We start from the raw sequence: 71,503 nt of genomic DNA on the forward strand, positions 1-71,503 counted from the left end.
AATTTGTGGCATTTTTGCTCTAAAAAATGACAGAAACGATTAAGTGATTAGCAAAATTATTGCCTACAAATTTTCTGCCAATTTATTACTCGACTTGTTTCAGCTCTGGTCTGTTTTAGTTATTAAATTAGAAATGGTTCACTGATGTCCACTTTAAAAGCTGTGTTGAAGCAATAGATAACATGGGGGCAAATGTTGCCCGAGAAGACGATTTCTGGGAAAACAAAGTCCACTGAGGTTAAAAGGAAGGTTAGTTTGTAGATTCATTTCAAGCTTAGTTTGACTCTGGCTTGTTTATGCATTAGATTACTTTTGTACGGACAGCTGTGGTGCGCAGTAAAGTTCGTGTAAAGCTTTGGGCTTGAGTCAGGTTTGAGTTCGGTTACTTTCAAATGTCAAGACATTTTTTCTCTCTCTCGCTCTGATTTAGTTAACTGCCTGCACATACACGATGCCCCGGGGGGGAAGATGGAAAGAGACAGAGCGTGGCCAATTTAGCCTGGCGAGCTAATGGTCAGTAATGGATTAAATGAAGCAAAAACAGGTTAGGGTTTGGGTCTCACTTTTAAACCTATGCAGAATGCTACTGCAGTAACTTCTAACACTGGTGAACACTTGTCCAATTTGACCTTCTTTATAGAAAAGATGGAGGTATTTGAACAATATTACAGGATCTTACAAAAATTCTCGATTGCTTGAATTTGCATTAAATTATGCAAGACTGCAGAGGGCTCCTGCAGGGATTAATATATATGGTCAAGCATGTGAATTATTTATAAAGCACTTGTAATATACAGGTTGATAACAAAGAACCTTTAGGACACAAAGACAGACTAAAACCAGCACTTCACACTGTTTGTTTGCGCACATATGAACGGATAAAGGGACACCTCTTCAGCGCTGCCTCCACATGGAACCAAGATAGAAAGCCATTGTTTCCTTCTCAGCTGAATTAGGGATCTGTCTTGGTCTTCTTTCACTTCCTCTGCCTCAGAAACAGACAAAGATAAGGAGGGATGCTATTGCAGTAATGTCAGTCTTCAGCCAAATGGATAAACCTGGATGGGAGGCTTTTCGCCGGCGATAAGGATGTTACTGCCACAGATCTGTGGGAGACAAGAGAGCTATCTAAAAGCCGGGGAGAATGGGGCCCTGTTCGTGTGCCCAGAGCTTCACAACACCTAGAGCATGGTGAACTGATGCTACAGTTTTCAAACATCTGAATGGTATCACAGTAATGACAAGCTCGAAGTATCTTTATTCTAGCTGTCTGTGGGACTGATGGTAGCTTGGTGCAAAATTCAGTGTCTTTATGTAGACGGTGACAGTTAACGTCACTGCGAAGACTCTTCAAATGCCTCAGACTCAAGCCCCGGTTTTAATTCAGACACCACGCTGCCATTTACGGACGTGATTAGGCCTTGATTTATACAAAGGGGGGGAAAGTTTTGCCTGTTATGCAACCGGGAGCTGCCACACCACCTCATTCCAGACAGAGCGGGGTGTGGCGTTTCTGACAAGCCCACCACAAATCATTGTTTTGTTTCATCTCATCAGTGCTTTGAAGCGTGAGTCGCCAGCGGGGGAAGTGCGATTATTCAGCTAAATTCTGCGAGGGAAATTACAGCTCTGTGGCAGCAGGTGCATCTACAATCCCCACGCCTCCCATCTTCAGGCATAAACAGCCACGCAAACGCGGACACATATGCCTCAACACACACCTGTGCATAAAGTACATACGCACGCATCAATACAAGCTCCCACAGTCACACCTGCTCTTTTTTTTCCGCCCGTCTTTCACGTGCACAGATCCTCTCCTACATCCCCGGAAAAAACACAAGGAGCACAATCACTCAGCGACACAGATCCGCACATGATCTCAGTACAATGCAGCAAGCGTGCAGGCAGGAGCTGCTCCAGAAGAGGTAATTCTGTTACTGTTTGTTCGACGAGGGAGGGGAAGGTAGGAGTATGGGGGGGGGGTTGTAAATCTGACATAGCGGCCCCATGGCAGAGCCCCCAGGATCAAATCCAATTCTGGCAAGATACACATTAAGCCCGTCAATCACAACAGTGTCCTTGGAATGCGGCAGGATGGTGATGAGAGCGGCAGGGGAATCTCTTTTCCACGAGAGCTGGGATGAAGCCACTTAGAAACACATCTGTGCAGGCACATACAAAAAGTCACATTACTCCAAGGGGTCCTCATATTTAACCCCACCCTTACACACACAGACACACACACACACACACACACACACACAGACACATACTGTACAACTGTAGGACCTGATCCACATCTCTACATCTGAACTCAAGCATATTTTTGTTTGGTCAACAAAAAAAAAAAAAAGAAATAAAGTTGAAAGAGAGCGGGTTGAAACATTTAAACCTTCATGTAACTGAATTTTTGCAGAAAATAGAATTGAATGGTTAAAATAATAAAATATGAATAAGTTACCAATGTTACAGGCTTTAGTTTTGGTGTGTGGTCAAACGATTAAAGGGGGGGTTGGGGGGTGGGACTTATAACCTCATTATGTCTAAATCCTGACTACAACAATCCTGACTTCAGGCCAATTCTAATATTGATATCTGGAAGTTGACAAACACATCTTACAATCTAGGTACAGATTCCTTTGGAGATAAACTCTAAGCAGGACATTTTACAGTTGAAAAATCCACTTGTCAGTGCCCTCTGGTGGACAAACTATGTAATAGTGACACTGTTTCTAAATCAAATCAAACCTGGTTTAGAAATTATGTTCTGCAATCTTTCATTATAAGCCAACACATAAACCAATACCAATATATACTATATAGGTAGCTGCTTGATTTAGTACAGGATGCAAATTCAGTTTTACACATTTACAATATGTCTGAATAAATGAGTTGTAAAACATAACGAATGCAGATGCATCCACGTAAGTGCACTGCATGGTACAATTAAGCAATTAACATCCCATCATGCTCTGTGACACGTATGAAAATACTGAGCAGGCTCAGCTGATTCTGATCAAGAGTTGCAAGAGAAAGATCTAAGTGACTTTGAATGACGGATCGTTGTTGGGGCACGGACGGCAGGAGCTTCAGTCACAAAGACGCTCAACTTGCCAGTGTTTCAATGTTCTGGGTGATCACCTGTAACCTACGATGAAACATGCCAATCCTCAGGGGAAGGGTCTCTTCCAGGATGACAATGCCTCCAACCATAGGACACAAGGGGTCATTGAAAGGTTTGATGAGTATGAAAATGATGTGAATCATATGCTGTGATCTTTGCAGTCAACAGATCTCGATCCAGCAAAACACCTATGGGAGATTTTGGACCGACATGTTAAACAGCGCTCTCCATCACCATCATCAAAACACCAAAAACGAGGGGATATATTTTGGAAGGATGGTATTTCAGCCCTCCAGTAGAGTTCAGAGACTCAATGCCAAGGAGCACTGAAGCTGTTCGGGCAGCACATTCGTGGTGGTTTTTCCACCCGTCTCTCACTGTATACTACATATAGATGCAGTATATATATATATATATATATATATATATATATATTTGTGTACATAATGCATACATGTATCAAACCTGTGCCCAAATGTACATCCTAAATCTTAAATGTTATTTTCAGCAAAGAGGAAAATCACACGCTGTTTGGCTCGCGGCTTGAGTTCATTCAGGCTACAGTGAAAGCGACAGTTAGCCTATTTACTTTTATTCTGGACTTTTGCTAATTATCTTAACTACACAAGTAATTATCTTTCACATCAAAGGGCTGCGCTCTGAGTCCTGCTGATACCCCCCGCCCATTACCAACCCCCACCCGACACACACACACACACACGCACGCACGCACGCACGCACGCACGCAGGCGCCATCATCGCCACGTTTCCGGAGCCAGCTGAATCATGGCATTAACAGATAATTAGATGATTGCCTGGCTGCGTTTGATGGGGCACATGTGACGAGCAGTCGTCTACGAGTGGAGTTAGTGAACGAGAATCAAGAGAGATATTTTACACAGATTTAACAGTAGCTATTAGATCTCAGGTGTTAAGCTTCAGCCTCTGTGATAGCCGGCATAGTTTGTTACAGATTAGCAGTAAATAAATGACATCCTCAGGGACCACTGATGCTTTTTTTTTTTTTCCCTTTGGCTTCATCCATGCTGAGCAGCTCTTTCATCTCATCCATCAGCAGTTTCTGATCACAGTCCAGTCTGATCAATGAATAATGTAGCTGCTGGTTTGATTGCTGCCCAAAAGCCATGACTTAATGGCAGAGGACCTCATGACTGTGAATATACAGCGCATATTTGTGTGCATATGCTTTAATTCACTTCATCTACTTCATTCACCAATGCCTCTGGCGCTCCTGCTTCTGCAAACAGACAATAATCAGGTCATCTGGCATCAGACACGAATCCTTCATTAACAATCTAACGATAATCTCTGTGACTGTAGGAGAAAATTTACATGAACCGCATTTAAATTCCTTTGAAGTTGTTTGTTTTGCTCACCTTGGAAACACACTATTTCTACTTCTCCTCTGTGGTAAGAAGTAAACGCACCCCATAAATATTAATCTACCTAGGGCCCGTGCTATTCTGGCCCAGTGTTTTGAACATGGCCACTGGAGATCGGGCCTATCAGGGACCCGCCGAGAGAATGAGAGAGAGAAAGAGAGAGAGAGAGAGAGAGAGAGAGAGAGAGGGAGAGAGATAGGGAGAAGGAGAGAGTGTGTGTGGGGTGGCAGGGAGTGGTGGAGGATAATATGTTTGTGCATGTTCCAAAATGGCAAGTGGACGGTTTGCGTGATGTTTAATGCAGGAGGATCAGGGCAGGGTTCAGAGTGTGTTTCCCTTACCAGTCACTTCACACACCTCAGTCACATATAAGAGGAATCTCAGCAGCATTTTTAAGAGTTTCTGTGCTTGTAGAGAACTTTTTCTTTTTTTTTTGTCTCAAATTCAAGGTGGAAATATGTTTAACCTCCTCAACCCCACCTTCTCAGTGGCAGTGCTAACTCAATCTTTGTTTAAAATACAGAACTTCATTCAAAACTCTAGGTGAGATCCCAAAGTCTCCAAAGATACAAACTTTGTTAGGCTGAATTTGGATGAAATGTTTAGAGAATGATGCACAAGACATATAGAATATAACCAGGAAAGCCAGGAAAAAACATGGAGTCTTCGGTATGAATATATTCAGTTTAAACAATTTTTAGACTTTATAATGAATACATCAAACTGGTACCCAATGTATATGTCAGAGACACTGAATAACATGATTTTTTTCAACAATTCCAAGCTACTTCTAGAGATGTAAAAGGGGGAAACCGGGGAAATATGCTTTTATGGCTGCAAGTAACGATTACTTTCATTATTGATTTATCTACAGATTATTCCCTCAATGAGTCAGCTAATTGTTTAGTCCAGAAAATATGAAAAAATGGTGGAAAGAAAAGCGCATCCCAACTTCCCAGAGTCCAAGGTGATGTCTAAAAAAGCCATTGCTATTCTGTTTACAGAGATATAACAACAGATACGCAGCAAACCTTCCCACCTGAGAAGCTGAAACCAGAGAATGTGTTGTATTTTTATAATAACAATAATAAACTTTAGTTGTACAGCACTTTTCAAAAAACAAATTTACAAAGTGCTTCAGAGACATTAAGAAAACACAGTGGTGCAATCACGAATTGGAGGAGATAAAAGACAATGGAATAAAAACATTCTAAATGATTAAAAGAATAAAAGCATAATACAAAGAGAAAGTAAATTAAAAGCTCTTTTAAAAAAAATTAGTATTCAAACTATCTCTCTTTGCTTGAAAATTAACAAACATGATCAATGATCAAAATAGTTGCTGGTTATTTTCCTGTTGACTCATTGGTTAGGCTCTACATGCTTCACCTCAATCCTGATCAAGAAGCTTCATTGTATGAAAGCAACTGACAGCCACAGTTCTACTTGATACCGCACATGGCACATGCAAAGACCCAGCATCTCTACTTAGAGTCTGCTGTCAGAAACCAACAACAATGGCTCAGGTGGAAAATAAAAGCAGTTTCATGGTTCAATTAGTTTATCTCGTGAGAAAAAGTCAAAAGAAAAGTTTTTTTTCTTTCTTTTTTTTTTTTTACATATCGCCAAAATCGCAAGAGGAAAAGTTATCAGGGATTGGTTGCCACATCTGACACTGTTGCAAAAAACCCAGGCATTTCTTGCTGTCACTTCCTGACATGGGAGCCAAAGAACTAGAGGGCCCAAGTTCATAATAACCAGATGCATGAATATGTGCATACACATTTACAGCTATGAATTTGTGCAGTTCCATGTGCCTGCCTGCCTGCATCTGAATACATGCAGAGGGGTGTATCTGTGTGGGAACGTGACATTTCCTCCCTGAACCCTGGTGACACCTCTGTGCAGGGAGGTTGAATTATACATCTGCGGCCCTGTCTCACACACACACACACACACACACACACACACACACACACACTCACCTGTTAACTGGTGAGCTCTGCAGGCTTCCATATCTTCAGAGCCCTCCACCTGGATGTTATTGCCGCCCGCGGCACCCTGCTCCACCACTCTAATGAGCCCGTCTCAACTCAGTCAAAGTCATCTGATGACACTGATGTGGGGAGATTGATATTCACGCTTGACTCGCCGTCCTCTCCACTTGACTGCTGTGTTTACCTCCCCACACAATTAGTATCTGGTGAAGACAGACAGACAAAGAGAGGAGAGAGGGATGGAGTCAGACTCTGCTGTGTGTTTGTGTGTGACTACATTAGCTCCAATTGTTTATAAAGATGGGAGATGTCTTTCATCGTGGCTTGAAGGTGGCTTTCTATATCACAGGGCCATTACTAGCTCATTTAATCCCCATAAACCTGCTTTACCTCTCTGAATGTCAGTAGCTTGAAATAACAAATGCTGGATTGGCTTAAGTAAAATGCATATTTCAACAGTTTTCAGCCAGATTTGCATCTAAGACGTGCCTCGCTTTGGCCTCTTAAGATGCACTTATGAATGAACCCCCACTAACTCCACAACTGTGACAGTGTAGGTCCGACTTCTGCCCACACAGCGGTGTTTACATTTCTACCCCTCCATCTCTGTTAGCTAACTTTCATCTGAACATTAGCATATAAACAAATAAAACACTTAAGAGTTGAATTGTCTGCCCACTCTCTGTGAAAAAAAAGAGAAAATGGAGGGAGGGGGCAGTGATTGGCATTAACAGAGTTTTAGCTGAGCTGGAGGAGAGAAGGGCCAAACCAGCAGCCATGTCCTCAAACTGATTTAGCATTAATTGACATTCCCTCTAATCGGTGCATTCAGCATTTGAACACAGTGATGAAAACGGTTTACACGCTGAATACTGATGCTTACCTGAGAGGAGGAATGAGTAGGGCTGAGCTCGGCAGGTGAACGCTCAGGTATGCTGGTTTGTAAACGACGTCTTGGCAAAAATGGAAGCAGGGTTTTTGAGTGGAGCCACAGCGCCTCCCTGTGGACGGAGTTAAAATGGCGCCTGACACCAAACTTTTGTCTCTCATTTAGCTTGAACAGAAGGAATCGTGGCTTCTTTTTTTCTTGTATCTTTTTTGTATCTTGTATTCCACTACACACCGAGGGAAATATTGTACTTTTTACTCAACTACATTTATTCCACTGCTTACTTTTCAGTTTTCACGTTTATAGGTATGCTCTGTTGCAGTTAGCATTTTGACCAAATTCCCCTATAAAGTCCTCATATATTTTATTTTAAATAACTGTTCAAGGTACAAGGATGTAAAACTATCAAGTATTTCAAGAAAAGAAAACAAATCTACCAAACTAAGCTACGAAACTGAATATAAAGTAGCTTCACCTCAACTACATACAACTGTAAAATGCTGTTTGCACATTGATGCATTTATGAAAACCTAATTATATCACAGCAGCCAAACTTCCCATTCTACTGACACTTTTAATTAACTAAGGATTGCTGAGTAAGTATTTTCAGATAGTTGTACCATATTGATAGTTTGAAGGACCACAAGCATAACTTCACTAGCTACAGTTTGTACTGTCAGTACTAAAATATCTCCTGGATAGCACTAAAATTCAGCTTGGGAACTGGAGAGTGGAAACTGGAATGATTTCATCTCATTAAAACATCTCCCGAGGCTCTTTAAACTAGCTATATAACCCCACCTTGTCTGTTTACATGGTAACTGTGGAAATTCATCTCGATTGACTCTGCTTTACTTGTAATTTCAGAGAATTATACACAGGAGCAGAATTTAAAATAATAATTACTTCTTATAAATTTATGTTTTTCTTTTTAGTAGTACCATCCCCTGATACTCTCAGCACATGCAAAGTTTGCAGCAGCCTGTCAAGATCATGTTTTGATACTTGCAATATAGCAATGTGTGCTGTCACAGTTCATAAACCCACCCTTCTTTGAAGCCCACATTATGTTGCTGGCAACCTATAGGACCCAATTTGCAATTTAAGTGGACAATCATCAGCTGAGTAGATGAGCATGGTACAGTGCCATATGGCAAGTGGTAGGCTGAATTAGTGTCTGCCCTCTCCCAACCATGAAGGAGGTGTAGTCCTTTAAAGTGATATTTATAAGAACTGAAATCTCTTTGGTTCCCCAGATTAGGCTCAAAACATTTAAATTCAATAACAAATTGAGTTCGAATTTTAGCTTTTTCTTATTTTTATGTGTTTTTGGTCACTTAATTGTGCTGTGAGTTTGCGGATACCTCAAACATTCATTTGAACAACAAAAAGAAACATGAATAATTCATTACGTTTTGTCACTAAGAGACATTACAAATAAAAGAACTTAAGAGGCACATGTTCATATTTGTATGTTTATTTTTTGCTTTGCTACAAAAAACAGTCCCAGCAATATTTCATATGACCTGATTAAAAAAACTACTACAGTTAAGTACAAAAGAAATATACCAAAACTACCCAATGCTACCCAGAAAAAATAAGCAATAGTATAAAATGAAATGTCTTGAAGTCTACAACTACAAAAAAAAGTTAGAAAAGGTTACTTAAAAAGAAGGCAAGTATCCACCACAAAATGTGCCACTTTACCACAATCAGTTTGCACGTCTTTCCTTGAATATAAAGTAATGCAAATACTTTACAATAAGTTAACGCAGGCACATCTCCCTACGACTACAGCAAAACCAAGTAACAGTCAAATGTATCACATAAAAATACACTTTTTTTTCTTTTTTTGGCAACAATTTCACACGTCACACAGAAAATTAATCAGCAAAAAACATCTGGGTAGCAACATTTTTGGTTTCTTGAGAACAATATACGTTCTGTGTCCACAACATCAGACTGCTTGTATGAGCTTCAGAGACTTACATACTGTATAACCGTGTATTCAAATCATATAAATATATATGAACAAAAATATACTAAAACTATTTTTATACAAAAAGGATTAATGCCAAATGGAAGCTTACGATTATAAACTTCAATAACTTAAAAAAAAATGAAAAAAGGAATACTTCATACTTTTCAAAAACATTACATTTTAGCCCTAATCTCCTTAATACTAAGGCTTTTGCATTTTTTTTTATTCTTCTTGATCATACAGCACTGGCAAAACAGCACTCACACCTTAGTGCCAAGAATGCATCAAGTATAAATACTAAGAAAACTCCTGTACAGTACCCATTTATGTCAAAACTACAAAATAAGTTAGTGTCAGGCAACTGTACAGAGTATTTACAGTTTAAATACAAAAGAAGATATTTTTAAATGGAGATGACTTCAGTATGTAAATGTGACCTTGACATAAACATAAGCTTTGGCTACAGCTGATTCAATACAACTGAAAAGCCTCCATGTGGCAAGAAATGTATGTTTTTATGTACTTAACTGCTTAACCAGCTACTAGATGCTTTTTTAGCAACCTGTAACAGAAATGACGATTGGCAACTGCCAACATAACGGACCGGGTTGAAAAACGTATCAGCCGCAGCCAAAATCTAACAACTGATGTTAGTTTTTGTCCTCCTACAAAGTCTTGACACCACAAACGCATTTGGTAAGGTTACCTAAATGTACAAAATCAATCACTTAAGTTTTTGCCTCGCCATGATGAATGAAAATGACAGTCATGACTGGTGGAGTGAGGGTGGGAGTGGCAAAAAGGGAGCAGTCTCTGAGCACAGTTACAAGCCTGGAGGTGGAGAAGACAGATAGACACATTCACATTCAGCAGCAGCCGTATCCCATCGGCACATGGTAGGAGTGTGTACGAGTAGGAATGGATGAGGAGCAGACACCACCTGTTACAGCAGGTGCCCAGTAAACATTTGAATCTCCTGCAGAGACAGAGAGAAGTGGGGGGAAAGAGGAAGGTATTTGGTACAGGAGAGGTACAAGTGTGTGTGTGTGTGTGTGTGTGTGTGTGTGTGTGTGTGTGTGTGTGTGTGTGTGTGTGTATGAGAGAGGGGAGAGAGCCAGTGAGTGTCATCAGTCCACGTCACTGAGGTCGCTGACTGGCTCGTCCTGCACTATGCTCAGGTGGTTCATGGCGCGGCTGAAGGCGATCTGGACAGCCTTGCGAATGCTGGATGTGCGTCCCTCCATCATTTTAATCTTGTCTATGGTCTTGTCCATCCCCAGAGGAACCATCTTGGATCTAGGAAGCCATTGCCTGAAGGGGGAGAATAAGCTCTGACATTACATCATCTCAACAGTATCTAAGATTGAATTTTTACAAGTATTGCTTTCCAGGAATACATCACTCTTTTCACAGGAAATCTGTGATTTGTCACCATAAATAAAGTTTTATTTTACAGAACTGCAGTTAATTAGTTATAAAACATGGATTATTTAAATTTTTTCTAGTTTATTCTTTCATCTATATTTATTAGATAATGTGGGTATATAATTTTATATAGCAGCTATTCATCTTAGAACTATATATTATGTATGAAGTGGAAAAAACGTTTTTAGCATATCTTCCTGCACTGTCAGTACTTGGTCTGTATGTCATTTTAAGCCACATTCTTCCTCTTCCTACTCAGATTGCAATCCAACACATTCATGCTTAATCTAAGAAAAAAAATGTTATAGATGATCAAATGAGAACAGGATTGAATAGCCAGTAAATACTGCCACAACAATTCCTGGCATTCAACTATTATAGTAGCAGGATTAGAAAAGGCAATAACAACCCTTAAATGCTACGATCGCTATTAAAATTGCTACTGTGAATGCTCTTCTTGAGTCATCTGCAGAGACTGCCAATGAATCTGAGAGGAGCAGGTGGTTTTAACAATAGAAATATTAAGTGGTGACAGGAAAAGAGTAAAAAAAAGGAAATATAAAAAAATAAAACGGTATCAAGAATAACATTTGTTATTTCTAATATGTGTCTGAATAACCTGTTGAGCTTGAACCACCTGCAAAGTCTCTTTTTTTTTTTACAGATGTGAACTCATTCAGAATTATTCTAACAAGCTTTCTGCCACACTGAACTGTCTGCTACTACAACAGTAGTATGGTGGCATCACTGAGGTACGGAGAAGGTGTCTTTGTTTCACTACACAAACACACAAGCACACACAGACAGCAGACACACAAGCGCACATTGTAAAACTCTCAGGTCCTGCAGGTTTTTTTTTTCCAGGAAACATGAAGACATTTCTCAGTTCCTGGTAGTAAACCGTAATAGCAGATGGATAGATAAAAGTAAAGTGGTGTAATGAATAACATTTTAATTATTTTCAATGTATGCTGTTAAAATATATATTCTGAACACTAACCAGTAAAATGTAGGATGTGTAATTTCCTAGCAGTAGATAAAAAGATGTGTGCAGCCTGTTAACAGACTGACACAAAGGCTACTGTGCCAATTTCACTGTTACAGACTGAAAAACATTTTCCTGCTAATGGGAGTCCAGCTGAATCAACAGCCATTTGTTGTGTCTCGGCAATCAATGTCACGCAGCCATAAGAGAATAATGATCAGCTGATTGACATGTTGACAGGTTTAGAAACCTGCGGCAGCTTGTGTCACTTCTTCAGGTAGCGCCACTCACCAGCTGCGCTTGTTGTCGAAGAAGAGGACGAGGTAGAGTTTCTCTTCGGCTTTGTACTGCATCTGTTCTCCGATGCGGAGCACGTCCATGGGGGGCATGGGGATGGACACCCCGTTGTGCTGGCAGCCCACACGTGGCATGTGGGGGTCGATGATCTGCACACAGCGGGGGAAGGCGAGAGGGGAGATATGCACATATGCTCGTGAATGCAAACGCATAGTAAACATACAGGGGGGAGGGGGGTCCAAAAGTCTGAGACAATTTGAAGCATACTGTGCATTCACACACGGAATCACTCAAGCATTTAGTAAAGATGTCTACAGTATGCTGTATATACACACACACACACACACACACACACACACACACACACATACATAATTGCATGCAGCTTGAGGCAGTAAGATTCTCTTCCTCATTTGTCCTTCCATGCTAAGGTCAATCTAAACCAGTTAACAGTGAAAGGCTGCCACCTAGAGGAAAAGCATAGACATTTTTTGAAAAGTGGGCACTTGATGCTGAAAAGAACAGCTGTAGTGAAACTATTGCTTCATCATGTGAGACAAGAGTGTCATAATTAGGTCCCAATGTGTCCCAACGTGAAGAGATGACAACAAAATGTCAGAGTGAAAAAGACTTTAGTCAGTGACTGTCATGCTTTCTCTCCCATGAACACTCACCAAGGCTGGGTAGGAAGGGTATCCACTACATTTGGCCCAAACTAGCTTTAGGGGTTCCAATGCAACTGTTGCGGCACTAGCGGGCATCCAGATATTGCTGTTGCCAACCTCTATGGAAGCAGGAACAACACCAAACAAGTTATGTGTGGGTTTAAACACATTTCCAAAGCCATGCTTTAAGTGAATGAGCACACAGCACAACAGGGTGGGAAATTAACTTTTCCCTGCAAGAGCCACAGTGAATGACAGATATTAAAATTTACCAGCCACTTGTACCATTTAATCAGCCAAATGTGAATTTTAAATGAGGGAAGAGTCTCCAGATGCTGACTGGTTACATGCCATAGTGGCAGGCAGAACACAAAGACTCACTGGTCACTGCCAAAAGTCACAAGAACTTGGCTGGTAGCTGCTGTTAATTTCCAACCCTGCTTTCTATGTGTGTATAAATACCAGGCGTCTGTGAGTTCATCAACTTACACTTTTAGGACAAGATATTGAAGCTAGAAAGATTATATAATTTGAGGTATTTTAACAGAGTCGCAGACATCTGGAAATATACACAACTACTTACTGCACCTCATTTCTTACAGGCCACACGGATAGCTTGACAGCGATTCATCTGCCAGTTATTTTTTTCAATCAACCATTGAATCATTTATCAATAAAATGACAGTAAGTCATGAAAAATGCCTGTGGGAATTTCCTAGAGACCAAGGTGACATCTTCAAATGTCTTGGTTTGTCACTATAACCCAAAGATATTCATCTTATGGTCATTTAAAACCAAAAAAAAAAAGCATCAAATCCTCATAGTTCAGAAGAAGGTGAGAAGGTGTTTATCCTCTTCACATTTCTCTTAATAACCCAATTTAAGAACTCCTTGGAAAACAAGTTGATTGTATGAGATGATGAAAAATATTCCATGCAGGTGCTGATTCATTAGTTTCTGTTTACAGAGTGTATCACTGAAGTACACAATTTCATATTCTCAACTAAATGTAAATATGTCTCTTGGGAAAAAAATGGGAAAAATACCATATACTAATTAGAATTAAGTAGGTCTGTTGAAATGTATCCCCACCCGGCATACATGCAGTTTGTTTTGACACTCAGAGCAGCTGACTTACCGGCGGCGATTCGTGCTGCTTTTGCAAAATTCCCGGTTTCGATGCAGGCGATTAATTCGCTCTTATCGTCCACAGTGTTTCTCCGGACCAGGGCGGGTTTCCCCTTCCCACATTTTGGAAGACTGAGAATGGTGCTGGAAACGAGACACAAGACAAACACGCGGCAAAGTCAACTTAAGAAACAAATCTGATGCCATGATGGGCAGCTAAATGTAAAATGGACTAGATGATTTCTTTATGATGTTTTCACACAAAAGGATGTAAAGTAGCTGGTAGTATCTGGTATCTCATGAAGCTGTAGTTCTGGGGAAGTGCGGCGTTGGACGGGTCATTCTTCTTCTTTATGTGCTGGTAGCTCATTAAAGACAAAGAGAACTAGGAGGCAGAAAGAAGCAACGACTCGCTTTTCCTCCATTTTTTTTTTTTTTAAGTTTAAAAAAAGTTTTAGGTTCCTTGGCGTAGCAGAGTGTAGTAGTAAACAACTCTGTGCCTCCATTTTTCTGCTGGAATCAAGATGATTGTAATTGGCTCTCATCTGGCTGTCACTTGCACAGTGTCCCAGGGTATTTGCATAAAGACAGGCCTTTTTCATCTTTCCCCTGTAGTGTAACTGGGCACGTTTTGAGCCAAGTCTAAGTCACAATGAATTTTTTAATCAGTATGTGTGAGCGACTTGTTAGACCATGCCTCAATCATGCCAGCCTATATTATTCACTGCTGCTTCATTCATATTTTGCTGCTGATCCTCAGTGACAAAGTGCCAAAAAAAGAAAAGAAAAAAAAAAGAGTAGACATTTGTTTCTTTATCCCATGGATTACCTGGTGTTTCCTGGCAGGCTGCTACATGAAGAGATGGAGGACTCAGAGGCACAGCGTCTTCGTGGCTCCACGGGTCTACTGGTTCTACTGGGTTCTTCTAGCTCCTTCTCCTCCTCCACCTCCAGAAACCCACTTGACAGACCTGAGAGAACACACACAGCAGAAACTCACACGCGATCATAAAAATATAACCCCTCACAATCTGAGCCGCTGCTGTCAAGTGTTGACAAATCTGCATCAGCTACAGGTTGCAGAGCCAACCTTTAATCCAATTTAAGCAAACAGATGTAAAAGAGTAAACAAGTGTCTGTTGTTACTGCTGTGCTGTTTGGAATTTGACTGTGATGACCTGTAAGCACTGTAACAGCTAATTGCGACGTTTGCGCTGCCAGTTTCGCGGTTGGCAACAGAGCTAAATACTGCTGTACTAATTTAATCAGGCGCTTGAAGAAGTGCCATTCAAATTCTCACATACTGGAAGTCAAAGAAATGTTTAGTCAAGCAGAAAATTGTAAAAGGTTTGCAATTTGCTGTGAGATGGTGAAAATATTGATGGCGCTGAAAGACCAGACCTAAACACGGTTCACTTTAAAAGCTTAATTTTTAGCCGCCTATTTTTCCCTGTTCACTTCTTACCAGTGTCAAGTCGTTTCACAGGAGACTCTCCCTCCTCTTCATGCTCTCCCTCTCCTCCCCCCTCCTCTTCGCTGTCTCTGCTGCCGCTGTGCTTCCTCTTCTTGCTGTGAAGTAGTGTCTCCAGCCTGGGTATAACCACTGAGAGGAAGGATTTGGAACCCAGCTGTGCATCATCGTCATCTTCATCTTCTTCTTCCTCTTCCTCCTCCTCGCCTTCTTTTCTGTCAGCGCTGTCGGCCCCCTCGTCTCCGCTCCTCGGGGGCTTGTGTGGACTGGCAGCCTTCGATTTGCGGAAGAGCACGGCTGTCCGGCGGTTGACTGTTCCCGTGGGCTCGGCGAGGGTCGATGTGGCCACCACGCTCACGTCTCCGTCCAGCAAAGAGTTCTGGAGGCCGTCGCGGGAGTGGCCGTTGAGGCGTGGAGTAGAGGAGAGCAGGTCTGGGATATCCCGATCAAACTTGACTCGCTTGCTGTGAGTCTTGTCATCACAGTCTGGGGCGGCATCGATTGGTTTGAGGGTGGGGGGCTCAGGATCTGTGTCTGAGTGGATGAGGGGTGGTATTGAGTCCGAGGGCTCCAGTTTAGGAGGAAGAGACTTGTCTCCTGTGGGGAGGAGAGGAGAAAACACATTTTATAGATGTAATGCTGACTGGAGTAAGCATTAATCATTTAAACTACTTCTACTAAGTAGAACACACATTATTCAGGTTATGGCACGAAGGCTGTTTTATAGTTTTTGATTATTATGCACCACACTTTGTTTTCCTATGTTTTTTTTTAGGTATCATGTTTTATTTAGGCTTTAATGCGCTATAGAAATGAACTATGATACATCTTTTATGGTGAAGGATAGCTGCAGACCAACCTATTCATAAAAAGTAAAAATATAAGCAAATATAACAAAAGTCTGTGACAAAGACAAAAAATGACCTACAATAGAATGCTATTAGCCACAGTAATGTGCTGCAACATCCACACTTTGTCCTTGTGTTTGCAGAAATGCTGGCGTTGCATAACATCATATGGGTTTTGGGTTTGTCATATGAGTAAAACTAGGGGCTGTTTAGCATAACACTGAGGCACTTTTATAAATAAAAAATGAGAGCAAAATGACTTTTTCCTTTCTTTTTCCCGCACTGGCTCATTATAATGCTATCTTCACCAGACTTAATGCGACTCAGAAAATGCTGCGAGTCTAAGCTTGAGGAAGCCTCTGCGGCGACACAGCGCATGATACTGCAGAACCACTGTATTATGACCTTGTTTAGAAATGTTAGCTGGTAATTGCTTTTTTGGGATGTGGAGAATGATGGTTCCTTGGATCCATTCAGGGATTACTTTCAGCAGGACACAAGAATGTTGTTAGGATTCACCAGTAACACTTGTTCTCTGCTGCCAGAGCACAACTATCATGTAAACCTTCAGGTATAACTGTCTGCTTCTGTGGGTTGGAATAAAACGTTTAACACAGTTTTTTGTGTTTTACTAAGCATCATGAACAATTTAAGTTTTTTAAGTTCAAACATCTTTTACATAAATCCATGTCACTGATTTATGAGGAGATATGTGGATTTGGTATTTAACCCTTCCACTGAGTCAGTCTGCTACACTTTAAGTTTCTCCTGAATAAAAATAAAACCATATTTGTATACTAGAAGCTAAAACCCACAACTACTATTGCTGTAATGACAGATGAAACCATTTTTCCTTCCCAGGGTTACAGCCCAGTGAATACAAGACATGAAGAATAAAACTATACAATGTAATGTGGACACAAACCTGCAGATGCTCCATCTGCCATGAACTTCAAACTTTTATGTTTCACATAATGTTTGCTGGACCTATTCTGTGCCAATTAAGATATACTTTATTGGTGTAATAACTAATCTAAAGCGTGTGCCAATGTCACAGCAAAATCTTATTGGACATTAACAAATAATATTACCACTATTAATCCCATTCACAATAGTCCCATTTATAACATAATGAAGATGGATTTAACTCTCTTCCTTCTGGTTTTGGAAAGTAAAGGTTAATGTTCACAACTATAGACTTTCCCAAATATCAGCAAACTCTGCAGTGTCTTTTGCAAATGTCCCATACAACAAACAGATGCTCACCTCCATACAACAGGAAAGGTTTGATAAGGATTATATCCTGATAATCAGACTTAATCGCCATTTAATTCTCTTGAAATCGCAAAAAAAAATCTGAGAAGTGGGCAGTAAGTCAGAGGGTGGAACCAGATTAGAGTTATGGCACTGAAAGCAGCAATGATGAATACACTTTGATGTTTCATACACACTTGGAGACGGGTACATCATGTGATTGCTTTGCTATGAGGTTATGTCTGGGGTAGGGGGTTAATCTCTGACCTCCGACATGTGTTTCAGGATATTGAGGACATGTGATTCTCTTTAAATTCAAAGAGGCTGTATGACGAGCACAGCGTCAACCTTAAAATTCATTTCCTAATAACGTCAAACAGATTCAGACATACCCTCGTCATCTGGAAGATGTCCATTAGGCTTCAGTCTGTCTTCTTTAGGTTTACCCATCTCCGGGTGGGAGGGAGCTGATGAGGATGGTGCTGATGTGGAGGGAGTAATGGAGGAAGAGCAATGGTGGTGGGAGGGTAGGACTCTTTTTAGGCTCATTTCATTGCGAACATCATTGATGGTCTTTTTGAGTAGCTTGAGCCGCTTGCTGCGGGAGGGGCTGGACTTCATGGCACAGGTCAGGTCGAACTTCTCCAATAGCTGCTGCAGCTGCTTGTCCAGAGACAGATGCCCCCGATTGGCTGGTACAAGTAGGCGGTCCACTAAGGAAAGAATTAAATGCATGTTACGAATATTCCTCAGTTACTTGCTCTGATGCTAGTGATACATATGGTAAATTTCACAGAGACGTGTCTTTGCTGCTGCCCTTACCGTCCTCCCAAGAAAAGGACGGTGGTGCTTTGATTTCCGGAGCATCGTTCAGATGCATGCCGCTTTCCGTGTCAAAGCCAATTTTCTCCACATCACGTCGGGCCTTTCTAAGCAGGGCCCCACCCTGATCTCGGAGGCGAACAGCTGCCCGGTAGAAATATGTGTCCTTTGAATTATACTTCATGCAATTTTCAATAATGAGGTTGAAGTCACTCTCAAACTGCTCAAAATTGTTGTAAGCCTGGGCATCGATGCGCTGCCGCATGGTGGAGAAGTCCATTGGATGCTTGATGTGGTCGAGGTAGTCAGGCACCTACAGGAAACAGCAGATATGATTAATTATTTTCACCTCTGATGGTGTGTGTTAACCAACATGGTGCATCCAAAAAGACTCAATAACAGCGATATTCCATATTTTTCCAGAATATTACAAAGTCTCAAGTCTCAGGAAACCTATCACTAACACAGCACTTCCCACACAAGCAAAGCTAACCAAGAAAATAAATATTAGTAATATATCAGTAAATAAATGAATTCAGTCAAAAGTCAAAAGCTACGCCCAACGTGGGGCTCGAACCCACGACCCTGAGATTAAGAGTCTCATGCTCTACCGACTGAGCTAGCCGGGCTTGCACACTACAGCACCCTTCACTTTTCAGAGCCGTCACCATCTGCCAGCAGACCTTAATCTCAAGTTACACATTCCTCTTACCAGCAAGTCACATTGCTCAGGCCTGTCTACGGGGGGGGGGGGAATATAAGCTGGGTCACTGTGATCAGGGCCTGTGGTGTAGAGCGAACTGTGATAAACTTTGTGATGTGTTTGACTGCAAGTTTTAATAGATACAGGGGCGACCAAAGTCCCCTTTCTAAGTGGAAGTTGTCTGAGGTCTGACTGGTGTGTCTGGGCTCTAAAGAGATTAGGGAAGCTTGTGTCGATGAGTTGATCTTTATCAAGATGACACACTTTGTTGTTTCCAAACTTGCTTTGGTAAAACTGTTCAAATTAGACAAATGTTTGTATGACTAATTCATGCCATTATTTCAGCATCACTGAAGCAGTTTTCTAGTAATCAGGCGGAAAAACCAGTAAAAAACACCCACCGCCTGCTGTGGGCTTTCATCCTGACAATAGCACAGCAGTAAAATGCAAAGGGCTGTGTTGAAGTATGAACCAGCAAGTCCGGTTTTGCTTATCAAACAGCAGGTCTCTTGATGACAGTTGAAGTCCTTGTACTCACTTAAAGCTGGAGTGTACACTTCTTAAAAAGTTCATGATGGTAACTTGTGTGTACACACAAAAAAACTCCAATAAGAATGCCCACATAACAAAAAACATAAATATCCTTTATAAAATGAAACAGTTGTGTACAACAAATCCACACATTCATATTATTGGATAGGAAAATGTAAGAGTGAATATGTGGAACAGAAAGAAAAACATTTTTGTATGGCAAAGCTCACCTCACTGACATCAACCGGCTGGGCAAAGATCCTGGCCTGGTCTTTTGTCTGAAGCTGGTCCAAAAGAGCTCTGAGTAAAATACTGAAGGGAGTCAGCTGCATCTCTAGCAGGGTCTCCTGCAGCTTAATCTACAACACAGCACAAAAGCAAACTTTACAAGATCAGATTGTTTCCATTTATTTAGCAGAAGTTCTCCGGCCAGTTGTAAAATTATTTATGTCAGTCGACTCTCTCCATCCACCCACTCCTACCTCTTCCCTCTTGAGCTTCTCCCTCTTGCGGATTAACTCCAGCAGCAGCCGGGCTCTCTCCAGGTCATGTCGAAGACGGTGCCATTCCTTCAGCTGGTCCTTTAATGCCCTGCTCTCCTCCTCATTCTGCCTCTGGAGAAGACATTAAAATAAATATACATACATTTAAGAACAGAACAGAATAGAAAATGCACAATTTGCATAACAGGTACATGTTTCTCCATAAACATATTTTTCCATACAGTGAGGTACTATATTACTTTATAGCCCAAAGATCCACATTAGCATGTCCACATACACATTATCAAAACATCTTGTAAACAGCAGTAATAAAGTGCTGATCAGTATACTGCACAATTAGATGTAGAAGGCTTAACAATTGTATGAATAATCACAATGCATACTTCATGTTCTACAAACTACTGGTACTTTGATAAAAGGCAAAATGAAGACTGAAAGTCTTCTGCGGTTGACTGACAGATGAACAAACCGGTTGCGCATTCTTCTGAGACTGCAGGCTTGTCTGAAGGCGTCTGATGAGGGGAAGTCCATTCCTGGATTGCCTCTTTAGTGTCCAGTAATTTAGGACCAACTCCACGAATGCTTTCTTCTTCTGGATTGACACCTGGTTCAGAATGGTTTGTAACCTAGAGCCAGGAAGACAGGTTTTAGAGGGAAAGAGCCAGGAAGAGATAGCAACACAATAATCTTAAACATCTCAAGTCCCTAGCTGTTATTTATTTATTTATTATGTTATTTTGTATTTTAGCCAGTGAATCCAATTTTTAGGACACAGACAATGGAAACTGCGGTCAATTGGCTTTGGTCGTGGTTTTCATGGTAATATTAAACTTAACAGCAACAGACAGAATTTAACCACCACTTCACACAGGCCACATGCATATAAGCAGATGACTGGGGACGGCATATATTAGTGTCACATGCTCAAACCCTGCATCAACAAGCGTTTGTACATCAACAAGTATATGTCCTTCAGAGAGACAGAAAAATCCCCTCAAAATCACCATTCTCACTCTCAGATCATAGATATCTAAACTGTAAGTTTAAATGAGTATGCCATCCCAACTAACCAAACATTACACTTCCCATCATTAACATTAACTTGTGTGTACCTGTGAGCAGGAAAAGTAGGCACAGTAGCAGGGGTTGCAGCTTCCTCTTCAACTTCAGGCTCAGGTTTCTTACTCTTACTCTTCTTCTTCTGCTTTCCTTTTGACTGTCCTTTACCAGCACATCTGCCTTTGTCCACTTTCTTACATAGTCCATTTTTGGGTTTGACATTATCATATATTGTAAGAGGCCTCCTTACACACCCATTAGGTGTGTGGGCTCCACAGTAGGCTGTCTTTTTCACAGAGACGGTGGGTTCTCCTGTTTCCGTTACCTCTTTGATTGGTTCCATCTTCATAAAGAGGCCAGCCTTTTGGGCACAGCTGACATGGAAGGCGCTGTAACAGTTAGCTTTGTGGCACTGTATGCATGCCCCAACACCTTTCTCCTTGCAGAGGTAGCATGTGAGCTTCCAGCGGGCTGGAGGAATGTGGCTGACACCATCAATGGGTTCAATGAAGGTGGTGTTGGAGAAGCCAACCTCAGGGACCCAGAGTGCGCACACCACGTGGCCCCAGCGGTCATCCTCTGTCTTTTTCACTGCTCCACCCTTGTTGGGACAAAGGATGCAGTCTGCGGGTTGAGTGGGTGACTGGAGGCAGTGTCTGCACAACCACTGGCCCTCAGGAATGTAAGGCACACCGTAACATTCCTGATGCACAGCCACATTGCACATATCACAAAATAAAATAGCGTTGCTGTTGTGACACTCGCCATCCATGCAAATGCAGCAAACAGCATCCTCATCAATGGGAGCTTGCTTTTCACTGCCTTGATCTAGGCTCTCCAGATACAGTTCCTTCTCAAAGCGGTCAACAAGGAACTCAAAAACATTGTGAGAGACCTGACTGACCCCTTCGCTCCGCCGTTTTTCATTGACCAAATCTAGCCAGGCGTAATCTTCCTCATCCATGTCATACTCTGTGTCCTCGTCCAGCTCTTCCTCAGTTTTCTCTATGAATTTATAAAAGGTGGCTGGGCGCTTAGGAACTGCTGGAAGGTTATATTCTACTGTACGGAACTTGGGCTCTGGAAGCTTTGGCCCAGCATTAACACCGGAATGCTGGCCTGCTCCTTCTCCATGACCAGTGATGCCCAGCGCAGCGTTTCTCTTCTCCTGGTTGTTTTTTAGTCTCACTGACCTCAGGAGGACCTGCTGCTGTGGTTTCTCAGCATTCTCTTTATTGCTGGTGCACTCCATCATCTCCTGCACCATGGGGTCGTCATCCGAAATCACGTCCAGCTTGTCATATATGCTGAGCCGATGGATGCGGCCATCGATCTCGAACTCCACCATGCGTTGTGCCTGGGCGTAAGTCAAGATCTGCTTGTTGGGGGAAGGCTTGATGGGAGACGGCGGCCTCTGCGGCACCGGAACTCGGTGCTGCCGAGCTTTCTTCTTCATCTTGCTGCTCCGTGTTGCTGTGGAGACACAAGAGTGGGATTAAAGATCTGCATATATTTCATTAGGGTCAAGTAAATCAAACCAAGGGCAGAGAGGGTAGATGTATTTTACTTGCACTTTTTACAGTACAAAACATTAATAGTAATACAATAATATAACTGACAATATGTGTACAAAAGGTAGGTTTTCCACAACAGCATGGTATAAAGCTATCAAAATAATTTGACCTACAAGCAAGACAACAAATAATCCAGTTATTTGCACAAGTAATAACATCCGTGATAACTATTTGCTACCTGTTTTACACAGAAATAGGTTGTTCTAATTTAAAATCAATGTCCTCTTGACCAAAAAGTTAAATATTATGTGATCCGAAAGCATTACACTTAAATAACCAGCTGATTAAGAGAGCAAAGGGAAGGTGCAACTTTCACTTACTGCCTCAAACCACAGTAGGTATCAATGTTGTGAGCTGTAATGTAGTAGCCATCTCTTGGATGCACTTTCTGTAAGTGAGCTGGGGCATTTAACTGCGGTGGGAGGCGGCCAGACTGGGCATTTTGAATATGACTGCGCAGGAGTTAGCACTTGCCCATTTGGTGCAGAGCTGCAATTGCCTTTTCCACTAACGACTCACAAAGTGGCCAAGTTGCTAACAATAACATTAGCTAGCCAGCTAACTAGCAAGAGGAGCTAGCCACCCCGTAAACGGAGCAAATGGCGTCAAACAAAACAAGAGCTCTCTTGAACAGTGTTAGTTAATTCATACCACATGTGGAACATTAAACACACACTTTGCAGATGCATCTAATGCCTTCTCGTCGTCAACGCATTAAGCACAAAAAAGCAAATAAAACCAAAGCACATACCTCGGATACACGAACAGTTTTGCTAGCTGAAGAAGACGGTAGCTAGCCAGCAGCCTTACAAAGCAATGGCGATACGGCCTGCTAAGTGGCTCTAATTCCGCACACAATGTTCTCATCCAACGGGCGATACTGGGGTCTTTTCAGTTGCTAATAAAAGAGAAAGAGGCCTTTTTGGTGCCTGTGAAGTTTCGATGTGAAATTCTACAGAGAACACTCAGTTAATTGCTTTGTGGACCATTCATAAGCTAGAGTCAGTCGCTAGCCACAGTCGACCTGGAGCAAAAAGCAGCAACAGCAGCAGCACTACGGACGGGCTCGTCCCCCAACACAACAATGCGTTTCACCAGACAACTCCCACCCGTACGCACTACTCTACGTGTGACGCTGGAGGTCATGTTGGTGGTGAGTCGTAGATTTCACACAATAGCCCATCTGTCACACAATCAATGCATTGCCTTTTGTCAGTCCTTACTAGCCATACACAAGACAAAGCTCCAAACAAAGAGCGAATCAGGGCAGTAGTACTGTCTGTGTAAATCTGAGACATATCTCTGTAATGGCTCTCCGGACCGGGGTGTTTAGTCATAACCAATGGATAAGAGTTTCTAACTGACATATTTATCTGTCAGGCTGTGGGGGATTTGAATCAGCATTTCTACTCTAGATACAGAGGACAGTCAGGACACAGGCAGAACAACAAACCACTGCTATACCGCACCCAGGTGACCAGTTCGCCCCAGTCGCTGTCCTTGAGGTCAAGAGACCCCGTTCGTTCAGACCAGTAATAACGTATAGTGTGGATAAAATCACATATATGGTCAACTCTAAACCTATGACTAAGAATGACCGTGAATGCAACACAGAGGAGTCATTGATCCACTGAGCAATAATTATTTCGTTGTCACACGTTACCTGATCTGTTGCTATGGTTTTTGTTCGTTTAATTAAACGAACAGTCACTCTTTTTTTCTTTATACGTTTAAGTCGTAGCCGAAATAAATGTATTTCGACCAACATGGAAACCGAAACAACCACTAGCAAGAGCAAATTTCCAAGAACCAAGTCATAAAATAATAATTATATTTGTTATTATTATTATTATTGTTATTATTATTATTATTGTCATAATTGTTATTATTATTAATGGGGTACAAAGTTACATAATGTAAAATGATTGGATGTTAACCGTTACAGTTAATATACCATTCTCTCGCTTGTTATATACTTGTAACAAATCACAAATGACTACTCAATCTGTCATTTTAATATTAGTGGCATCTTTAACAAATAAAAAAAAGTGACAAATCAAATTAAAGTAAGCACGGTGTTGTGTGACATATTGCTTAAATTTAATACCCCCCACCCACCCCGCCATACTGGAGACCTTGCGCCCGGTGACATCATTAAAACATGTTCCTTCCGTCCGACGCTGTGTGGAGCTGCTTCGGCCGAACGTGAACTGCTAGCAAACCAGGAGACAAAAGCAACAAAGTGAACCCCCCTCCGGATCAATCAAATGTGTCATATTTAACTGTTTAGGAGCCGAAACCCAGTGATCACGCTGTAATACTTCACAGTAAGTACGCTGAGCTCATGTACGTGTCCGGGGAGGGTTTAATGCGATCAGTACGTCGTGGTGAGTGCTGGTCTGATTCGGATCCCGTGTGGTTCGTGTGTTGCCACGGCTGGGTTCTGCCTCGCCAGGTTAGCTAGTATGTCCTGTGTGTGGCCTAGCTGGCAGCTAACCAGCTAGCAGTCGTGGTGTGGTCCGAAATTTATTAAGCGCCTTTTTCAAGTCATTTTAACGTTAATGGCGTAGTTGTAGAAGTTGTATTGGCTCTAATATTTGTGCTACAAATCCATGTGACAGAAGTGTTGTACCTGTGTGTTGTTTTTATGTGTTTATTAGCCTTACGGCTAATCTAGTTAGCTTCAGGATAGCCACCGTGGTGTTTACTGATGATGTAGCGTAACTGCCCGCAGTGTTTTATTATAACGTCAAATATTTATTGGTATGAAGGTCGCACAAGTTTCGGGGGGGTTGTGCTGTTTGTTTCAATGGGGGTAAGCCGAAAGCCGGTGTGTCGATACCCATTTACAACTTGGTGTGTTACGTCAAGATGAAAGCTAGTCAGCGTTGGCTATTTTTTGCTGTCCTCTCGCATCTTCCTGCCTAGCACTTAAGCCAAACCCGGAAAAACTGGCTGTCACTGATCACTTAGGAAATGGCTCAACGCTGCTTGTTTTTTTGGTCGTCGACTTAAATGAGATCATGTATTATTAATCAAGAATACAATTGTTTATCTTGGTCACATTCATATGGTTAGATTGAGTCGAATGAACGGTAATTTTTGATTATTTATTATTATTTTGCTACAAGTTAGTCCGGTTTGTATTTGAGTGGTACTTGTGTACTTAGGCTAATGTTCTCGGAGCTGATGTGTCTTGCATGTACACATACTATATCTTGTGCAATGTTATCATGTCCTGTTTAGAAAAAAAAACACATTTTTGTTTTTAAGAGTGTTGTCTTAATATTACTATTTCTTGTATGCTGAATGTATGTATGCTTGATGTTGATGGCATGGGTCCACAGTAAAACAGTACTTACTGGCATTATAAGGAAGATTATGGCACATACCTTTGACACTCAGTCCAAAATGAGGCACTAGTTATGCTTAACAGACCACATTTGACCTCGGTGTCGACCACAGTCGGTGGTGTACTTGTGATCAGGACACAGAGAGATTTGGTAACAAAATACACACCATATTTCCCCAGTTACCAGTTTATTGTGTATACCTAGCTAACACTGATGCAGTCTAATTCAACAGCCCTGCAATAAATCCTACTTTCATGGGGGCTATTAAGGTCAGTTTTTGAACTGTTCATTCAACACAATGGCCATTTTGGAGGCTGTGGTTTGAAGCATAGATGAAATGTATCGTTATAATTGGGTATTTCTAATGTTTTGTTCACCCCTTTTTATAGATGAGGGTAGACTAAATATTAGTCACTTATCTAAAACAAAAAATGGTAGAAGTCTGTAACAATGTGAGTCACTGAAAACTGTATACCTATGTTTCTTTTTCAACCAAACACTGCCCCCAGCTGATTTCAATGATTAGTGATATCAGTTTTTATGATGTAATAAAAACATCTATACAAGACAATATACATGTACACTTATTGTACTTAAAATTTAAGCAGCATGAATGAGGAATTGTGGCACATCTTCAGTTGTGCTTAGGTCTACTGTAGAATTAGGCATTAGCATACATTAAATGTGATCAGAAAGTTACCAGCGTGGCAGAGCATACAGCTAAAACCACAAAACTCAAATGTGTAAAAGTCATAACTGAACAGAATAAATATTTAAGATATTTTAGTAACCATAATAATTCTAGTACATTTGTTTGCTGTGTTAGGGTCTATCAGTTTTAGAAAATAAAAATGGAACATGTCATGTACAGGACTTTTACAGGATACCTGTATTACCTGTTTATTGGAATCTTCGTATTTCTTTACAGTACTCTTTGGTTTTTCTCTCTCCCTCTCTCTAGGTTGCGGGTGGAGAGGTGGAACCACTTCAGTCATAAATGGAGAGGGACAAGCAGGCACCCTGTGTCCTGGAGAGCCACACACACATTACAACACCTGCTTGAGAGGTGCTGGATCGATGACTACACCTGAAATAAGTGATTACGTTTGACAAAGCAGACCTGACTATTCTACAGAAACCCTTGGGCTGCTGCCATGGATGGGGAGGAAGAGGTCTCTCACATGAGTGAGGATATGGTCAGTGACCCTAATGGCTCAATAGAAAGTAAAAAAAGAGAGGCAAAAGCAACCTGTCTGAAAATTGAGGGCCAAGATGGCTATGTGTTCAAATCCTACAGCATTAACCCTCATGAGACTGCCGATGCAAAGTCACCTGCTTGCTCCTCAATTACACTGGATAAAGACTCTCCCCCTTCTCCCCATTTATCTTCTCAGGGTGATTCACTGTTGGAGTCAGATGAAGCAAAAGAAACTGATCCAGCTTCCCCCACTCTTTCAAACAAATGCCTACACAGTGATGCTGAGGAAAACACAGAGAATGATAACTATGAAAATATTAATGAAGCAAGTCAATATAGCAGAGCAGACATTGGGGATGAAAATGGAATAAAGGAGGAAACACAAGAAGATGAAAGGCTAGCATTTAGTAGCTCAATTGGCCACACTGATACTGAGGAAAACACAGAGAATGTTAACTATGAAAATAGTAATGAAGCAAGTCAACATATCGAAATGGAGATTGGGGATGAAAATGGAATAAAGGAGGAGACACAAGAAGATGAAAGGCTAGCATTTGGTAGCTCAATTGGCCCTTTTGTAACAAAAGATGGTGATGAGTATACTAATTTACTAAGTGGATACACAAGCACCCTTTATGATGTTGCCATGGACGCTGTCACTCAGAGCCTTTTGTCATCTATGAGGAGTCATACCAACCCGAGGAAAAAATCTCCCGCGTGGAATCACTTCTGCATATCACCACGAGACAGTACCAAAGCAATCTGTTTATACTGCATGAAAGAGTTCAGTCGAGGTAAGAATGAGAAAGACCTCAGTACAAGTTGTTTAATGAGGCACGTACGAAGGGCTCACCCCACTGTGCTTTTACATGACGGAGCAGATGCATCCTCAAATAATCTGAATAGCTCTCTTGCCTCATCTATGATACCTCCCTCCCCAAGCTCACCAAAAAATGGAGACTTGACAAATAGTGTCACTACTTCTGCCTCAAAGAACACTTCACCGTCCACCTCCTCAGCTGAAAATTCAGACTTGTCATCCAAAGAAGTGTTACCCAAAGTTGAACCAAAACAAGAACAGTATGCCATCACTGACACTGTTGGTAGCATGCTCTCATCCTCACATTCCAATGAAAACAACCTTGAAGACATGTCAGACGGAGGGCCCGAGCGCCTTCCCGGGACCCCAAAAAGCTCTAGTTCCCGTCGGAGATCTGCTGTATGGAAACACTTCTACCTGTCACCTGCTGACAATTCCAAAGCAGTGTGTATCCATTGCATGAATGAATTCAGTAGGGGTAAAAATGGGAAAGATCTAGGGACAAGCTGTCTTATTCGTCATATGTGGAGGGCCCACAAAGAGGTTGTCATTGAGGAAAATGGACAGGGCAATCACATTCCCCCACCATATACAAACCCGCCCTCCTTCTTGTCCCGCACACAAGTACAGGATCCATTGGAAGTAAAAAAAGAATCACCCCTGCTTCCATCCTCACCAGAACCCATATCAGATGAATTGCCCCAAAGCGTGGAGGAAAATATGGATATAAAAGAGGAATCTGAGGAGATGATGCAACACTCAGGGCAGGAGTCCTCTCTCAATCTCTCCCTCAAATCTCAGGGAGAGGATACACCCCTGACTTCCTCACCATGCAACCTCTCAGAGGGCCCCAGCCTCAATCAGGATCATTCAGTTTTCCAGCAGAACAAGAAGATAATGAAACGGGTGAAATCTGAAGTGTGGCACCATTTCATAGTGTCACCAGTTGACCAGTTAAAAGCACTGTGCCGTTACTGTCCATGCGTCATCAGTCGGGGTAAACGGGGCGACTTTGGTACAAGCTGTCTGATGAGGCATCTTATGAGACGCCACCCAGACGTCCTCAAAAACCAAAAAAGCACAGATGAGAAGGAATCCTCCTCCCCTCATCCCTACACCAATCTCACTGCAGCAGACGCAGTTTCAACCAAAGAAACTGACAGCCCGGCCAGTGAGAAAAAGCCACAAACCCTGCCTGTTTTCAGTAAAAAGACGTCAAAACTGTGGAACCATTTCTCCATTTCACCTGCTGACCCCACAAAGGTGGTTTGTTTGCACTGTAGCCGCACAATTAGCAGAGGCAAAAAGACTACAAACCTCGGCACAAGCTGCCTTTTCAGGCACATGCAGAGGTTTCATGGACACGTTCTTGAAAGTAACAATACTATCTCAGGTGATGTGCCGTCTGCTGAAATTCATGTTAAACAAGAGCTCATGGACACTTCTGTTTATGCAACGGAACAGAACCATGAGAGGTTTGATGAACAACACCCGGTTGCCAAAAAAATCACCAAACTTATCGCAGAAATGCTCGCATTGGATCTTCAGCCATCAGCGATGGTGGAGAATGCTGGACTGAACAGACTGCTAGAGTACCTCCAGCCTCAGTATTCTCTACCACCTTCTTCTTACTTTACCAGCACTGCCATACCAGATATGTACGAAAGGGTGAAGGATGTTGTGCTGACCCACCTGAAAGAGGCTGAAGGTGGTGTCGTCCACTTCACAACAAGTATTTGGGTCAGTAGCCAGACAAGGGAATACCTTACCCTTACTGCCCACTGGGCGACGTACGAGTCAAGTGTCAGACCTCAAGGTCAGGACTTTCACTGCTCCGCTCTTCTAAGTGTCTCACAAATAGACTGTGATCACGATATGCATGACATCCCAAAGCAGCTTGAGTATCTGTGGGATTCTTGGATCACCTCATCAGGGCTGAAAAAGGGTTTCACTGTAACTGATAACAATACCATCAGAAACACCTTGGAGGAACATGGCCATGTCACCATGCAGTGTTTTGGACACACTATAGACCTCATCGTTAGCGAAGCCATAAAGAGCCAGAGAATGGTTCAGAACCTTCTGAGTATTGCACGAAAGATCTGTGAACGTGTGCACCGCTCAGCAAAGGCCAAGGAGAAACTGGCTGAACTCCAGAGGGTCCACCAGCTGCCAGAAAACCAACTGATTCAGGATGTTCCTTCTAAATGGAGGACCTCCTTTTTCATGTTGGAGCGGCTGGTGGAGCAGAAGAAAGCCATCGACGAGATGTCGATCGAGTGCAATTTCAGGGAAATGATCAGCTGCGATCAGTGGGAGGTGATGCTGTCGGTCTGCAATGCACTGAAACCTTTCGAAGTCGCCTGCAGGGAGATGAGCAACCGCACTGCCACTCTGGGACAAGTGATACCACTCATTCACATCCTCAACAGAAAGATAGACCTGCTGTTTGATGAGACCGTGGGCATAGACAACATGCTCAAGTCCCTAAAGGAAGCCATGGTGAGCAGGATGTCAGCAACTCTGCATGACCCACGATACACGTGGGCAACCATGCTGGACCCACGATACAAGACGTCTTTGTTCACAGAGGAAGAAGCTGAGCAATGTAAACAAGATCTAATCCGGGAGCTGGACTTGTCCTCTTCTACCTCAGTTGCAGTTAAGTCTCCGCTGCCCAACGGCTGCAACGAGGCCCCCGCATCACCCAACACCTCCCACTCAAACAAGGACAACCTCTGGTCCCTAATGGCTGACATCAGGCAAAAGATAAAACAAGAGGAGAAGCCAAAGTCCTCAGAGCTGGCAGTGCTGGAGTACCTCGAGGAAGACATACTTGATCAAAGCTGTGACCCCCTCGACTATTGGAACCTGAAAAAGTTCCTGTGGCCTGATCTTGCCAAAGTAGCTGCCCGGTATGTGGGCTGCCCTCCCAGCATCATCCCAGCAGAGACACTCTTCAGCACAGCTAGTGTCAACTGTGCGCTAAATCAGCCCAGACCTTTACTGGAAAACATGGAGGGTCTGCTGTTCCTCAAGGTCAACCTCCCTTTGATTTATTTTCAGTACTGATAAATATTGAGCATTACTCTGAAAACCCTTTATCAAGGACCAAGTTGCATAGCTGTGAAATGGGGGGTTTCTGTTGGGCAAATTGTAAAATATCAATTTATACACTGATTGAGTCTCAATGCAAAGGCCAGATTGAGGTTTTATTGTATTCTGTGTACTACTGTTAAAACACTTTGGAGCTGTTGTGATGATAAGTCTCAGTCAGAAGTGTATCAGGGAGGGAGGGTTTTTCTAGCTGTAGGGGTTGGTGATAATGTGTTTGCTTGTAAATCGATGTTTCTGTTTTCTGTGTCTACTCTCTCCTTGTGCCTTATCCAAAACTACTTCAGGTCAAAAATGCTGTACATATTTTGTTAAATTGCGCAGATCACGTCAGGATGCTTTTTGATTCTTATGGATTAAAAGATAGATGCAGAGTTGTTTTCTGAATGAAAACATTGCCCAAAAATAAATGCTGTGACTGAAAGATGTTTTAAGTTAATGTTATTTAATTTTCATTGTGAATTCGTGGCTCATGGTACTGTCATTTAGAAATAGATTTTTTTTTTTACTTGCTGAAATGTTTTTAATAAGATCATGTATAATATTGCTGTATTTTCAGAGTAAGGAGTTTGTTTGGAATATACAATTTGTCTCTTAAGCACAATTTAAGTTTATGTCCAGGGGATTAAATTATGGGTTTATTATTGAGTAAAACAATGTACTGTACATTTTTATATTAAATGACTTCTGAACCTAATTTGATAAATGTTTGAGCATTGAGACTGGAACCATGTAAATTTTGTGGTCATTTGTAAATAAAGGTTTTCCTTATGCAATATTGCAGAGGTTCTTGTTTTTGTTTCAAATGTTTTGCCCCCTGTTCACATTCAGCTTTATTCATCTAAAAAATATACATAACGTACAAATCACATTCCGAAGTAAAGAATACAGAGCTGTTTTCAGAGGTTTAAGAAGATAACATAGTTTTATGTGAAAGAAAATGTTTGGTTTTTTTTCATGAGCATTACAACTCCAATACCTGTATTAACAGTAGAATAGAAAAACTTTTGAACTGGTTTAACATTTTACACATCAGCAAAGATGAATGAAGGTATTATTGTTTAAATACAACATGTTTACATGCTGCGGTAGCACATGTTGGCTGTTCATCTGTGGTGAAACGTGACGGATGATAGATTTGTTTTTCACACCTGGAGAAATACCCTTAACACTCCCATCTATACCATTATAACCTGTGAGAACACTGGTGTTTCCAGCTTCACCTTTGGTCACATTTTTGGTCACAATAAGAATTTAATTCCTTAATCCAACACATTCCCATTACAGTCGCTCTTTTTGAGGAGAGGCTTCAGTCTTTCTCTCCATCAGCACAGTTTTTCTCTCCAGTCGCACACTGACAGGAGGGAAGTGAAACATGTTGAAGGCAATGCTGCTGTAACCCTCTATAAAGGCCAGAGGCTGGTGAGTGTCCTTGAGTAGCTGTATCTTGGTAACATTAGCCTCCATTAGCATGTGTGAATACATTTTGACTTCAGGATTTGTGGGGCTCATGTCCTCCCGTTTGTCATATCTGTTAAAAGAAAAAGTAAGTTAAAACATTACACAACCTTAAATGTCACTGTTGGACACATTAAATTTGACAGACTTTAGTTCAAAATAATACAATATACACTGACCTCCAGTTTCTGTTTTGCTCTAAGAAGCGTGATACTCCAGTTTCAGCAGCGTAAGTGTCAATATGAACAAAAACATCTAAAAGAACAGTGTAACAATGTTTTTAATGGCAGTGATTATACAGTATTTTGAATAATTACTCAAATCAGGTTAAAAAAAAAAAGGCAGAATTCTTCATTTTCTCCTACACAGTATTGTTTGTCTTAGACCTTGTGCAAATTAATAAGCTGAATAAAACTGAAAAGTAATCTAAGAGGTATCACCAAGATCGTATACTCTGATAATTATGCCTCAGATTTCAAACTTCCTGCAAATACAAATTGGTTAAAAGTGGTGCCGACCTGTGGTGGCTGGCAGCCGCCTGTGTAGTTCCTGCATCCCGAGTCCCCCTGGGTAGTTGTGGTGGGAAACATAAAGACAAATACTAGAGTATGATGTGTTGATCAACAGCTGGCCAACCACAACCGCAGAGCCCAGTTTATACATCCAGGATTTCTGGTAGTTGCACAAACTAAAGCACACAGGAAGAAAACAAGAAATGAGGAACAAGAGCAGTTACACTCTCAAATGGTTAGAATGTGACACTGCTCACAGTAAATGTCTCTCTAAGCTTTGCACTGGTATTAACGCCTATAAATAGCCGCTCAGTATCCACTTCAAGAGCAAGAGTGTTGTGCAAGTTGTGTTTATTATTTTGTATTCTAAACAACATATTTGTTGTGAAGTGAGAGAAGTGACTGGTTAATGTGTTTTACTGTAAACACTGGGGTTTTATGTTTTGACTTACATGAAAGAACAGCCTCGGGCAGCCACCAAACTGAGCACGGGGAAAGTGTAGATGATGAAGCGCAGCTCCTTGTGGGGCAGCAGCGAGTAGATGAGGATGAAGCCCACTGTGGGCAGCAGCAGCAGCCTCATCCGCCTGTCAAGAAGACCAAGGGGGACAAAGAGCAGCGTGCAGCCCACGGCACGGGGAACCGCAGAGTAAAAGTACCAGAGAAAGGGGGAGGTTTACTGGGGAGAGGAGTCAAGGAAAACTGTGGGGGTGGAGATTATCCCTGACGATAAATTAAACAAAAAGTAAAAGTAGAAGTGATAGCTAGGCTTCAGATAGTTGCTTCTGCCAACAGGGTTATGTTTTTTCACCCGTGTCTGTTTATTCTTCAGCAGGAATTCGGTGGAGGGATGGGACATGGGTCAGGGAAAAGCCCATTCAATTTTGGGGCAGATCCATATCATTTACTATGAATTTTGTTCTGTGACGTCTGGTGTATGCTGTTTGATATTGCCCTTTGCAGAGGTCTGCGCTCTCTGAGTACCCTTCTACCTAAACAAGGAAATGTACAGGAGTAAATGAAAGGATATTCCCCAGTTGGAGCTTTTGTTGAGAATAGTGTTGTACCACAAAACCTGACCTTCAGGCCACAGAAACTCTCTCCAAAAGAAGGTGTCAACAGCTACTGTCAGAGCTGCAAAAGACAAAAGGAATCTAAAAAAGCTGCACATGCACATGTTCTATTTAGGCAATGTATTATTTATATACTGTACATTCACCACTCACCCAGTGACAAGATCCCAGCTGGAACAGCATAGTAAAGCAGTTGCAGCAATCCCAGCTTCCTGCTCAGCAGTGACATCAGCAACATGAGACCCATGAAAATGCAGAGCTCTGACCGGAACACAATGATGACTAAAGCTGAAAGGCTGATGAAACGGCCGTATTTCTGAGCCATCCAAGATGTGAATGCTAAAAGAACTGGGAAGAGAAATTTACTGTCATCACTTGTAGATTTACTCACTAATTCAGGAAAACGGAAAAATAAAAGTTTGAGATTTGAGATTATTATTACCGGTGCATCTTACCTATTGGTAGTGCAAATACATTTGGGAGTGTCCTGGTGCTGTAGAACATTAGGTGAAACTGTGAAGCACAGGTCAGACAGAAGAGCCCTGCAACTGTAGAGCCAAACTGCCTCCTCACCTCTCTCTGCATGTGCCATAGCGCACCGACAACACAAACTCCCAGAGATGCTCGGACTGCACAAAACACATCAAAAGAACACATTTAAACAGTTTAAAACCCAAGAAGTAACATTTATTGTAACATAGAGTATCAATTACTTTAAAAATGACAATTAGTGAGATGTTCGTGATTTACCTATCAGCTGTGTGTAAAATTTCGGTGCATCCAGCAGTGAGGACAGAAACACAACAGGGGAGGAGAGTATGGAGAGAAAAAGGGGGCCAAGGAAAGACCGTGGCACCACGCCAGGAAAATCATGATGGTCATACTGAAAGACAGCACAAGCTTTTTATTGGAGCTCAACAACACTAATGCAGCCAGAATATCATACAGTAATATATATTTTCAATTCAGTTTTTAAATATCACATGATGTTAAGCAAGAGGTGGAATTCAACCAGAAATGTAGACTTCAGCTTTTTGTCCAGGCAAATGGGTAAACTCCACCTGCTGATGAAGTGCATGTTATGTGACATGATCAAAAGCTCCAAAAGAGTTACTAAATGGACCCTGGGACGAGATGTCAATTATTTTCTTAATTCTTATGGTATTGTGTAGAAAATTATGATAAATATCTGTTTTAGAGAACATGTACGATACATAACAGGTAGGTACAGCAGTATGTAGTATCATATATGAATTAAATAATAATGGTTCTGTAAAACCACTTAAATGTATGACTTGGGGCAATACAAATAAATTTCACTCCAATTTTTATTTTGATCATGGAATCAATCCGTTTGCTAATTTGCTGATGATAAAGCACACATCTTTTGAAAGCAGTATGGTTATTATTTATCAGCACAAATTCAACTTTTACTTCTCAAACAGTACATACTTCCTCATACTTATTTTGTAATCTTATTCATTTTTGTATTAGGTATGAATTTACCAAAGACTTTTGGCTTCAATTTGCACAATTATGCTTTTTAATATTCAAGCACTTCCCTCCTCTACAACTCAGAAAAATATATGTAAGCAGTAACTGTGTTAACGTAAGTGTTGTCTGTATGGTTTGTGTAATGTATTAAAAAATGATTTAATTCACTGATGCTGTGCACAGTTAGCTTGTTAGCACATCTATTACCTGAATCTGTAACACCTGCTTACCTTGTCAAAGTCAAGTCTGTGATACAAAATGTCGTGGGCTGCCTGTAAGTTAAAGCTTTCCTCAACCTTAGTAAAAGGACAAATGAATAAATGCAAAAGAGCCACAGAAATTAATAAGAAGAGCAGTGGCAGCCCAAAAACATTCCTCTTTTCAGCCATGACAGCTGAAAGACTGTTTTCACTTCCGGTCACCACAGGAAGTGATCGTCACGACATGTTTTCATATCGCTAAAAATATAAAAACAATTTTTGTAGTAACGATATAAAGGTATGGTTAATAAATCCAACCAAATTCTTCACCCTAAAGAAAAAACAAATATATTTTTAATGCTACAACTAGGTTTTCTTAATTTTCCACGTGCGGAAGGATCTTTTTGTCCCGCGCGTGGCGGCTTGTGATTGGTTTCAAATTTGATTGACAGGCAGGGAGAGCCATTCAGCGCAAGCCACAATTCGACCGAGAAGCTGAAGCGGAAAACTAGAACCGTACCGTTTTTTTCCCCCACAACCAGCATGTAAATACTACTTTCTTGTGCTTTGCATAGACAACGCTAACTTATATTTAATGTTAACAATAGCTCATTTAGATGTGTCCGGACCGTGCAAGACTTTAGTATTAGTGAGAAGCTTGCCTGCAAGTGGCTGAAGCGTGTGTTGTGATATGAAAGTGGGTCTGAAGTGATTGGATGAGATGCTGTCCACCGGTCCAGAGCTGCGGCTACTGCGGCTTTTGTCTTGTGTAACTCTTGTCTTACTTTTTCAAGTCACCGACGCCAAGAGGGATTTAAAAAGCGCCTGTACCACCTGCCAGCAAATCACGGATAACTTCAGCAAGGTGTGAGAACATTTGTGTTGTTTGTGGGCTTCTTTTTGTTGTTTTTCTTTTTACTGATATGAATATACGTGTTACCCCAAAATATTGAAGGTACCCTGCTACTTTAGATGGTGCCAAATGCCCGAAATGTCTTTAACTTATTCCAGTCCCTCCCATGTTTTCTTTCTGTAGAAAAACAACTTTGTTTTTGTGTTTTAGGGCTTTGACAGAACAGCAAAGCAGAACTTCGGTGGAGGCAACACAGCCTGGGAGGAGAGGAAACTGTCTAAATATGAGACGAGGTGAGACAGCGCATCCTGTCCAGTCCTGTTCAAACTGCAGGTCACCCTGCCACCGGCACATGTCATTAGAGCTGTGTTTGTTTTACACCAGAGCAGCAGGCTGTTGCAGTTTGCACATGAAGTTTATCAAAGTTTTACATAAGCCACATGCATTTGAATGACAAGTGGCTGATGACTTATGCAAACTTTCAAACTCAAAGCCATTCTCACACGTACACACACACACGTAATCTTCTATGTTTCCTTTTTCTTTTTATATCACAGGAGTGTAGGGACCACTTCCCTTGTAATTCCCTGCTATTGCTTTGTCCTATTTGTTGCTCAGTGTCTGTCCTGCTTGTCCAATCCTGTTTTTGCTTTTTTTACAGTGAGATTCGTCTGATGGAGATTGTGGAGGGGCTATGTGAGAGTAGCAGCTTTGAGTGCAATCGCATGGTCGAAGAGCACGAAGAGCACTTTGAGACCTGGTGGTTCAAGAGGTGGGTGTTGGTTAATGCAAATATTGTCAAAGTTTCAATGTCAGCACGGTCAGTCACTGGCAAGTGGGATGGATTTAAACTGTTAGGGTTTTAACACAAAGACAGATTGATGCCCTTCCAGCATGATTAGGCAAGCTGAGGTGTCACCTGCAGAGTTATTGATGTACAAACATTTGTTTTCAGTAAAATGTGGTAAACCTTTTTTTCCTGTTGCATCGCAGAAAAACAAAACATCCTGACCTGCATAAGTGGTTCTGCATTGAAACAATCAAAGTGTGCTGTCCGAAGGGAACGTTTGGACCTGACTGCAATGGTAAGGAGAAACACAACATAAAATGATACCAGCATTATAAACAACTAAGACCACTAACCTCTTGAAGTAGCCACAATGTTAAAAGTGGTTATTTAAGTGGATATTTTTGTGTTGCTTATGTCTTTCTGATTATCTTTTTAAGCCTGTGTGGGCAGCTCTGAGAGACCCTGTCAGGGAAATGGAATGTGTGATGGCGACGGGACTCGTGGAGGGAACGGAAAGTGCAGCTGTAACCATGGTTATGAAGGGGAGTCCTGCCTGGACTGCATCGACGGCTACTTCAACGAAGTGAGGAACGACACCTTCTCCCTTTGCACAGGTACAACACGGAAACAAGTGAAATGCTGCTGCGCCACTGACATGTCGCCAACATTCATACACAAATGTGTAGAGAAATCTGTGGTGATTCTGAATTCAGGCTTCACTTCCTCATACAGAATGCCACGCTTCATGCAAGACCTGCACTGGAGCAACCAATCAGGACTGTGATGAGTGCAAGGAAGGCTGGGAGGAGGATGAGCAGGAAACTTGTGTCGGTAAGAGTACCAATAATAATTCTACATGTGGTCATTTATGAGCATCTAGGAGAAAGTAACAACAGTTCTAATATGTGGGTAAAGCCAGAGCTGCATGATTATGCTTAGAATGACAGCTGTCTTTGATAATAAAACAGTTTTATTGCACTTGAACACTTTAATAGTCAGAAAACTTACTTAATTTTCATATTTTATACTTTTAGAGCCAAAATAATGATCTATTATTCAATTAGTCAATTGCCAGAAAATATATCTGCAACCATTTCGATAATCGATTAATCATATAAGTAATTTTTCAAGTAGAAATGCCAAATATTTCCCAAGTTCCAGCTTTGAAATTGTGAGAATTTGCTGTTTTTCTTTGGATTATAACATCGTAAATTGAATATCTTTTGAGTTTTGTACAGTTGGTTTGACAAAATACGACATTTGAAGAAGTCTCCTTTTCCTACTATTTCCTAACATTTTATTGACTAAATTGTTAATAGACTAATTTAGAAAGTTACTGGCAGACTAAATGATAAGATATTTTTTTAGTTTTTTGTCATTTGTGTGGACGTGTGTAGAAAAATGTGTTTCATTGCTGAATATGTATTAAACTGAAGCCAGAAAAATGTCTGCACAGAAAAGCATTTATCCTTACACAGAAAAAAAGCTGTAAGTATATGTATTTATGCAGATTGCATGTGTGATGAATATACTCTAACCTGCAGCTGTATTTGCCAAACAGACATCAGTTAATCACATCATTCACATAGTAGATCACACTCTGGACAGAGTTCATCTCACTGCAATCTATCTCATGTGTTGCAGATGTGAATGAGTGCTCCACTGACTCTTCTCCATGTAAAGATGATCAATACTGTGTTAACACAGAAGGCTCCTACTCCTGCAAGGGTAAGAGGACTCACAGTATCTTTTTATTTTTGGGATGTGACCTTTGTCTATCGGGGCTATGAACTGTATAAAATGTGCCATATTTCAGAAATCGGGAAAGTCATTTAGTTTCACTTCACTGAAAGATTTCTCTGTGATATTTATCTGTGATATATTTTAGAAAGGGTTTCTTTTGTGTGTGTTTGTCCTTCACAGCTTGTGACAAAGTTTGCTCTGGCTGTACTGGAGCTGGTCCTGATAAGTGCCAGGCTTGTGCCAGCGGGTACCAGGATGCAGAGGGCACCTGCACAGGTATGATAGAAATAATCCACTATTTGGAAGGTTCCACTTCTCTATACTGTTGATCAATTCTAGAAGAATTTATGATTCATTTAGAAAACATTATAGAATAAATATTAAAGACGTTAAAGATAAGAGTGGCATTATTCTATATTTTGCTTATTGACCTTCAGCCCCATGTTCATTGAATCTTATTAAGGATGGAGATCTATAAAACAGATCACAAATGTATAAATAAAAAAATAAGTGGAAAAGAAAGGTTAAAAAAAAAAGGGTTTAGTAGTTACAGCTGGGCTCTGTAGGTTTTGGCAAAGGATAGACTACAGACTTATCTTTTTTAAATTCTGTTGCATCTTTGAGTTTCAACCTGTATCACATGAACAAAATTTAGTCTGGTTGGCTCATCAGTGTAATGTTTTATGTTTTCCAAGATATCGATGAGTGTTCCCAGTCAGAGTCGGTGTGTACAAAGGAGCACCAGGAGTGTATCAACAATAAAGGCAGCTACGTGTGCATCTGTTCAAGTGGCTATGAGGAGCAGGAGGACGAGTGTGTCCAAATGATGCAGCCAGGTGAGGATTAGTGTTTAAGGACTAGTTTCACACAGTTTCTGCCTTACTCTTTCTGAAAGCTTTTCAGAGGTGAAATGAAGGTTTTTGTTAGCTACTACATTTTGACATAACAGCATATGGAATTAATTGACAACACATTGTATATTGTGCCCCTAAGATATTATCAATAAAAATTCAGTATATTAGTTTCAATATATAATTACTTATGATTTACACATGCTTAAATTTTCATCAGAACATGCAGAAGAGTCAGAAGCAACCGAGACGACCACAAGTCCACACGGGGAACTTTGATGTCAAAACTGGGATCATGAGGAGCGAATCAGGAAGAACTGTTGAAATCTGCCACATCTGAAGCTGCTCGTTTTTTTAAAAAATTGCCGACTACATGCACTTAATGTACCAGCTGCACTTAGAACCAACAAAAGCTGCCAAGACAGTGTTTTCCAGCAGTGGGTCATGGATTAAAGGACAAAAAAAGAGAGACATTTTATGCTCAGTATGCTGGTCATTGTTGCTTTTCTCTGGTGTACGCAAACTACCACTTGTTGTCTTTAGTTGTTCTATGGTTTTAAAAATCAAAGGTGTTTCAATAAAGGTGAATTATGTTAAATTTAAGGTAAATCCATGCCAACAGGCTGTGTATACCTTCTTCTACAATGTGTGCTGTTTATTCTACAGGAGCAAATGTAGTGCAGTGGATTACATTAGCAGGTGGAAGTTAGAGCACAGGTTGTGTAGTTGCAGCAATCATAGTTGACCACACGGTGGCAGTCTAATCATATGAAATGTAGAGGCTCACTTCTGTGTACAGATGTGCCTTATTTAAATTGATGAAAGACAAGTGTCTCACTGTTTTTACTCAGGGCTTCCTCCCTTCCCTTAGTCATTTGTGATGCATGACCAGATCTGAGTGTTTTACCAGGGGGACTCATGCTGTATATTATACATCTTCATATCTACATGTTTATATTCGTGATTTTATAGCCACACACATTAATCTACGGTTTTACTGTGTCACCTGAACTTCACCAAATCAATCTTTTGCGAATAAGCAGCATTTTTGGTAAGATCTCTTCTGGTCCCGCTTGGATCAAAGAATATTTTTCTAACCCTGGTCTCACCTTGGAAAAAGTCTTCCCAGCTTCCTGCGGGATGATGTCAGCTGTTTTGACTCGACAGGCCCATTAAGGCGGAGGGAACATCCAGTTGAGACCTGTCTGAGCTGGTAGTGAGGCAGCGGAGATGCAATCATACCACAGGCCCACCCTCTCACCAACACACACACACACCTCTCCACTTTTCACCCCTGGATGTTAACTCCACTATATTGACAGGCTTTATCAGGGAGGATGGGAAAATAATGTCTCCCAAATAACACATCAAACAAAGTGAGCTGATGCTGAGTGACTGGTTACCATGACCACTATAGAGTCACCTGGTGTTTCTGACTTGACGCTAACTTTGCACTGGCCATCTCTGGCAAGTTGCCCCAGAAGTAGATCCCTCTGTATGCAGTTATAATAGCTAATCCATTATGTGTTTACTCTTGTTTGAACTCAGAGATGAGCATTTGAAATTATTGATGTAAAATTGAAGTTTATTTGGAAATCCTCCGGAGCCTCATGCTGCTTCCCTCAATACGATCGTTCAGCCAGATTTCTTGTTAGCATGACTGGTTAACTCACTACAATGGGTAATTCAGATCGCTTATGTGTGTAGGACTGGGGGGAAAGCATTTTGAATTATTTATTTAAAATTGAAGTATGAAGATTTTGGAAGTTCACACAGCTAGCCCCAATGTGCCTGTTTTGCTGGGGCTCACATATCTCTAGAGTTGGCATGGATATAATTATGACAAAGACCCAGGCTGAAAATAACAATTTTCTTTTAAAGGTACGATATGTACCTTTTTGCTATGGCTAGATAGCCGATGTTAGCATTAACAGCTGTTTACTTACCACTCTAGACATTGTGAGTTAAGCATCAAACTCGCCAAGAGCTGTCTCCAGCGGTGGAAAGCAATGCCAATGGTTCCTCTCTTTTTGCTTCAATTTCTATCACTTGTCTTCTACTAAAGTTAGCATGCTAACCAGGTAGCATTGGCCCGTCCCGTCTCATAATACTATTTTGTGACAGTGAGTGACTGCAGTGTCCAGTTCAACATGAGGCTGAAGAAGTAGCACTGGCTACTGTAAACATAACAATGGCTGAAGCTCTTGGAGCAACCACTATCACCACCACCACAGCTCCCGGCAAGAAACCATTTTTGGCAGCAGAGAAAACTTACATAAAGCACCTTTAGGAGTGACAACCGAGCACAGATGAGCAGCTTTTACCAAAGGTCAGCTCACCATTGTGTCGATCATCAGTTTGGTATCAATATCAACATCATTACCTACAAGGGCCGTGTATGGTTTAAAGGTTATATGTTACATGTTTGATAGGCATTTAAGTTTAGATTCTTGCAAACAAGTAGAGTACCTGTTTTTGCTTTTTAGAGCTGCAAACGTGCTATTTTGCCTAGAGCCATTTTAAAAATGCAAGAAGATTTTACATTTGACTCTGAGCAGCCAAAATGATTTCAGCACTCACAAAATGAAAACAGATACTCAACGAGCAGGCAGATCGGTCTTCCGGATCTTGCTTACAATTTTCAGTGTCTTGACCTTGTAACCTCTCTAAGACAGCTCTTCTAACCACTGGGCTTGGCTGCCGTTGAAATTAGAGTATTGTTTATTCCACATGCTGGCCTCCTCTTTCGTGCGGCGTAGTGAATCCCCAGTCAGATTCCACAAAACGTGCATCAAGACGTGGATGGTGTTTGTGTGTCTCCACATGCACAGAATTTCCCATGCGTATGTTTATACTGACTGGAGCAGCATGTGCACAAATACTCTGTGGTTGGAGGGGCACCCTGCTCTTTTCTTCTTGACTTTGTGGTGGTTTTTCTTGTGCCAGTAAACCTCAGCTGTGGAGCACATGGTCCAGCTGTGTTGGGGTGACTATGAGGACACTAACATGGTTACCGAGGAAACCCAAGAGCATGCAGAGCAAGAAAATGTACAGAACATTGAGCTTATAGCACCATAGCACATGCTTTTTATTCTAGCAGGCCAGGACACCCTGCCCTCTGTTCCCAGGCATCAAACTGTGACTCTGATTCTCCTCTTCATCCTCATTCATCAGCAGTTAAATCTCAGGGATGCTGTTTCCCAAAGCTATCCTTAGACAACAATCCCTTTTGTTCCATTGTAAGGCAGTGGGACAGAGATAATCATAGTGCTGAGATACACTGAGGGGAACTGCACGCTAAACTAGAAGCCAGATGTGGCACCATGTGCTTCTGTTCAGCTGTCAGTGGCCTGCACCGCCTCTGATGTCAGGCACTCCTTAAACTTGCTGCCCTCTCTGATGCGGTTGGTTCTGCCTTCCTTTCACCCAGATGAACGCTTAACCGCCAATGATTAAGCCAGACAAATTGGAAACTCTGCAGGGCAGAGGCAACTCGAATATAGAACTTCTCAAGGTGCTGCTTGGGAATCTTCCCTTTCAGGGCGCTGTGAAGGAGCCTCAGCGAATGAACTGACACCAGCACTATTGCTCCGAGATGCTTTATAAAGTGCAGACTTTAGCTTTGAAGTAAAAGCATTACATGGAGGACAGAGGAGCAGCTGGGGCTGCATGTGTAGCTGGAGCAGCTTGCCTGAGGTTAAGGAGGGGAAATTGGAAATTTGTGTTGTGTGCGAAAGAGATATAACACACTGACTTGCAGTCTGCATGACCCCTGATACCAGTGTTGTGCCAGTTCACACTTAAAAAGAACTAGTTCAAAGTTCAGTTCATCCACATGAAAATTAACTAGATCACATTCATAGTTCATTTTTTTTTTAAATTTGAACTAAGTTAACAGTTCCAAAAATGAAGTAGTTCACGTTCATTTGTTGTTATTCTTTTTCAATAGGACGTCCTCCTACCTATCCATCGCCAGCCTCAAATTATTGCCACTACCAAACTAAATGAATTATTGTATACCACTGAAGAATTACATTGCATTGAAAATCTTCACTTGTTTGTTAATAAAACGGCCTAAAATGCTCAAACAAACTGCTTCAGCAGTAGTAGATGCGTCTGTAATGTCTGTACTGCTACCACCAGCCATGCTGGGCTGTGTCACCCAAGGGTACAAGTAGGAATACATTCACTTTTTTATCTAACCAAAGGCTGCAGATGAATTGTGCAGATCTGTGTCCACGTAAGTGTAAGCTGTGAAACTTTGGGCCAGAACAATGGGCTGGAAGAGGCTAAAACGCTCCATGTAGCTGAGGAGAACTAGAGTTGGATGATAATCTTGTGTGGATTTGTTATTATGAGCAACACTTTTCATATCACACACAGTTTTGACATTTTGACCTATGATTGAAATGATAATCCTGACGAGCTCTCAAAGCTCTCGGAATTGGTGGTATTTTTTAATTGTACTTCATGTTAACGTTGAACTACAGGAGCCTTGAAAGACAAGTGATTTTTTTTTTCCATCTGTGAAAACAACCCAAGGGCAAGTGATTTTTTTTTTGGAGGGGGTTGCTCATACAAATGAAAAAATAGGAAAAAAAAACCAAAACCCAACAGAAAAAATTGTACTTGCCTCTCCGTTTGTTGTTTTTAGATAAAAAAAAAATTGGGGAAAAAAATGCACTTGCTTTCCAGGGCTTTTTCTTTGAAACATTTTAAAGCACAAGTAATCAAAAGGTAATTTAGCGTTCATATGTTAACTGTCATTTCCAAACAGAGGTATGTTGATCCAGCTGTGTAACCCCAGTTGATTTTGCTGCCAGTTATCAAAGTTAATGTGTAAAAAGGAGATTAAAGCTGTTTGAATCATGCAGCACTGCAGAGTCTGCGTTTACTGTGTATGTTGTGGATTGATGAACACGTCTGTCTGTATAGGGATTGAACTGACTTCAGTCGGGCGCAAAAAGTAATGTAAGTTTGAATTATTTACATCATGAAATCATGATACTATTTTTTCCCCACAACAAGATGTGCCTGAAGCAGTGGAGAAATAATAGATTAGCAAAACATGAAGTGACACCAGTGTTTTCCTCTCATGGGTAAAAGTGATATTCTACTTGGGACTATTCTGTTCAATAAGAGTGTAAAACCAATCCAAACATTTTTAATTATTCAGCATGTTGCCCTGCTGGATCATTGTGCTGGAAATGAAAAGTGAGAGAAAATAGTTGTTTTTTTTCTTCTCTTTAAAAAATGTATCTCCATGTTCTTTTTGTAACTTTATATCCTGTGAGTAGCCTCGTGTGTACTTTTACTGGGAATGGCACACACGCAGGTGCTGTATTTAAGGGAAAGAATGTGACACTGTTGTGGCACAATCTCTGCTAAAATGTTCTGCAGAACAACAAATCATAACAGAGGCTTCTGCACTTCTTTGCCATTTTCTTTTATTAAAAATAAATGCTGGTTTCAGTCTCTAGATAGTGCCCTCGCCCGTACAGCCTGCTGTAGAACAAAGCACCGCCTAAATAGTTTTTCAGAGGTGTATTTCTCAGGGGAGCAGGAGGAATAGGAGGCGGCGGCAGGAGGCAGGGAGTGGCGTGGTGCGAGCGGGCACGCTAGCTGCTGTGCACAGATTTCGCAGACAGGTAGGATGGATTGATGTTACCCACCTTTGTTTGATCTTAAAGCCAGCGCCCATGTCTGTGAGTGTCTGCAGGCATCTGTGTGTGTCTGAGTAACAGTATGATAAGATTTGGCGTGTGTGTGTGTGTGTGTGTGTGTGTGTGTGTGCGCGCGCGCGCAGCACTATAGTGTGACTGCATCATCTGGCCTCTGATCTCTTACACCCATCAGGAATGAGAGGAGACAGGGAGGGCGACTTTGATCTCCCAGAGATGCTGCGGTCCTCCTTCCTAAAATCTTTTGGGTTTTTTTGCATCTAACAAGGAGAAGTCAAAAAAGAAAAAACACTTGAATACATCTTTTGCCTGCTGTGCATTTATTGTCACCGATTTAAAAGAAACATTTACATTAGAGGCTCTTAATTGATGCTCTAACCCACTTCACCTAACGAGTAAAGGATTTAATGTCTCTCTTAAACTGATGTTAAATAGCACATGCTTTTAGACTGCTGCTCACGCCGTTAACATGCACTTAAGTAACCAGGTTACAATTGGCTTCTCTGTTTTTTGTTCAGAAAAAGCAGTAAAAGATGATGCAGCCGGCATGCGGGTTCACCAAGACTGGACAGCTGAAGACTGGAACGTAGCCTGGTCTGATGGATCTGGACTTCTGCTGAGGCCTCAGATGTCGGGTCATAATTTGGCATCAAACAGCATGAATCCATGGACCCAAGCTGCCTTGTATCAACAGTCCAGGCTGGTGCTGGCGGTGTAATGGTGTGGGGGAATGTTTTCTTGGCACGCTTTTGGCCCTTTAATACCAATCAATCCAGGTTTGAGTACCACAGCCTGAATGAGTATTGTTGTTGACCATGTTCACCCCTTTATGGCCAAAGTTTACCATCTTCTAATGGCTTCTTCCAGCAGGATAATGCTACATGTCACAAAACAAATGTCGTCTAAAACTGGTTTCATGAACATGACACTAAGTTCAGTGAACTTCAGTGACCTCCCGAGTCTCTGAATCCAGTAGAACACCATATGGATATGGTAGAACAGGAGATTGGCAGCATGAATGTGCAGCTGACAAATCAGCTGTTTCCAACATCTTGTGGAGTTGAAGCCACAAAGAACTGAGGTTGTTTTCAAAGCAAAAAGAGGCCCTATCCAGTATAGTAAGGTGTTCCTAATAAAGTGTTCGGCAAGTATATTTCCAGCTGTTAGGACACACATTGGCTATGATGAACGACCCTGTGGTCTTTCAGTTGCAAGACCATCTCCACCCTGTCACATCATAACTAACTAACCAGATGTTGATGCTCAAAAGATTCTGTAATTGCAGGAAATTTGAAATTTGCAGGCCAACACCGAGAAATCTTATGTTTGGATATCTCCAGAGCCTCACAAAAAGTTCACCTGAGTAAACTCGTAGAGACAGGTGTGAGCAGGTGTTCAACAACTGGTGAGATAAACGATAATATCAGACAGCAGCTAATTGCTGGAGGTTCCATATCTTGTCAACAAGTTTTTCAGGGTACTATTTTTATTTTTAAGGATTAAATTTGAAGTTTAAAACATAAAAACCTAAACTGAAGAAGTGATGTATCAGACATTGTATAAGTGATACTATGACCTACTTCACAGTGTGGTTGTAAAAGTGGATTTTTTTTCTATGAATTGGCTGTATTTTGTGTTGTTAACCTATTTTAACACCTGCAGTAACATAAAACGCAAGCTGCCTCCCCACATCAAAGACATATTTCTCTCTCACTGTTGGACACAGCTTCAAAGTCTTTTCCGAATCTTTTCTCTAAAACCAGTTGTAAAACACTGGTGGAAGCAGAGGCCGGTGTTCGCTTCTCCTCGTAGTGGTGTGTGTTGCCATGGCGCTAAGGCGCTGTTGACACTGGAGGGTGTAAACAGACTTGGAGGAGAAGTAACAAGGTGGAGGAGTGCAGGGGATAGAGGAGGTCGCACACAGGCTCAGACAGACAACACAGTCTAGGCAGCACAGTGGATTAGTGTAGGAAGGTCACAGGTTTGATTCTGTTTATATTTTAAAATCCACACTAAAACACTGTTGAGAAAGAGGCTTATTGTCTGGCGCATTTTCCTAAGTGACTAACAAATGGACAAACACTGACAATGTGAAGTCACATTTTGATGATTTCAAACACAGTTACAGTTTAAACTCATTCAATGAAAAAGCATTTCCAACTTTCATTCTGAACAAACAAACAAAAAGTATTTGAAAATAGACCAGATTAAAAGTTTTCAAACCGATTCATATTTAAACCTGTATTAACTGATTTTTCTTTTTAAGGCAACCTGTAAACACAATATTAAATATTAGAAAGTTGTTGGCTAACATGATGGCAAACACTTGCCTATTAGCACAATTAGCGGACATGAAGCAAAATTAGCATTCTTTCGGCTTTGTGTTTCTGGTGACCAGGTGAATTTAAATTCAGTAATCACTCTCATTTTAGGTCTGTTTTAGCCTCCAACATCTCCTGAGGGGAATATCTGGCTGTTAAGCAACTAAATGCTACAGCATGTTCACCGTAGCTAGTGCTAACTTTGCTTGCTGTTTGGTGCTAAGCAGGTGATGTACAGTGGGTTTATTAGAGCCTTTCTGCTGGAAAGAAATGATAGATGAAAATGAGCTGAAAGTGAAAATGCACAATGATTTTCTGTGGGTTTGTCGCTATGAGCAACCCCTGTCACATTACACATAGTCATTTGATCCATTGTTTATGTAAATATTTTGATTAGTGCTGCTTTAATATTAATATTGCATGTTAATGTAACATTTTTGGTAGATGATTTGGGTTTAAAAATACTTTTAACATTGGGGGGAAAAATATTCTCATAATGTGCAACTCAGTGTCCTAACCTTTACTTCAACAAACAAAACCAAATGACAATGTCTCATCTGTGTTGCCGCTCTAGCTTGATAGTTGGGGCATTTGGGTGGTGATGGTTTGAGTGTTTAAGCAGAGACGAAGACGACACTGCATAGGGAATTTTCTCCAAAGGGAAGGGAAATACTAGATATATATATATGTAGAATTAAAAAAATGATAACAAAATAATAATAAAGAAATTATTAAAAAATGCAGCTTGGTGTCCAGACTACTGTAATATCAGATCATCATGCATTACAGCCCATTAGCTGCAAGCAAAGAATTAGAAAAATGGCTCACCACATAGTAAAATTGGAGCAAAAATGGAAGGTATTGTACCTAAAAATTAATTCATTCTAATTTTTCTCTTATTTATGTGTAATAAGAGGCCAGATGTATATAAGACTGCAGCCCTGTGTCCTTGCTGGAGACTGCGACAGACTTGCATGCTGCTCTGGGGCCAGAAATGGAGGACTGGCTCTTGACTGATGCGTGTAGTTGCAAACAGCTACATTTGTATGTATAACTTCACTCTCCAAGTCTAATTTGTGGTATTTGTTTGTTTTCTTTTCTTTTAAATGCACTCAATTTACAACATAGTCTAGGTTTAAATGGCAGTCATGCTATTTTTTTTCAAAATTCAGCTTTGTCAGTTGCACTGTCAAAATACAGGCTACTACTGCAGGGTCATCAAACCATTCTCACATCTTCATCCAGCTTCCTAAACGTGACTCTGTCTGTTTTATTGGGTAGTTTAGTGGATGTGTTTCATTGCAACGTAATAAGAGAGGACATGAGTCTCTTATGAACCTTCAAAGCCACGCGGCCACATGAAAGCAAAGAGCGGCCTATCACAACAACAACAGGCATCAATTCCATTTTCTCCGTATTATAATCGAGTGGATATGAAACAGGCCTGGGCTTCTGTGTCACTCTCTTTGGAACTCATTTCCTGGCTGGTATCAGTTCATATGGCTTTGTTTTTTCTGGATGGGAACCCTAGAGAAGAGGGAGCTGCGATCACAGGAGGGCTCAGCAGCTTAGCCATGCTGACCACCCCATTGATGGCAGTTATGCAACTGACAAGGCTACTTTCGGTCAGTGCAAGGGGTGATTCGCGTTCAGTTCAACAACCTCAGGCTAAAAACAAAACCCTTTCTTTATGATGGCAGCTGTGATGGCACATTTTGCAATGACACATGCTTTGAGTTTGATATTTGATTGATGTTCGGTGGAAATGAACGCAGATCCAACCGGTTCTTTTTTTTTTTTCCACTGTAAACTGTAAATCAGACAGTCAGATTAAGCAGGAAAGAGAGTGCATTTTGTATTGAAGGCTATGCTGATGAGTCTGCAGTCAGACAGAGTGAGGGGGAGAGGGAGCAGCACTGCTGGGTCAGCTAAGCCTTGCCTGTCACCTCTCTGTCAGCTCAGCACTTTTGGACATGTATCTGCCATGTGGAGCTGCTGGGCCGGTGACATGCCATTCATTCCCAACTGAAGCCCTCTCTGCTAAAGCCTCTCACTTCCTACATCACCTCCTCTAACTTTTCCCACTTTCACACAAAATACATCATGCTCAAACTATGTCCAATTAAACAAGCAACTGCATCAAAATGTTTCAGGTTTAACACCACCAGATACAGATATAACTCTAGAAATACAATATCATTCTTATAAAACTACAGAAATTATGCAATGTCGGCAATTGAACATTTTACGCTCTCTTGCAGTGGGATATAAACAAAAACTTGTTCACTTCTGGAGTAGTTTAAAGTGCAACTCCAGAGGTAGTTGACACCGGTATAACAGGACTTAATTCTTTATATGGGTCAAACTCCAGAAACACTGGATCCTGCATTTCCCACAATGCACCTTGATAGCCTCTTTCATTAGACAAATGTAGCATTTTTGATGCCCATGTCTTCTGAAATCCACACCTCAGGTTTATAACACAGACTGTGTTAAAAAATAAATAAGTCCATTTCAAAATAACCCTTATATCAAGTTACAGCTAACTAGTAGCTACTGTACAGTACAGTCAGAAGTATAAAGTAAATTTAGCTCTAAATGTGGAACAATTATGAAGTGGCATGATGCAAAAGTGATTCAGTCAAGTGCAAGTACCTAAAGTACTTAGTTACTTTAAACCAGACAGTCAAATGCTACAGCACACAGTGACCACTGGGTGGCGACCTTGGTGTTAGTGGCAATCAGTCTGCTGTCCTACTGTGGCCTGCACATGTACAGAGTTAATAGCTAAAAACATCTGGACACACGAACAATTCAAAGGCTGGACACAGCTGTGGACAGGAATCATCCAGCAGAGCGTTTTCCTCCAGGCGGCCTGTCTTTGTTGTACTGGTCTGAGTCTGTGCCTGCATGAGCTTCTTCGCCTCAGGACCTGAATCTTTGAGTTTACGATGTGCTGCTAAAAGACATTGATCTTCACTCTAGTTACGTAAGCAACACCATGACTTCCCCGTATGTTCTCTTGTGGTTGTACATATCCTTAGGTGATGATCCTGAGCCAAATAAGTCTTGCTTGTTTTTGTTTAAAATGGTACACATAATGAGTCAGATCCACAACCGTGTTTTTTAATGCAGACCTTACCATGATTGTATGCTTACATGCAAATTTGTACATGCAAGAGAAGAGAGGAAGGGCTTCCGGTGTTTAATTCCATTGCTGAACATGTAAATTAAGCATGTGACCTAATGACTACACGTCTTGATTTGGCAGGTTTACATAATGCTGGAACCAAGTCGGTTTCCTGTAGCCAAGCAATAGCAGCTCCGGCTTGGCTTACATCCTGCTTGTGGGACTCTTTCGTGATGGCTGTGAATGGCTGTGGTAGCGAACGGCATAGAAGTGTCTCTGACTGTGGAGAGAATGGGAGGCAGTGAGCAGCCCACTCACCAGCCTGCTGCTGCCCCCGCACACACGCACACTCACACAAATACACTTGCATATACAGGAACGCTTTGATATTGGCAGCAGAGATGGCTTCAGTGCTCCATCAGTCTATTCAAACCATCAGGTGGAAAAAATAGAAATTACAAAATTAAATTCTAAAATGAATTTGATTTGAATAATTGCATTAAAAGCAGATAAGGCTGATAGACATACACCCACATGTTCACACACACACACACACACACACACACACACACACACCACACACACACACACACAGTCACTCACTCACTCAGTTGGCTCTTTCCATCTTGCTCTCGCCCACACACTGACACACTCTCACACATGTTTGTATGTGCCAATAGAGTACTCCCAGATGGACTACTACCAGCGCAGGAATTACGTAACAAAGGCCTGTTTCAAACTACAAACTTTAAACTATAACAGCGAGGCACAGTGAGAAGGTTTTGTTCCACATAAATGCCTGTTTGATAGTACTCACCATGGCTAAAAATGGTCACCATTGTAATGGCTCTTTAAAACTGATATTGATGTTATTGCATAATTGCTCTTTATTACAACTTGGTAAGATCACTCAGATCTTATATCAGTAGTAGTTATATGATAATGCTGTACTAATAACCAAAGTAGCTGCTGACTTTTCACAGCCAAAATGTTTTAATAATCCCTCACTGCACAGGAAAAAAGTGTGCTCAAACTATACAACAATGGAAGATTAAAGGGGCTAGGAACGCTGGTTAGTACCCTAACTTGTTAAACAGCAGTTAAAGCTAATGTTGGCTATGTACCAATAGCATAACTTAGTTTCTTTCAAGTTGAACTAGGACTTCGGTTTGTAAGGAGATTCTCACTGTGTGTTTTTTTTTTTTTTACTGCTAGCTGCTATTATTATTACAATGTTATTTCATAGACCAGACTGACTGTGGGGTTGATTTTGCTGTTTTGTGAGTTTTCCTTTAATGTTATAATAGATATTTTAGAAGGAAATGATTATTAAAAGTAATGTTTGTTGAGTTTTCACTTACACAATGTGAAAAATATTCAATACCTATTTATCTCTTTTTACACTTGAAAACAAACATATCTATATATATTATACATTTCTCAAATAATTACATTCTCATAGGACAAGATAGATAAGCAAGTTGTTAGCCTACTGAAGTTAGCTTACGATCAGTGATTTGTTGCGCACCCTTGCGAGTTTCCAACAGACAGTTTGGGTTATAAACTTTTCCTTATTTTCTATTCCAAATAAATTTAGTAAACCAAACGGTTTGTTTATCATCTAGGATGATCTGAATACTCATGTTTCTTGCTAGGTTGTTTTTAGCAATGCTGCTGTTTTCTCAGATTGTAGCAATTAACTTGGTGAGTACAATGTTACATACATTTTAAAGACACTAAACTATTCTTTAATCAGTCTTGTAAGCACCAAAGGGGACCATGATAGCAATTATCATGGTACTAGTAGCTACATATATGTCAACAACTACTTATCATAATAGTAAAAAAAACACTACTATTTTTTCAATAAAGGCATAAAAAGCATCCAAAATACACTCAGCTAACTTTACTGAAACCCATAACTTGGTAGCAAAGGTTAAAATCTGTACCGGTCTCCGCTTTGCAATGAACAGGATTTGTCTGGTTTTCAACTTTCACCCTGTCAAGGAGGCGGTTACACAACTAGAGGTTGCGAGAGAACAAGATTCGACTGTTAATGTAGGGCATCTCGCCTCATCTCCCGCCAAGCAGCGAAACCCCTGCCCCTCACGGCCCCACATGGCTGGCAGAATGCTACCATTTACAAGCTGGGAGGAAAGGAGACTTGGAGGTGAGGGGGTAACTGAGAACAGATGTAACTTCTGCCACGTATGTGTACACGCACACGCGCACACACACACAAACACACACTTCTTAATCCTGCTATCCCCTGTCTTTTCCTCGCTCATGCCCTCCCCTCACACCACACTTTCAATATCTCCCTCCCTCATTTTCCTTTTTTTTCCTCCTTTACTCCCCACCTCCCTTACATTTCTTACCAAACACCATCATGTCTTATCCCCCCAACCCCACTTCTCACCCCCCCTACCCCTCTCTTCATGTGCAGGTTTAAACAACAGGCTCAGTGTGGCCCACTGGCGTCACCTTGCTCCTCCACTGGACACAGGCCACTCTGTCTGGGTGCAGGAGGGCCTAAGGGGGGCCGATGTGACTCTCCACTCACCCAGCACCACCACGACCTGGGAGATACGGGCAGAGAGACCAAATATGTGGGAAAGGGAGAAGGAGAGAGTCTTGAATGCTATTTCAGTCTTGTCTCAGTTTATATGCCTTTCTGTCTGTCTTCTCTTTTTCTGTTTTCCCACTGTTACACACCCTCACTTGCACACCTGTCTACAGGTTAAACAATGTGTGTGTTGTCAAAAGTAGATTTAAGTGGATTTTCTCTCCTTGTCTAACCTTCCCTCTCTCCAAACTCCCCCCACCTGGCTACATCACACAGGGAGCAACACAATAGTCTTGTTGTGTTTGCACTATTGCTCAGGAGGGAAATACAAAGTTTGTGCTGTCATACCCTCTCCCCCTTCTTGTCTGCCTCTTACAATAAACTCTGATGCAAACCGCAATCTGAACAATCGCTCCTTTATAAAAACCTATAATTCCCTACAGCTCGGCGTTAGATGGTAAGAGCCAGACCCCTGAATGCTGATCATGGGGGTTACATTTGGCCTCCCTGGACTAAATTAAGTGCATCCTGCTAGTGAGAAACTATGGGGTTAATTCAGATCTCTTCTAAAGGGGAGTACACGTGTTGCATTATGACTGAAAGTCATTGTTTAGAGAGTTGTGCTGTTCACGAGGGGCCCTGATGAGGTAAATCTGACAGTGACCAAAGTCAAAGGCAGCTGGACTTTGTACTTGGTCTTGAAGGCCTTTTGCCACTGTGATGATTCTCACGAGTACCATCTGACCTTAACAATTATCATGTGACCTCAATGACTCTCATGTGACATTCAACTGTTGACAACCCACAGAGGTTAAAATGCCAGGGCTCTCCCGTCAGTGGTTGAAGCCTCTCAGCTAAGTGGCAAAACATGTTCAGAGCCAAACTGCAAGCCCGGTTGTGTTTGACCTGCCATTATCTTCTATTGATTTGAGTTAAATTCATGCTAATCCCAAATGAGAAGATGCAGATGAAGGGAGGCCAAGTAAGAGGAGGATTTGTAAGATTAGATCTGCTGTGTGAACTGGGCACATGTGGACATTACCAGTCGGCTAGTAGCCACACAGCTGTGAATGAGCCAGTGATTGTGAATCATGAATGAATGGCAAACACAAGCACTGCTTCAGTGCTGTCTGAAGTACAGCTATGCTTAAATTTGCCAATAGGTACAGCTTTTAGAGCATTTTCTTCTTCACAAAGAAACTGAAACGTTTAAGAATAAAGTCTTTTTAGTCTTTTGCTAAACAAAAAAAAAACAGCCACATCCACATTATTCTTTTCACAAAACCCATGTCTGCATAATGTTCTGTTTCCCAACAATAGGATCTATGAATGCAATAGCCAATCCTGAAATATTAAAATTTCTGAGTTTACTTGAATGCACCAATGAAGAGTTTTTGCTAACTGCATAACTTAATTGCTGTGAGACAACAACTTTGACTAATATAAAGCCACTTTTTTTTTTTACTGAGATAAATATAGCAAGCTGATTTTAATACCACAATGAAGTGAGAGAAATGGTGGCCTGGGACGTAGAAAATTAATCACAAGACCTGGAAAATATACGTAAACTAAGTTAAAACACACGATTTAATTGGCTGAAATATGCTTAACAGAGCAGTCTGTTCAACAACTTAAAACTGTCAGGAGTATCAAATAAGATTCTGTAAAGTCTAAGCTATGATAGTGATCGAAAAACTATTAAAGTGAATACCAGAAAATCATTTGCAATGCACTTTCTGAATCGGCATTTGTTCAAAAGACCAACACTTTAACTGTGAGTATTGTTCACTTGGAATTGTAGGATACCCGTCGTCTTTTTCTCCTGGCCTTGGAAACTACATTACCATCTTGACAGTACATGGGACCCTTATTACGAACTAATTTTCCTTTCAGATGGAATATGGAGGCCTGCAGAGAGGAGAGAATCTGTGACAGTGACAGATGAGGGCTCTCTGCTCCTTCTACTCCCTGCTCCCTCTGGTATTATATGAGATGACAATGCTGCCATGTTACAGGAATGCATCCTGTATTCCCTGCTGAAAGAAGCAGGATGTTGCTGATGCTCATAGGTTCTTTCAGCCAACAGGCCCCGCCCTGCGCCCCAGCCAGTAACAAAAGACCCTGCTGCCTGCTCCGACTGATTAACCAAACAAATGCCACCGGTGGCACAAAACATGTCTGTAAATGCACGTGGGCATTCCTAACATGCCTGCCTGTTTATATGGCAGGGGGTTCAGGGGGGTTCATGCATTTGTGTGTGTGGGTGACTGAGGGCAAACGTGCTGTATGGACGCTGCCAATGAATGACCTGAGTGAACTCTGCGACTAAATTCAGCTTTTTCACTTGGCTTGCTGCGGTACCCACTGTATGTGTGGCAGCTACATAGAGTGTTCTGTGATGTGTCTGTGATTGGTCAGTTTGGACTGCTATGTCTTTCTACCTTCAGTTTTCCATTGCAGTAGTTGAAGAAACACAGAGGAGGAGGTTGAGGAAAGCATCTTCCATTGTTCAGTGCTAGACATACAGCTGAGTGACCAGTTCAAGGAAAAACCACCGCATAGAGTCTTAGTAAGGTGTTGGGACACCACATGCCTCCACAGCAGCTTCAGTACTCCCTCAATTCTCATCTGGAAGTCTGTCGAAGGGATGAAAACACATTCTTCCAAATGATATTCCTCATTTGATGTTTTGATGATGGTGGCAAGCACTTTCTTTCTCTGAAGGGATTAATTGGGTTGTGATCTGCTGGCTAAGGCCATGGCTCATGGTTCACATACTTTTCATACTCATCAAACCTTTCAGTAACCCCTCTGCTTTGTATGGAAGCATCTGTATCATTTTAGATATGAGGGACATCATAAAAGCAGTGCAGTAGGAGACCTTGGTGTAAGGACTAAGTGCTACATCTATTCAATAAATGCAAGGAAATCAGGTCAAGGAGTGCAATGAAAGTGCATAGTAAGTGCTAGTTAGGCATGTTAGAGGTGTTAGGAGAGGAGGCGCTCTAAGAAGATATGAGTCTTCAAGAGAATCTTGAAGATAGAGAGGGACGCCCCTGCTCTGATAGCATTTGGTAGCTTGTTCCACCATCAGGGAACCACAGATGAGAACCAGCTGGACTGCGATTGCCTTATGTGAAGGGATGGCAATGCCAAATGTCTTCCTTGGAGGAACACAGTGGCTGAGAAGGAGCATGAGCCTGTATGACTGAGTTCAAGTAACAAGGTAGAAAGCTGCACCATAAGCCATTTCAGTGCTTTCGAGGTAGACCAACAAATGTTTTGTGTATTAGCCAAAGTTCACATTAGATAACACTGTGGGTGTAAGCAACATCAGCTATGCTAGTAGTAGTTTGACCCTATTTCCCATGACCGAATTGAGGGAGCTGTGATCAACAATATCCATAACTTTTCAAAATAGCTAACCTGACAACCAACCTCAGTGTGCAGCACGTGACAAGGTGTGATTAGGTGTAAAATTAACGAAAGGTTCTCTCTCATGTTCTCTTTTGTTATTTTTCACGACTATTTTTGTCTCTCTTATTAGTTTAACAGTCAAGAGCAACATCATGGATGTCTTTGAGGACCGACTGGTCAAAATAGTGCAGGGTTTTCTCCAATCGAATGGATTCTTAAGACTAAAACTTCTCAAGACTAAAAAGACACACAAAAGACAGAGTTCTTGAAGATCAAGGAATCAGTCTGATGCAGTTAGGAGAAAGCTTTATGGTGCCTTTGAATATGGCCATTCAGAAAAGATATAAACATTTCTGCCTTAAGACGTGGTTGGATCACATCAAACGAACAAGGTTGCTTGAAGCATACTGAACACTAACGATTACTAGTAACCACGTAGTCTCAGTCACACAAATACTGTCACACTCATGTACACACCCTGAGTCAACCACATAAACAAAATGTAATACTTGAAACATCTGCCAAAGGAATGGAATAAAAAGTGAGGGACATTTAAGTATGAAATAAGGGACAGAATGTGTTTATTGGCTCTGTCTTTAACATACTAATCCTTCTCTGAAAGAAGTACACTATATTTATCTCTACCTCTGTTGTCCTTTCAAGAGAATCTGTCTGAACACGGAAATAATTCTATCGATGAAAGGGAGAAACAGTACGCTACGCCATAATAGGATGGTAAAGACTGACGTCAAACTGTGCTTGATCCCACATGAATAAGAAACCAATGAAGAGATACAGAGGACAGAGACAGGGAAGGAAGGACAAGAAAGCGAGAGTGTGCAGTGATGGAAGAGGTGTTTGACTTATAAGAGGTGACAGCCAGGGAACAAAAGGTGTTACGTAGGGGGTGGATGTGACGCACAGGTGCGCATACATGGATATAAACACACACAACTGTAACCCCAGACAGTGACTTCTCACCTTGGTGCCTGCCACAGAGAAGAGGCAGCAAATTCACACAGGGCAAGTGACATCAAGCTCTGTCATCCAAGGGTCCCTCAGTATTCTCCTTGTCTAACTACTTACAGTGAATGATGCTGTTTCTTTATAGAATTCTCTCTTTATAGACTGAAATACAGTGGAGATTCTGGTATGTACTTATTACGTTATTCGTGGTTTCAAAGGGTAAGGTTGGTGTTGTTAAATGTTTTTTTTTACTGTCAACAAATCCCATGAAAAGACCAAAGTAACAATACATTAATCTGTCTCTTTAAAATCCCAATTATCTGAAATACTCAGCCAAACCAATTTGTTCCTTCTGAAAATATAAATCTGTAAAAGAAATAGGTCACAAACATATTCTTTCTTTTTTTAAAATTTAATTTTTTTTTTTTTTTTTTTTTTTGAAAAGGCTCAGCCCTTTTCTAAAATACATATCTGGTATGCTAATGAGCATTCGCTAGTGAGTATTCACAGTACAGAATTTGCAGTATGTGTTGTGAATTCCACTAGTCTATAAGTCTATAAAAATCCAGTTAGATGGAAGGAGAACCAACAGGTAATTATTTTGAACACAACTGACAAAGCCAAATTATAATATTTGTTGTAGAACTGACATAGCACCACCTTACTGAGTGACAAGCTAAAGGTTGACATTAGGTTCGTTGTCAAGCTAACTTTACTGTAAACAGTTCTTCTATCTTATGATGTTTAATCCAGAGTGCCTCCACACATTACTGGTAGTATCATGGTTAGGCGTCATGACTCTGTCAACACAGCTCACTAGTTTACTCCATTTTTTGTTAACACGAAGAAACAACAAATGCCCAGTTTACTGATGCGGCAACAGTGTATGCAGGTTTGTTCAGTAGGTCACATTACAAGTAAAAAGTGATAAACCAATGTGGTGATGATTACAAGCAGCAGCCTTTGGGGCTGAAAAATGAAGCAAACACTCAAGTGATGAAAGTTGCAGTTCCTCAATTGACCATTTGAGCTTCCAAAAGCGAGTCAATCCTCACCGACTCCCATGTCATAATGACCAACTTTACAGCAGAAATAAACATGTTTAAAGCCTGGTACTAAAAAACGTGCCAGTCTCTATAGATAATTTCCCTGTTTGTGGCAAGTGTACGGGGGTAAAGTTTATCTAGGCTTAAAGTAATGCATAATTGTGGGCATGCTGCATGAGTGATAGGTGGGATAGCGCATGCTTGCCACAAACCGGCATTCACTGAAGTCCTGGCTCCACATACGCCCCATCCCTTTGCCTATTTTTGGATTAGCTGGGAGTAAGGCACAGTCAGGTAGTGCAAAGATGGCGATGGCGGAGCAGCCCACTCTGAGCTTCAAAACAGCTCTTCAGAAACCTATGGGTGATGTCATGGAGGCTACGTCCACCTTTATGTACAGTATGTTGTTTCAAATCAAACTACAGTTCCCATGTTCAGCGTTAAGTAAGAACATGTCACAGAGTTCAACTCTGTGGCCTATATATGCGTTTTAATTGTTTTTCAATGGAGATACAGATGACTTGCAATTTGTTAACTGGGTAAATACGTTGTTAATTTCTGTCTTTTTATTGGGATAACAAATAATATTAAGAATATTGCCAGCCTAATATTTTATATCAGTCACAGTTGGATAATACAAAATGCCAGTGATAGAGGATATCATACCAATACTATCAAGTGATCTTTTTGATTCTTATTTTACTACTGGGGTATGATCCAATGATGATGCTGATGATTAAATTAGTGCTTTGTGAAGAGCAAGAGTCAGGCATTTCAAAGCATACGTCACGGTCAATATTAGGCATTAGAGATAATAAAGGAATAACTGTGTGTGTTTGAGTGTGTTCCTGTGAGTGAGCATGTGACTGTACACCTCCTACTCCTCTGACGTCTGATGTTAATCATAACCAGCGTGAATGCGGATGCACACACAGAGAGCGATAAGGGGAAAAGCCTAGAAGATATTATTATCATCCAGCAGTGGGTGAATGACACAGTGACATCCACTCAGCAGTGACGCAGGGGCTTTCTTCCGTCTTCCGCTTCATGTCCTGGAAACAAAACGCAGCAATCGAGAGGGAGAGGGAGAGAGAGAGAGGGAGAAAATGGCAGTCCTCAGCCTTTTCCAGTCTTGAATAATTAAGCAGTGCTGAGCAGTTCACTGAGCAGATAACCGAAGCTCTATTTTTAGTCAGCATGACCAACGCTCACCGGTCATGACTCATTAAAACGGAAGAGGCGGAGCTCGCGCAAGTACGCAGACATATACGTATGGATGCTCGCATTCAAGCATAAACAGTGCATACAAACATGGAAACCTATTCTTGTTTTCATTCCATACACACACTTGTTCTCTCCCCTGCACCATACAGTATTTTTGTGTGCATAGACACAGACTCACACAAAAATACAATCACACGATGGCAGCTCTGAGCCTCTGGCCAAAACAATGAGCCTAACACCAAACATAATAACAGCAATGTCATAAATCCTCATGGATAACTTTTTCAGAATAAAAACAAGATACACCAAAGCAAAATCCTGAATGACTGACCGAAGGGCTGATGTGGATCTGTTCAGACCTCCTTTACGCAGCAGATAGTTTGACTTGTCATAGTAGGAACAGCACAGGTGTTACTAATAACATTAACAAGTGTTTTGTTCTGTTCAAGTGGCCCAGTAAACAATGACAGTGTGCCTGAGAGCCAGCATTAACAACACCAGGAGTCTGAAGCCAGATATGTATAAAGCAGTAGTTAAAAGTTTTGGGAAATATGCTTATTTCTTGCAGGAGACTTACGACAACAAGATCAATAACACTGACTTGTCTGTACAGTTAATATGGAGCCTGCCTGTTAGCTTAGCTTAGCATAAAGACTAGAAACAGGGGGAAGCAGCTAGCCTCGCTATGTCCAAAGGTAACAAATTCAGCCTACCAGCTCAAAAATGAACATGTTGTTTCTTGTTTGTTTAATCCATACATAAACTGACAATTTCTCAGGACCAGCTGCCAGGCAACCAGCAAGACTACATGAAATTACTAGCCAAAAAATAGTTTGGCACATTAATCGATTTTTTTTTTTTTTTTTTAGAATTTAGTTTTTGTACTAAATAAACAAATGAGGTATAACATTGGTTAGTGAGTAGGCTGGTAGGCGGATTTAACCGCCTTTGGACAGAGTCAGGTTAGCTCTTTCTCCATTTCCAATCTTTATGCTAAGCTACATATTTAAAGAGCATGGTATTAATTTTCTTATCTAACTCTTGGCAAGAAAGCGAATTTCCAAGCAAGTCGAACTACACTTAAATTTTATTAATGACTGTGCTTTTCTCTCTGTGATATGTTGTGAAAAACGCACATTAAAGTAAGCTAATTTACTTTGAGGTGCAAATGCGAATGTAAATTAAATGACTTCAATGATTATGTTTATTTTGTTTTTTTATCTTTGTGAGATACTGCCCATGTTCGAAGGCATAGGATACACATTTCTTCACCTCAACAGTCAATACAATAAAACATAGAAGATAAGAAACATACCGTGATATAAAAAACATAACCCTGACACAATTTCTGTAGAGCTGACTGCATATATTCTCCCAAATGAAGGCCACAGCTTGGTCAAAAACACATTATCAGCTATTTCAGCCAACCAGAAAACAAAGCTTTTTTGATTTTCCAAATTCAGTGAAAGAGACACCTAGACCTTTATCGTTTTAAATCCTCTCCTTTCCACTGAAAAACACTACACTATATCACTGGGTTTAATTTATGCTCAGGTACATAATGTTAGAATAAGAAATACATTAAACCACAACAGGATGAAAATATCTGTTTCATAAAGATATGCATATATGTAGGACTGTGCATATATGCTTAAAGTAGATATCTTTTTCCCTCAAGCTTCTTGTGACCTGCATTTGTGCTCTGGCCTACCACTGAACCCCCAAAGCCTGCTGGGTAAGAATTCTTCCCAGCAGCCAGGCAGGCTGGGATTGGCTGACTTCATGTATATATAGGTTTTATACATATATAGGTTTCTTAGCAAGTCCCAGCTCAGTCTAGTAAAGTTGCTGACCAGTGTTTTTTTCTGCTCCACCATGCCTCGCATTTGTCCTCTTCGCTTCAGTAACCAGCACGATCCATGCTGTCATATCATGTCTTATCATCCTGCTGCGGAGGTTTTTTTGAAGAGTTCATGTGGAATATCACTTCGAGGATAAAGGAAGGATAAAAGAGAGGGAAAGAGTGTGTGTTCTAATACATGTACAGGACGTGCAAGTTGCGTGGGTGGTGAAAAGTGCATGAATGTGTATCTGCTTGTGGATGACAGGGGAATGAAGGAAAATGCCATAGGAAATGTTGACACACTCCAACGTCTTAGAAACACATACATATAAAATTTGCCTCTCAATGACGTTATCCATACACTGCGTGACTCTGGCTCTGACAGCTGGCTCTTTGCATACCAAAGTCACCAACGGTTGACCAGGAATGATATCACTCACTCAGAGCTGGAGCACAAAGTAAATAAAAATATATAGGTTGCAACCTATCACCAGTTTTAGGTAGTTTGATATCTTGACATTTCTTCTTGCCTCTTTACACACTTTTCTACTCTGTCAGACTGCTTAAGTCCTAATTATTGAATGCTGATATCTGTAATAATGCCTGAGGGGTGTGACATGTTACTTAACCCTATTTTATGATCACATTGAACAGAAAAATTAATTTGACCAATGACACCAAGAGGATGAAACAAATTTTTACCATGCACAGTGGAAGATCATGTTTGCTTGTCTAATGCAGATCAATTTAGAAACATAGCATGACATTTTGGGAAATAAGCTTATTCACTTTCTCCCTAAGAGTTAGATGAGAAGATTGTTACCAGTCTGGTAAATATAAGGCTACAGCCAGTTAACTTAGCGTAGCAAAAATACTGGAAACAGGTCAAATCTGCCAGCACTTCTAAAGCTCAATAATATTTTTATATCTAAGACTAATATTTCATTTGTTTAAGCCATTTAAAAAACAAAACTCTAAATTCATCGTAGCTGCTGCCAGGCAACCGGCGGAACCAGCAAAACCAGTGGAATCCAGGAAGTTACTGTGCCCAGCACATAATTCCTCGTAAAAACACAAGTTGTCAAATTTACATTTCTGTTTTTATACAAATGAAACAAATGACATATAGCGTGTTGAAAAGAAGAGCCAGGCTGTTTCCCCCTGCCTCTAGTCTATGTGCTTAGCTGAGCTAACTGCCTCCAGGCTCTCACCATATCGTATAGAAACGCACAGCTATGAGAGTGGTGTCTAGCTCCAACTTTCTTTTCCAGTTTAATGTAAATACAACCCCAAAAAGGAGTATTCCATACATTAAAGAGACAAATAATATTATGTGTCCACAGCTAAAATAATGTGTTAGAGCCCCACAAAACCTTCCAAAAGAGTGTCTTAAATATTCACCTAAAAATTACCAAAACATTATATTTACTAATTTGGCAAATGTTTTTATCTTAAGCAACCTACAAGGGAGACAACTTGGGTTTCAGTGTCTCGGCCAAGGACGCTCCAGCACAGACACTGGAGGAGCTGGGGATTGAACCACCAGCCTTGCGATCAGTTGACCACCCGCCGACCTTCCAAAGGGTATTGTATTCACTATGATTTGGAAAGTGACATAATGCTTGTTTGATCTTTTCTCTTTTTTTCTGTTTCACAGTAGTGATAGCAGCCATAAAGGAGATATAAATATATTCACATGCCCACGTAAAATCAATTTTAGTCAAGTCTCTCCTGGACCAGTGTGGTGATGACATAATGGAGAGAGTTTTGGCTCCTCTGGTTTCAGCTCAAATGTCACAGAAATATAACCAAACATAATATCTTTGTCAACACAGATTTACGCAGGTCCGGTTTAACTACATTGTTTATGCAAAGCGGACGGCTCCAAATATAGACCTGATAGTCATAACCATTTATATTGACACACGGGGCGGGTAAGTCGTGTTAGGGTACGTCACTGTAACCTCAGTGATGACCAGGAGCAAATAGAGAGAATGCAAACATGCGCATGAATAAACTGACATAGAAACATCACACACGGTGCACGGTTGTGGCAAAGCATTTATATCAAGTAGTAGATTGCAGTAGATTGGTTTTTACTCAGGGTCAGCAGTGATGGGACAACAGTGATGTTGTCGTGATGCTGGTCTCTCAGATCTGAACTGTAGCACAGCAGTCAGTGGAGCAGAAACAATCCTCTGCTGTGAGCTTCTCACCACTTACTTAAACCACTATTAGCTAGTAAGCTAATGGCCTGTTTGGTTCCTCTTCTTCCTAACTTAAAAAAAAAAAAAAAAAAAAAGCTCTTGAAGTGTCCATAGCCCTGGCAGCATCATCGTTTGTTGAGTAACAGAGTCTCCTGGTACCTTTGCCATCCACCTGAACACGGAAACACCCACATCAGTATCTCTGGCTGGTTGACTTCCAGACTTTTCCTGTGTTACTCTGCCTCTTTCTGTTCTTCTACTTGTGTTTTTGGCAGAGAACAGGAGAGCAAGGTGCTTCACAGAAAGTTATTTTGAGTTTATGTGCTCTCTCTTGACCTCCAAAAAGCATAATACGAAAGAAGAAAACCAGCCTTGTGTTCGAGAAGGTTATATTGATCTACTGACCCCTTCTGTTTTTCATGGTGTAGGTAAAAACTTGAAGAATCCTTTCAAAATACCCATTCTATGAAAGAAATGCATATCTTTATACTTAAAATATTTTCCTCTGGTTCCTAAAGGTTTGTATTCAATGGGGCTGTGGTAAAAGCCAATAACACTGTATATGTGCATTAACACGGACTTCTGAAAATATAGTTGGACCACATTTTCTGTGTCAAATCTCTTTTGTGTGCCATATAACTTTTGAAAACAGCAAGGCTGCAGAAAGAGCCAGAAAGTAGGCCGTAATCAGTGGCCTCGATGCTCAACCATATTTCCACTTTGCTGTTGTGTGTTATGACGCTGGATGTGACCTAGTTCTGTTTGGCCAGCATCTGAGCTCTCTGCTGCAGGTTATACTGCATTGCACTCACTCGCTTCCTATAAAACTGAAGCATTTGCTACCCAGCCCTGCTTCCTGTGGTACGCTAGGTTGCAGAAAGAAGCCTGTGGGGATTCGTGCTTGGCTGCAGCAGAGCCAGAGGAGCAGCGGCGGCTTCGGCGCAGCAGTGAGTGAAAATCCACTGCTCAGCACTGACATCAGCTCTGCTGTTTTCTTCCCTTTGCCCTATATGACACACTTAAGTCCTCCCTCTTATCTTCACTTGTTCATATACACATTTCTGATAAGTAACAATAAGTGTAGTCAAATATTAGCAGTTAATGTCCTAAGCTTTATGAATTAAGTAGGTCTATCGCAGGAAATATCCTCCACTGCACAGGAGGTGCAGCATTTAGTTTGATTAAAGAGAAGGTACACTGAGTTGTTAGCATGAGACAGAACACCTCCACTTTCATCAGCAGAGAACCAGAGGAAGATGTTACAGCATTGGCTACACCGTTTGACAAGTGATCTGTGGCTGCAGTGAAAAATAAAAAACCTTAACCAATGACCTCTCAGTTCAAGCAATATTCCTATGGATTTCAACATGGGCACTGCCATTAACAACTGAGCAATCACACCAGATAAATGTTAAATTAAAGTAGCACTCCATTACTTTCACACATGAACATCAGTTTACCTGTAGCACTTCTGTACCCTGTTCTATGTGTAGCGCCCAGTTCTATAGATAGCAAACAATTATCTATATTACCCCAAATTAGGTCAGGATTTATTATATTCAAAGAGAAATAATAATATCAGGAATGATTAAAAAGAATAAGTTAACTGATATTTAAAATAGTTTAAAACGATCTAACCCAGCAAATGCAGTATACTGACCTTTCTTTTTAAAATCAACTTTATATTTACACAAATACATTTTACTTATATCCCTTTAACTTTGTTTAAATTCTGTACTTGAACTTTTAATAAACCTTTTATGTCGCTTAAACCTTTGTTTCTATATGCCAACCATTAACAAACCATTTTAAATAGCTTTAAACTGTGGTATTTAACCATAAACATACTCTTTAAATTGTGGTATTTCACCTTAAATGTACTCTTTAAATCGTGGGCCCACTCACACCTACCCACCCATACACACACAAGCCAGCAACAAAATGAACAAAAATTGAACAAATAAACCCCCATCTCAGGCCTGACTGATGCTATGGTGGTCAAATGACGTACAGGGTCTTTCAGTCTAGCCAAGCAAATATAACTGATCAGTACTCACAATAGTCGCAGGTAAGTCACACAACCCGTGTCGGGATCTCCACGCTGATGGAGTGGGCAGGTTAGCTGATGGCTGACCGTGGCGGGCCGATGGCTGGCCGTGGTTATCTGATGGCTGGCCGTGGCGGGCTGACAGGGGAGTCCTCTCTCCGTCCCAGGTTGTCGTTAAAGAAGCTACCAAGCTTCACTTGGCTACCTGAAGCGCTGGCTGATGACACGGACCTTCTGTAGTGATCCAAAGAAACATCCAGACCCTAGCCGAGTCACTTCCAGGCTGTTGGCGCAGTTCTGAATGTCTCTTGTGGCAACCAACTTAGCTAGTTAGCTAGAAAGGCTAATAATAACACAATATCCTACTGCGTATATTACTGAACTTCTCACAGTACACATACACGTTTTCACTGGTTAGCAGTCTTGTGCTCTAATGTATACAGCGCATGTACTGGTAAACCGCACTTTGAACATGTTTTATGACAGTTTGGTCTTTTCTTCCCTCACTTGATCCCGAGCACCGTGCTTAACCATGTCACTTGCTTACCTTTTTTTCGCCCTACCCCATCACCTAATAAAGTACCGCCCCCCAGCCAATTGCAATGCAGGTTCTTACATGGTTCTTAATCAACCAACCACATATGGTAAAATGTGTCATGTCAATTCTGGCCACAACATATTTATTCTGAGTAGGAAAAGAAAATTAGCTACTAGAAACTACAGTTGGACAAAAAAATTAAGATCTACTGTTAAAACAGTTTAAATTGCCCTGGGGCTACATACCATTGACAGGGAATATAGATATATAATAATACTAAACAGCCGTATAATGTCTTCTGTGGCTCTGAACAGAGCTAACGTCACTAAAGTTGACAAAAGAGTGCATCTGCTCGTTAGGAAGTGTCCGACGAAAGGCACCATTGAGTTGAATTGTGGAAATTATAGGATTTTGCATTAATCTTTTTGGAGCCTGACCTATATGTGGGAAGTAACAGTCACAATATTTTGCCCTCTATTGTTTCATTTGACCATTACTTTTGTAAACCGTCTCTTGTAAGTCCCCCCATCTTTATGGAAGTGCAATGCAAAGTCAGTACAGAGAGTGTGGTTGCTTTTTAATTGGTTGAATTGATTGTACTAGCACCAACACTGGATATGTAAATTCGTGGCTCTGCAGCCATTTTGCCACAATTGTTGACATTTAATTTTTTTAACAAAATGGGAGATATTGTAATGTTGGACATTCCCGATATATACCTCTCAACTTGACCAGGAGGCTGATGTTAAAGTTCCTCAAAAATTTGTTTTGGTTATTGTTCCTTCACTTGGATGTTCCATCGTGCGTTTGCTGTGTGTGTACATATGTGTGCCCTCTTGTGCAACTGTGTATCTGGTGTCCTTTTCCTAGAGTATCTGCATGTTCTTATGTGTGTGTGTGTGTGTGTGTGTGTGTGTGTGTGTGTGTGTGTGTGTGTGTGTGTGTGTGTGTGTGTTGTGGGAGTGGAGTGGCACTGAGAGAGAGAGCCTTTTGGGAACAATGGTTACTTATTATTGGGAATCCCTTGTTTCCTTTTTCTCGGAACTGGCTGTCCTAGTTGTAACATGATCACTGTGACAACAGCGGCCATCACCGTGGCTACAGAGCCACAGGTAAACAAGGGGATGGAGGAGGAGGAGGACAAGGAGTGGTTCAGATATAGCAAACAGTGGTGAGGAAGAGGATGACAATGAGAGCATGAGGACAGGAGAGGATGAGGAGGATGGAGCTGCAGGTTGACACAGGAGATGAGAAGGAGCTTGAGGAAGAAAGGTGATAATAGGCAGGAAAAGCATGCACAACAAGGAGAGAAAAGGAGGTAAGATGTACAAAAAGAGCAAAGTACCATGTCATGTAAACAGGAAATACAAAAGGTTCTACCAAAGCTTAAAAGCAGCCGAAAAATGCTGTGAGAGGAAGAAAAACACCTTTATTTATGAATGAAATCTCCCCATATCTGTTGGCCCTTTCATCCCATGTGTCGTTCAGGGTGGTAGAGTTCTCATGTAAACGATCACTGGCATCAGAGAGAAACTTCTAAAGAAAAACCAAAACAATTGATCGCACTGGTTAAAGAAAAACAAACTCAGGGTCAACACATTCTCAAATTTCTTTCAAGACATTTTTCTGCACTGAGGACACAGCAGAAAGCATTTTTACATGTCAGGTGCATTTTTTTTTTTTATCATTAAATGACACGTAGCAAAGTCAGAGTAACTCAGTGAATGAGATGAAAAGAGGCCGATGAATGAATGGATTCTGGTAAAGACAGAGAGAGGCCAGAGGAAGCAGCGGCGTTGGTCACTGATTCAGCTCCTTGGGGGTTTTTCGTTCGTGACACGCTGGCGCTGCAGCGGGGTCACTCTGTTCCAGAGCTGTTCCATGACGGACTGTTTTTGTAAATAAGAGGACGCCAGGCTGATGTTGACGTGCAGCAGTGCTGAGTCACGCCTTGAGCTCTGGTGCTCAGGTGAACAAAGTCACCTTGAATGGCGCAGGAGGGACAAATGATCATGAAAACGTGTTGCTGGCAACAGATTTGAGCACAGTACTGACAGTAATAATGAAAAAAAGCTAGATATAAAACTCAATCTTAATGCAGGCTACTGTTTAAAATACTAGTAATGTAAACTAAGCATCATTGATGGTTTGAGATTTACATTTGGCAAGTCATGCACTGATTTTGAAGGAAATACAAATATTTCCTTGTCAAACAATAAAAGAAAAAACAACTGTAATCAGTTAGGGTGAATTTCCTCATATTATGTAATCATTACAGTGTGTTACATCAGTTATATCAGTTGGGGACAGGGGGGTTTGAATGTCTCTCTCAAGCTCTTTATTTTTCTTTAAGCTCAGTGTAACAAAGGTCCACACCATGAATGTCTTCCCAGAGGGACTGTTCGACAATGTGCTCCATTATCCCCCTTTTGAACAACTGCAATGCACCGCTGCCACATGATTGGCTGATTGGTTAATTGCATGAATAAGTAAGTGTACGGGTGTTCCTAATAAAGTCCCAAATCCCAATGTCCACCCTCACAGACTTTGAGGGCTTATAGAGATTTCCCGCGTTAAAATCATTAAGTGCATGAAGGATCTTTATGCTCACTCACCGTAAGTTTGCATTTCTGCAGACTTTGCCTGAGGAAATTACCCACAGTTCCTAGCGTTGTAATGTTCAACACTGGGTTACCATGGTAACCTGCCCTGAAGTGTTAAAGAAATGGTAAACAACTATCAAAAAGTGGGAAAAAATAAGAAGGAACAAGCATCAAAGGAACGAACCCAAACATTAACATTACAAGAAAAAAAGAAGTTTACATGTGATTATAAATGATATATTGTATGTGTGTAGGTATTTGTCCTATTGAATTCCAAATATGCTTTCGTCATGCTTATCCAACATTATTTTTGTGTTTACAAACAGGTAGCGAAGGGAGGAAATAAAAAATGCAAAATAAAAAGTCCCAAAACCACAATTATACACAACATGTTTTGGTGTCATCAGAGTAACATGATAATGTCACAAAGTGCTGTGGGGGTTATGCTAATGATGAAAATCTCACCAGCATGCACTTCATGAGTAGGTGGTATTCATCAGTCTGAAAGGAGCGATTTATGACATGTTTGTGCAGTTTGAGAGTTTGGTGAATCGGACTCTGAACACTCGCATTAACTTGACGGCCTCACAGACAAAAGTGAGAGAATACTGTCTTTGTGAAATGTTTAATGTTTCAAAGTCAACAAAACTATCTGTACTTAGTTATTACAGGGGTCATCAAAAGCTCTCAGTTTCATTTCTCAGCATGTTTCGGTTCTTCGAAAGCAAAGCAACGCCCAGGATTTTCTCCTCTCTTTTCCCACTGGTTCCCAGGGTCCTACCAAGCCCATATATCCTCAGGCCGAGCGAGTGGTGAAAGTGGCACCCGATGGTGCACCTACTGCATGTGGTTGAGCGAGAATCCCGGAGGAGGGGCAGAAATGAGGGAGTAGTTTCCCCACACAGTGGTAGTTTTCTCCCCTCTCTGAGCAGCTCCCATACATTCCTCGTAGCATGAGGGGAGCAAGGCCTAGACTGAAGTGGTTGTTACATACCTCTGGCAAAACTCGCGCCCTTTAATCATTGTCATCTAGAAGACGCGCCATCTTTCGTGACAGTCCTGAATGGGAGGCTGTATGACCTCTCATTCTCACAGCTTGTAATCGGAGCCCTGCTTATGTAAACTGTGTGTCTACCACGAAGGGTTATTTACTCAGTCGAAATAAAAAGGGAAGTAGATTTGTTTTCACTGCTGTGATATAACTGTTGTAGTGTGCCCTTCTTGTTGTTTTTCTTTAAAGAGACAGTCTGGGCCCTGAAGTGGGTCATAGAAGAATAAATGCTGAGATTATTTTGAAGGAGTTAAGATCTAAAATTACTATCTTGTTTTCCCAGAGTTTTCAGATTCAGTGTTGAGATAGAGCAGGAAAAAAGCTGAAATTCAGTGAACCTGCAACATGATAAATTTAGCTTGATTGCTATATACAAGAGCTGTGAGTCATAACAAAGATACTTCTTGATATGTAGGTCTCCACACACCGTCCATGCTGCCATGTGTCTTCTCTTCCTGTATTTCCAAGCGGGGAGTGATGCTCACTCCCAGATTTCCCTCTAAGTCTCTTTGTGAGTTCTCAGATTTCTGAGCCCACAATTTTCATCCAAAATATTGTGTTTCCAAACACGTGACTGTACTTTTCACACAATGCTTTCTTACTATTACCACTCATGCTACAGAGGTAGCACAAGTCTCTTCAGTATATTTCGAATTTTTATGCCTCCATGTTTTCAGGTTGTCCGTCCATCCCATTCTCATGGACATGATATCTCTGTAACTTCCTTCAGGGAATTTCTTCATAT

The 71,503-nt window shown here is 41.2% G+C and overlaps 4 protein-coding genes and 1 non-coding gene across 8 annotated transcripts; 2 read left to right on the forward strand and 3 right to left on the reverse strand.

Annotated features, from left to right (window-relative positions):
- Window positions 1-8,874: 8,874 nt before the first annotated feature.
- Window positions 8,875-23,774, reverse strand: brd1a (bromodomain containing 1a). 3 transcript variants are annotated; one of them, XM_056367939.1, is made up of 13 exons: window positions 23,411-23,768; window positions 21,139-22,558; window positions 20,484-20,652; window positions 20,006-20,137; window positions 19,754-19,882; window positions 18,290-18,602; window positions 17,860-18,180; window positions 15,360-15,962; window positions 14,724-14,865; window positions 13,905-14,038; window positions 12,776-12,885; window positions 12,096-12,250; window positions 8,875-10,705 (listed from the first exon to the last, which is right to left on the reverse strand). In XM_056367939.1, the coding sequence occupies exons 2-13, from the start codon at window positions 22,539-22,541 to the stop codon at window positions 10,522-10,524; spliced, it is 3,795 nt and encodes a 1,264-aa protein (XP_056223914.1). In that variant the 5' UTR covers window positions 22,542-22,558; window positions 23,411-23,768; the 3' UTR covers window positions 8,875-10,521. The 3 variants fall into 3 exon arrangements, with proteins under 3 accessions (XP_056223914.1, XP_056223915.1, XP_056223917.1); XM_056367940.1 differs by having other exon boundaries at window positions 20,496-20,652; window positions 23,411-23,767; XM_056367942.1 differs by lacking the exon at window positions 12,776-12,885 and having other exon boundaries at window positions 10,558-10,705; window positions 23,411-23,774.
- Window positions 18,846-18,918, reverse strand: trnak-cuu (transfer RNA lysine (anticodon CUU)). Its single transcript has one exon. It is a non-coding gene; the product is annotated as a tRNA-Lys (tRNA).
- A 1,039-nt stretch (window positions 23,775-24,813) lies between the features above and the next one.
- zbed4 (zinc finger, BED-type containing 4) lies at window positions 24,814-31,929 on the forward strand. 2 transcript variants are annotated; one of them, XM_056367663.1, is made up of 3 exons: window positions 24,814-24,986; window positions 26,974-27,208; window positions 27,407-31,929. In XM_056367663.1, exons 2-3 carry the CDS (start codon window positions 27,167-27,169, stop codon window positions 31,100-31,102), a joined length of 3,738 nt encoding a protein of 1,245 aa, XP_056223638.1. In that variant the 5' UTR covers window positions 24,814-24,986; window positions 26,974-27,166; the 3' UTR covers window positions 31,103-31,929. The 2 variants fall into 2 exon arrangements, with proteins under 2 accessions (XP_056223638.1, XP_056223637.1); XM_056367662.1 differs by having other exon boundaries at window positions 26,974-31,929.
- A 35-nt stretch (window positions 31,930-31,964) lies between these two features.
- On the reverse strand, window positions 31,965-36,085 carry alg12 (ALG12 alpha-1,6-mannosyltransferase). The gene is made up of 9 exons (XM_056367664.1): window positions 35,912-36,085; window positions 34,938-35,070; window positions 34,643-34,816; window positions 34,341-34,535; window positions 34,144-34,248; window positions 33,567-33,789; window positions 33,121-33,290; window positions 32,782-32,857; window positions 31,965-32,675 (listed from the first exon to the last, which is right to left on the reverse strand). Exons 1-9 carry the CDS (start codon window positions 36,068-36,070, stop codon window positions 32,426-32,428), a joined length of 1,485 nt encoding a protein of 494 aa, XP_056223639.1. The 5' UTR covers window positions 36,071-36,085; the 3' UTR covers window positions 31,965-32,425.
- A 347-nt stretch (window positions 36,086-36,432) lies between these two features.
- creld2 (cysteine-rich with EGF-like domains 2) lies at window positions 36,433-40,727 on the forward strand. The gene is made up of 10 exons (XM_056367021.1): window positions 36,433-36,746; window positions 36,945-37,027; window positions 37,396-37,506; window positions 37,728-37,819; window positions 37,962-38,138; window positions 38,257-38,355; window positions 39,169-39,252; window positions 39,448-39,543; window positions 39,963-40,103; window positions 40,339-40,727. The coding sequence occupies exons 1-10, from the start codon at window positions 36,603-36,605 to the stop codon at window positions 40,395-40,397; spliced, it is 1,086 nt and encodes a 361-aa protein (XP_056222996.1). The 5' UTR covers window positions 36,433-36,602; the 3' UTR covers window positions 40,398-40,727.
- Window positions 40,728-71,503: the final 30,776 nt, after the last annotated feature.

The sequence above is a fragment of the Seriola aureovittata genome, chromosome 22, assembly GCF_021018895.1.
Source record: "Seriola aureovittata isolate HTS-2021-v1 ecotype China chromosome 22, ASM2101889v1, whole genome shotgun sequence".
NCBI classification, from domain to species: domain Eukaryota; kingdom Metazoa; phylum Chordata; class Actinopteri; order Carangiformes; family Carangidae; genus Seriola; species Seriola aureovittata.

Coding starts and splice junctions, on each gene's coding strand:
- brd1a (XM_056367939.1), bottom strand. CDS start 22,541: ATGAAGAAGAAAGCTCGGCAGCACCGAGTTCCGGTGCCGCAGAGGCCG. Junction 12,251..12,775: donor ACCCTTCCTACCCAGCCTTG/GTGAGTGTTCAT, acceptor CGCTGTGTGCAG/ATCATCGACCCCCACATGCC. Junction 10,706..12,095: donor TTCGACAACAAGCGCAGCTG/GTGAGTGGCGCT, acceptor CTCCCCCTTCAG/GCAATGGCTTCCTAGATCCA.
- zbed4 (XM_056367662.1), top strand. CDS start 27,167: ATGGATGGGGAGGAAGAGGTCTCTCACATGAGTGAGGATATGGTCAGT.
- alg12 (XM_056367664.1), bottom strand. CDS start 36,070: ATGGCTGAAAAGAGGAATGTTTTTGGGCTGCCACTGCTCTTCTTATTA. Junction 34,817..34,937: donor ATTTTACACACAGCTGATAG/GTAAATCACGAA, acceptor TGTTTTGTGCAG/TCCGAGCATCTCTGGGAGTT. Junction 34,249..34,340: donor AGCTGGGATCTTGTCACTGG/GTGAGTGGTGAA, acceptor TGTCTTTTGCAG/CTCTGACAGTAGCTGTTGAC.
- creld2 (XM_056367021.1), top strand. CDS start 36,603: ATGCTGTCCACCGGTCCAGAGCTGCGGCTACTGCGGCTTTTGTCTTGT. Junction 37,820..37,961: donor GTTTGGACCTGACTGCAATG/GTAAGGAGAAAC, acceptor TATCTTTTTAAG/CCTGTGTGGGCAGCTCTGAG. Junction 38,356..39,168: donor TGAGCAGGAAACTTGTGTCG/GTAAGAGTACCA, acceptor CATGTGTTGCAG/ATGTGAATGAGTGCTCCACT.